This window comes from Arachis hypogaea, chromosome 7 (genome assembly GCF_003086295.3).
Source record: "Arachis hypogaea cultivar Tifrunner chromosome 7, arahy.Tifrunner.gnm2.J5K5, whole genome shotgun sequence".
NCBI lineage: Eukaryota > Viridiplantae > Streptophyta > Magnoliopsida > Fabales > Fabaceae > Arachis > Arachis hypogaea.
In genome coordinates, this window is record NC_092042.1 from 8929999 (window position 1) to 8990946 (window position 60948).

The 60948-nt window shown below is 29.9% G+C and overlaps 3 long non-coding RNA genes across 3 annotated transcripts; 1 reads left to right on the plus strand and 2 right to left on the minus strand.

Annotated features, from left to right (window-relative positions):
* Nucleotides 1-30838: 30838 nt before the first annotated feature.
* On the minus strand, nt 30839-31487 carry LOC140174445 (uncharacterized). The gene is made up of 2 exons (XR_011863623.1): nt 31202-31487; nt 30839-31093 (listed from the first exon to the last, which is right to left on the minus strand). It is a non-coding gene; the product is annotated as an uncharacterized lncRNA (long non-coding RNA).
* A 6393-nt stretch (nt 31488-37880) lies between these two features.
* On the minus strand, nt 37881-38399 carry LOC112703960 (uncharacterized). Its single transcript, XR_003154716.3, has 2 exons — nt 38301-38399; nt 37881-38137 (listed from the first exon to the last, which is right to left on the minus strand). It is a non-coding gene; the product is annotated as an uncharacterized lncRNA (long non-coding RNA).
* A 16480-nt stretch (nt 38400-54879) lies between these two features.
* On the plus strand, nt 54880-56599 carry LOC112702357 (uncharacterized). Its single transcript, XR_003154023.3, has 2 exons — nt 54880-55354; nt 56105-56599. It is a non-coding gene; the product is annotated as an uncharacterized lncRNA (long non-coding RNA).
* Nucleotides 56600-60948: the final 4349 nt, after the last annotated feature.

Sequence of the window (60948 nt, forward strand, 5' to 3'; positions counted from 1 at the left end):
AGTCTTAAATCAAAGTTTCTTTTGAATAACGCCTTAAGCAAAGCCTCGAAGTTTTATAAAAAATTTTGCAGCATTTTCTCTAAAATTCGGACTTTGCCACCCTTCAAGGGTCTCAACCAAATCATTTTTGATCCTCAAAGATCATTCCTGATAAATCCGACAATCCAAATCCAATGCCAAATCATTTTATAAATTTGAAAGCTAACCAGGTTCAATTTCAAAATCATTTCTCAAAATAAGCTTGTAAATCAAATTTTTAATATAAAGTTTCTTCTTAATGTAAATACATATTTAAATCAGGTTTTCAAAACAAAACACTTTTTCGTATTCTTTTAACAAAAATTTGGACAGTATCTCCCCCTTAAAATTTAGATTTCACCACCCTTACGGGCTCCTTCTTTCTCTCAACATTTCACTAATCACATCAATTTCCAAGTCGTTGCAATAGTACTCACTATCATCAAATAAATCTCAAATTAACAACCAAACTAAGAAAGCAACATGACTAGAACCTCCAACATCCTTCACAGCCTCAATCCAAACTCAATTCATGTTTTAGTTTTAACAAACAACACTAACCGAACGCCATTCACAACCACAATTCAACAAATTCCCATCAGTTAATAACACTAAACTCTCGTAATTACTTGCAGTTATTCAATAAGCTTTTTAGGCATTCTTAAATTAAAATATTTAATTTTAAAAATAAATTCCATACCTCGATGTCGCAATGACTAAACTTACGCAACAATCCCTGCTTAGTCTAAACTCATAGCAGCAACAGTGATTTCAACACAACCAGGACGGCGATGGCAGCATCAACTTTAATTTTCAAACATACCTTGGCAGAACTAAGACAGAGACATACGCTATCATAATTAAAAGAAGTTCATAGCAGAAAATAAAATGGCAGCAGAGTAAAGATGGAGGAATTACATATTCAGAAATGGCAGAATTGGAATTGAAACTAGAACAAGGACAGTGCTGATTCCAAGACAAGAACAGATGAAATTATGGTGGGTAAATGGGACCGAAGCAGTGACTAAGTTAGTTCAGTAGTAGCGTGACGATTGGATTTTTGACGGTTTAGAATTTCACAAATGAAATCTCGTTGAAGTATAGTCTCTAAACCAACAATAATCTTCTCATACAAAAATTTGTTTATAGACAAGTACAAACCCCTAAAATCTATAAACCGAAGTATTTAAACCTCGGGTCGTTCTCCCTAGGAATTGTAATGAAGTGTCTTGTTATTGGTTGTGAGTTATTTTGGGGTTTTTGGATAAGAAGCATGAAAAGTAAGTGGCAATGAAAATAAACTAACAACTATAAAAGGCTCTTGGCAAGGTGTGAGAACTAGAAGTCCTATCCTAGTTATCTTTCTCAATTGTGATGAGAATTGTTCATTGCTACCACTTAGTTAACCCTTACTAAATAAAGGAAAGTCAAGTGGATGAATTGACTTGAGCCACAAGTCCTAGCCAACTCCCAAGGAAAGACTAGCTTTAGTGCACTCCAAACCAATTAGCAATCTATCCAATTACCAATCAACAAAGGAATTAGATAACTCAAGTGTCACTAATTACTCTACCTAGGCCAAGAGGAACAAAATCTATACTATATCTAGAAGAGACATTTTATCAAACACATAGAGTGCAATAGAAGTAATCATTATTAAATTGCAAGAATTAAAAAGAGATCTAACTACAAAGGCAAGAGATCAACAATAGAAAAGTAAAGAAGAACAAATATTATGAATTACCTCTTATTGAATTGAGAGAAATTGGAAGGAACAATACTAGATCTACAACAAAATATAAGAACAACATAAAGGAAATTACAATAAAAGAATGGAAGGAGAATGAATCTAACAACAAGGAATTGAGATGTAGAAGTAGAAGAAAGCAAAGATTAAAACCTAGATCTAAGAACTAATCCTAATCCTAATCCTAATCCTAGAGAGAAGTGAGAGCTTCTCTCTCTAGAAACTAATTCTAACTACTAAACTATGCTAATGGTAACTAACATGTGTTTCCCTCTTCACTCCTTGGGTTAAATAGCATCAGAAATGAGTTGGATTGGGTCCACAAGGCTTCTAAAATCGCTGGCCACGTTTTGCTTCAAGTGGACTAGGTGGCAGCAACGGCGCGTGCGCGTACTATGCGCGTGCGCGCCACCATACTTGTAGCAACTATGACAAATCTTATATCGTTTTGAAGCCCCGGATGTTAGCTTTCTAACCCAACTGGAACCGCATCATTTAGACCTCTGTAGCTCAAGTTATGATCGTTTAAGTGTGAAGAGGTCGGCTTGACAGCTTTCCGGTTCTTTCATTTCTTCATGAGTTCTCCAACTTTTCATGCTTCTTTCTTCATTCCCTTGATCCAATCTTTGTCTCCTAAATCTGAAATCACTTAACAAACATATCAAGGCATCTAATGGAATCAAGGAGAATTAGATTTAGCTATTTTAAGTCCTAAAAAGCATGTTTTCACTCTTAAGCACAATTAACGGAGAATATACAAAACCATGCTATTTTATTGAATAAATGTGGGTGAAAGGTGATAAAATCCCCTAAAATCAATACAAGATAAACCCTAAAAATGGAGTTTGTCAACCTCCCCACACTTAAACCAAGCATGTCCTCATGCTTAAGCCAAGAGAAAGCAAAGGGATCAACATTTATTCAATGTAAATAAACTATATGCAACCTAAACTATATGCAACTAAATGCAAAATGATTTTACCTACTTGGTTAAAAATAAATCAATCTCCAAGACATATATGCACAAATAGGGCCAAGATCATATAACGATTCATGAGTCCTACCAATTGAAGTATAAACATGAAGTTCACATAGACTTGCAAGAAAAACGCTCGTGAAAGCCGGGAATCAAGGAATTGAGCATCGAACCCTCACCGAAAGTGTTTGCACTCTAGTCGCTCGGTGTTTGGGGTTGATTCACTCAATTCTCCCCTAATCATGCTTTCCAAGATTTGTTTTTCTTCTAACAATCAACAATTATTCCATGCATGCATACATGTATCATGAGGTCTTTTCTTTAGGTTGTAATGGGGCTAGGGTCAAGGTAGGATCATATATGGCTAGTGGACTTAGGATTTGAATCTTTGATTAACTTAAACTTTCCCACCTAACCTATATAATGACCTTTACAATTAAGTACTAATCTAACTACCCATTCCTCACTTTTTCACATACTCATGCATTTTCTTTTCATTTCACAACACTTATGCATTGATTCTTATTGAGCTTCACTTTGGGGCATTTTGTCCCCTTTATTGCTTTTTTTTCTTTTTTTTTCTTTTTCTATATACGTTTTTTTCTTTTTCTTCTTTTCTTTTTCTTTTTTTTCACTTTTATTTCTTTTTTTTCTTTTCATTTTTCTTTTTTTCTTTCAAATTATACACAGGAACATCAATGCATAAGGTCTATCCATTTAATCAATACATGAGTATGTACCCAATTTCCCAATATAAAAATACAAAAACACAAACACCTTTTTATCCCAACCAATGTCCCAAAGTTTTCCCACTCTTGAATGACACTCACACTCACTAGCCTAAGCCAATCAAAGATCCAAATTAAGGACATTTATTGTTTTCCGCTTTAAGGCTTGTAATGTGCTAAAATAAGAACAAGTGGGTCAAGCGTAGGCTCAAATTGGCTAACAATGGAAGATAAAAGGTAAAGCTTTTTGGGTAAGTGAGCTAATGAAATGATGGCCTCAATCATATAAATGCATGTATACACAAAATAATGGACATAAAGAATCAAACAAAGCAAAGATTACAATCATAGAAAGAGAATAATGCACACAAGAAGGAAAAATAAGTGGTTATAAGATGTAACCACACCATTAGGCTCAAAACTCACTTGCTTGTGTTCTTAGCTCAAAACCATGTTCCGAAATAAATTCTTTCAAGCAAGTTCCACAAATTTTCTTTTTCAAATTAGTAGGGTGCCCTAAAACAGTTCCTTGGAAAGAAAATCATCACCCTAACCAAGTAGTCCTAATGAGAAAGAAGTGGTAAAAATATGTATAAATTCTAACTAACATGCAACCTATCATGCAATGCAATAGCTAGCTAACATTGATGTTGAAAAAGGAAATTGTTACCCATGGAGATCGGTCGGACGACCTCCCCACACTTGAATATTGCACCGTCCTCGGTGCATGCAAAGAAGAGCAAGGTGGACGGGTTGCTACAATTGATGAGTTTATTCAAAGGGTTGTGCGGATGAACTTGTTTGTTGCCCCATTTAGAAGCTTTCTCATTCCTTTCCTTCTTGGTGGCCAACCTAGAAGGAGAGAAAAAGAAAGAAAATTAAGCCTATAACAAAGACATCAAAGCAATTAGAACATAGGCGGGGGCTAATGCCAAATAAGAGTATGGTTCTCTACTACATGGTAGCTACAACATGTGAGTAAAAAAACAATTTAAGCAAAGGGCATATCAACTAATACTTGATGCAAGAGTAGAGTTAAAGCATGGAGAGTATATGGAGCATCAAGACCAAATAAGGATTGACACAAACAAGATTAGTGATACGCATGAAAGCATTTGATTCTATCCTAATTCAATGATGAAGCGGTACAAGAAAAAAAACAAAGGGTAATGAATTAGGAAGGACTAAAGCACTAATCTTGTGTGTTGACAAATATTACAATTAATGTAACAAGTCATGAAGCACCAAAACAAATGCAAGAAATTCTCAACAATTGAGTGAGAGAATTCAACACCATTATTAAAATGAGAAATTTAGAAAATAAAATGAGAACAAATTATAGAATCAAAATTAGAATGCAAAGAATAAAAGTATGCAAATGTAATAGACAAAAGAAAATGGAAGAAGAGAAATTTTTTTTTATATTTTTAATTTTTTTTTAGTATTTTATTTATTTATTTATTATTATATTTTTTTTATTATTAAAAAAAAATTTTTTCTTTTTTTTTTTTTATTAAAAGAGAAAAGAGAAAAAAAATCTTTCAAGAGAGGAAGAAGAAAAAAAAATGAGAAAGAAAGAAGAAGAGAAGAGGAAAGAAGGAGAAAGGAGTAAGAGGAAAAGCAGGGAGCAAATCCGCGCGCGCGCGCACAGCGCGCTTACACGTGGATGAGGTTGGGACAATCCGCGCGTGCGCGCACAGCGCGCTCACGCGTGGATGCAGCAGGGACGATCCGCGCGCGCGCGCACAGCGCGCTTACGCGTGGATGAGCTTGTGCTCCCAGCACAATGCTGGCATAATGCGCGCACAACTCTCTGGTTTTTGTACCAGAAGTTGCGGAAGTGCAATGTGTGCGCGCGCGCACAGCGTGCTAGCGCGCCGATGGCCGTCTTTTTTTTTTAATTTATTTTTATTTTTTTTTTGCCCAAAAAGCAGAAAAAATGCCCAAGAGCTCCCTATAATGTCCAAAACTCTTCTTTATTCAATCAAATATCAAACAATTCACAAAAATGCAATTTGATTTTAGGATTTATTCATCTACTACTAATGAATACAACATATTAACAACCAATCTTTACAATCAAATCAATATGAAATGAAAATCTACCTACAATGGCAACTCAAATCACTTATTAAACAAAACTAAAAGAAGATGGAAAGAGTTTACCATGGTGGGGTGTCTCCCACCTAGCACTTTTATTTATTGTCCTTAAGTTGGACATTTTGAGGAGCTCATTGTCATGGTGGCTTATGTTTGTACTCATCCTTGAATCTCCAAGGATCATTGTTCTTCAAATGGTTGACAGAAATTCCAACCAAATTCACCATCCTTGGGCAAAGTTCTACCCAAGAAATGAGCTCCCATAGTTGGTTGACATGCTTCGATCCGGGATCCCATATCTTATTCTCACACCCATCTTCTAGTTGATTATCATGATTCTTCCATCCGGGTGGTTGAGACATAGAATTCTCTTGAGTATACCAAGTCTTCCTCCTAGACCAACACAAGGTAGCATGCATCCAATCATAGTTCCCACATTTTGAAGCTTTGACCTCAATGAGCTTAATTCCAAACTTCCAACCACTACACAACTCATTCTTGCTTTTAATTCCACAAAGAGCTCTAAGTTGACCATCATTTTCAATCAACCCATATTCAAGTGAGAAAGTGAAGCTTAGGGATAGTGTTACTGGTGAAGAAGAAGGATGGGAGTATGCGGCTTTGTGTGGATTACAGGCAGCTGAACAAGGTTACAATAAAGAATAAGTACCCATTGCCGAGAATTGATGATCTCATGGATCAGTTACAAGGAGCTGGAGTTTTCTCCAAGATCGATTTGCGATCCGGTTATCACCAGATAAGGGTGAGGGGTGAGGATATCCCTAAGACCGCTTTCAGGACTCGTTATGGTCATTACGAGTACACTGTAATGTCTTTCGGGTTGACGAACGCTCCAGCAGTGTTCATGGATTACATGAATAGAGTTTTCCGTCCGTTTCTGGATAAATTTGTTGTTATCTTCATTGATGACATACTGATTTATTCCAAGACTGAAGAAGAGCATGCGGAACACTTGAGGACCGTGTTGCAGATTCTAAAGGAGAAGAAACTCTATGCAAAACTGTCTAAGTGTGAGTTTTGGAAGAGTGAGGTGAAGTTTTTGGGTCACGTGGTGAGTAAGAAGGGAATAGCCTAGATCCAACTAAGGTGGAGGCTGTGATGGATTGGAAACAACCAACCACCGTAACAGAGATAAGGAGTTTTCTGGATTTAGCTGGCTATTACCGAAGGTTTATCAAGGGCTTTTCACAGATAGCTTTGCCAATGACAAAGTTAACCCGCAAAGACACTCCGTTTGTTTGGACTCCTGAATGCGAGGAGAGCTTTCAGACATTGAAGAAAAAGTTGACTACTGCGCCTGTGTTAGTGTTACCCGAGCCGAATGAGCCATTTGAGGTGTATTGCGATGCCTCGTTGAAGGGTCTAGGGTGCGTGCTGATGCAGCATCGTAATGTGGTGGCGTATGCCTCACGACAGTTGAGACCTCATGAAGTTAGTTACCCTACGCACGATTTGGAACTCGCTGCGGTTGTGTTTGCCTTGAAGGTGTGGAGGCATTACCTCTATGGGGTTAAGTTCCAAGTTTTCTCTGATCATAAGAGCTTGAAGTACCTCTTTGATCAGAAAGAGCTTAATATGAGGCAGAGAAGGTGGATGGAATTGTTGAAGGACTACGACTTTGAGTTGCATTACCATCCGGGAAAGGCGAACGTAGTGGCGGATGCGTTAAGTCGGAAGTCGTTATATGCGGCTTGGATGATGCTTCAAGAGGAGAAGTTGCTCAAGGGATTTGAGAGTCTGAAAATTGGTGCTCGAGAAGTATCCGGAACTTTGTGTTTGAGCCGATTAGAGATCTCAAGTGATTTTAAGTTCGAACTCCTAAAGGCTCATCAAAATGATGAAGCGTTATGGAAGGTGTTACCAGCTATTGAGCAAGGAAAACAATGGAGAGTGTCGGAAGAAAAAGATGGGTTATGGAGATTCAAGGGTAGGATCATTGTGCCGGATGTTGGCACTTTGAAACAAGATATTTTAAAGGAGGCACACAAAAGTGGATTCTCCATTCACCCGGGAAGTACTAAGATGTACCATGATTTAAAGGCGATGTTTTGGTGGCCGGGTATGAAGAATGATGTGGCGGAATATGTTTCAAAGTGCTTAACTTGTCAAAAGGTAAAGATTGAACATCAAAGACCTTCCGGGATGTTGCAACCTTTAGAGATTCCGCAATGGAAGTGGGAAAGTATTGCAATGGACTTTGTGTCTGGATTGCCAAGGACTAGGGCTGGTTTTGATGCTATTTGGGTGATTGTGGACCGACTGACGAAGTCAGCTCACTTTTTACCCATTCGTATGACTTACACCCTTGAGGAGCTAGCACGGTTATACATAAAGGAGATTGTGAGACTTCATGGTGTACCTACTACTATAATCTCTGATAGAGATCCTCGTTTCACTTCAAGGTTTTGGGGTGCATTTCAGAAAGCTTTTGGGACCCGATTAAGCTTGAGCACGGCTTACCATCCTCAAACAGATGGTCAATCTGAGAGGACAATCCAAACACTAGAGGATATGTTGAGAGCTTGTGTTTTGGACCAACCGGCAAGTTGGGATCGGTATATGCCATTGATGGAGTTTGCATACAATAATAGTTTTCATGCGAGCATTGGAATGGCTCCGTATGAGGCCTTGTATGGGAGGAAATGTCAATCTCCGCTATGTTGGTATGAAGCTGGAGAGAAAAGCTTGTTGGGGCTGGAAATGATAGCTGAGACTACTGAACAAGTCAAGAAAATCCGTGATAGGATGCTTACGGCGCAGAGTCGTCAAAAGAGTTACGCCGATCAGAGGCGAAAGCCCTTAGAATTTGAGGAAGGAGATCATGTTTTCCTTAAGGTTACTCCGACTACGGGAGTAGGTAGGGCGATTAAGGCAAGGAAGTTGAATCCTCGATACATTGGTCCATTTCAGATCCTGGAGAGGATTGGACCGGTGGCGTATCGGATGGCTCTACCACCTCATCTTTCGAACCTGCACGACGTGTTTCACGTGTCGCAGCTTCGGAAGTACACACCTGATGCTAGCCATGTGTTAGAACCTGAGTCGGTTCAGTTGAGGGAAGATTTGACGCTTCCAGTGGCTCCAGTCAGAATTGATGATACTAGTATCAAACGGTTGCGTGGAAAAGAGGTTTCATTAGTCAAAGTGGCTTGGAGTCGAGGCGGTGTTGAGGAACACACTTGGGAACTTGAGTCGGAGATGCGAACGGATTATCCGCATTTATTCTCAGGTAATTGCATTTGAATTTTGTGGGCAAAATTCCCAATTAGGTGGGTAGAATGTAAAACCCGGTTAATTAACGGCTAATTAACCCATAAATGAGAATTTATTCTGGAAAGCCTAAAATGTGATTTTTATGGCTAAATGTGATAGAGGAGATTGAGACGAGAATTTTGGTACCAATTTTATAGAATTCGGACCAAGATTGGACCAAACGGGCCAAACCGGGCCAATTGGACCCAAAATGGGCCCTTGGCCCAACATAACTTAACCAAAACCCTAGTTTTCAGCACTCTCTCTCCTCATTTGTTACACACACAAGCTGAAATTAGAGAGAAAGGGAGGAAGAACACTCTCTCAAGTTCTCTCCCTTGGTTGATCTTCAAACCACCATAACTTTTGATCTAGAGCTCCGATTGCCGCCCCATTTGCGGCCACGCGTTCACCGCGAAGAGCTCTACAAAACCCATACAACCAATCTTGAGGTAAGCCACGTGTTGCTGTTCGAAATCTCAGCCCTTATTTTCGAGTTTCATGGGTGAAATGTTGAGATTTTGGGTTCTTTGATGTTATAGGACCCAACTCTCTTGAAGGAGAAGGTTAATCTTGTCTCCTTGGACCTTGGGTGTGGTAAGATTCTTAACCCTAGTGTGATTTTGTTGTTTTATGATGTTTGGGTTTTGAGATGTTGTATATGGGTATGATGGTTGTGGCTTAGGTTGTGTATGTGTGGATATTGGAGCTTGATTGGTGATTTTGAAAAGCTTGGAAAGGGCTTGGTGGTGAAAAATCTGTTCTTGGAGGTTTTGAGGCCTTGAGAGCTTGTGGATAAGTGGTTTAGAAGTGCTCCGGTGGAGCTTGGGAAAATCGGCTAAGGTATGGTTTCGGTTTCCCGTATCTAATATGTAATGTGGTAGGAAATACTTAGGCTAGAGGCCCTAAGATAGGCATTGAAATGTTGATGTTGTTGAATGATTGAGATATATGATGTGGTCATATATGTGATGATGATTAATGATGCCTTGATGGTATGATGTATGAGAAATATGCATGTTGTGATATATGCCTGATGATTGGTTATGGTTGAATTGTGGGTTGGACCATGTTGATGGTGAGTATGATATTGATTGTGTACAATGATGATTTATTGGAATTGGTGTTGTTGAGAATTGGCATGAGTAAGAGTATATGATATGTCAATATATTTGAGTTTGAGCCACTTGGGTGAAGTGGGTTAGAATGATGAGATAGTGATTTTGTATATTGTGGTAAAGTGTCAATGTGTGAGTTGAGGAGGCTTGATGTTGAAATTGATGTATTTTGATTGATTTCAAAGGAAAGGGATGAAAATGGCATGTTTTGATTGATTTTGAAAAGAGTTGGAAATGGCTTGTTTTGAAAATGGCACTTTGTGGTTTTTATGAAAAATATGGTTTTTGGGCATACTTTGGTGGAACATAACTTGGACTACGGACTCTGTTTTGTGCCAAATCTATTTAGAAATGAAATTGGATCCGGGATGTCCATGCCGTTCGAAGAACGGGTGAAAAACGATTTAAAATGAGAAAGTTATGTCCGTTGGAAGATTGGGGTTCAAATTGGTAAATTCTGCAGTTTTTAACTTAGAAAATTTTTAGCAGAATGACCCCTTGCGCGTGGGCGCACTTGGCGCGTGCGCGCCGTTCTTCCCGAAAATGCCATCCACGCGTGAGCGTGATGTGCGCGGGCGCGCCGATTGTGCTGCACCCAATGCCCAGCCATTTTCCAGAGAGTTATGCCAGAACTGTGCCAGTGTTGTGCCTGGGGCACGAGAACGCCCACGCGTACGCGTGGTTGACGCGTATGCGTCGATTGGCAAAATGTTTAATTCACGCGTTTGCGTGCATAACGCTTGCGCGTCGATGAAGTTTTGAGGCCATTCATGCGTGCGCGTGGAGTGCGCGTACGCGTGGACCTGTTTTCATCCCAAAGTTGATTTTTGAGTTTTAAAAGCCAAATTTCATACTTCTAAGCCTCCGATCTCACCACTTATATCTTAAATCATTATGATATGCCTAGCTATTAAAAAGGGGCTAAGGAATGAGGTAACTTGCGATTGAAGCAAGGGAAAAATGAATGATCATTGAGGATCAAGCATGATTACGTGAGATGCGGAGGATGGTGGTGGAAGTGCTGGTTATGCCGTTGGCCAAAGGGCCGTAATTGTTTATATATTGGCTGGTTCTGGATTGAACCGTGAGCCGGAATAGCTGTGTATGCTATGAATATTGGCTGGTTATGGATTTAACCGTGAGCCGGAATGGCTGATATGGATGTTGATCCATGGATGAGAATTCATGCATGTTTATGCTGAATTATTGATAATTGTGATTTGCACTTCCACTATCTGAGATACGAGTTTCCCTGGGTAGTAGCAGTGGCTAGCCACCACGTGCTCCAGGTTGAGACTTGATACTCTGTTGACCCTATGTCATAAGTGTGGCCGGGCACTGTGAAAGACCCGGATGAGCTCGCCCCCGTAAATATTCACCAGTGAGGGTGATGGATATAGATCATGATTATGATCAAGTTTATGACGAGTATAACTCGAGTTGGGGATGCGTGACAGAGGGACAGTCCAATGGTTAGCGACCAGGACTTGTCGGGTTGGCTCTATAACCGACAAGATGATATCATCAGCCACTAGGGACAGGCATTCATCATATGCATACTATGTGAATTGTTTGAGATTGCCTATTTGACTGCATATTACTTGCTAATTGTCTAAATGCCTTAACTGCTCCTATTTGTATATTCCTTACTTGATATAACTGTGTTTGCTATTTTATACTCCTGCTGGTGGTTGGGAGGTCTGAAAGAATTGGCAAGGGAAGTATTAGTTAGATTGAAGAATCTTTAGTCAGTTGCCTTGTATGGTTTAGCTTGTTTATAAGCTTTGATATTATCTGGAGGAAGTTCTAGGATTGCCTTCGGCTTTCCGCTATTATTATGTATTATATATGTGGAAGCTGTTACCATGCTGGGGACCTCTGGTTCTCACCCATGCGGATTTTGTGGTTTTCAGATGCAGGACGTGAGGTTTCCCGTTGAGGCATGCTGGAGACTTCTATAATTGCGAAGATCCTTTGTTCTCGGGGCTATGTTTTGGTTTATATGTTTTGCTTAGATACTTTTATCTCCATTAAATAATACCAACTGTGATGACTCCTCTTATGGGAGAATTTTGGAGAATAGGTTTTATGTATTTGTGTCCCTTTGGGTTTCCTTTGGGGTTTTCCTTATTATATCATATGTATATATTGTTATGCTCGGATCGGTTATCTTCGCAGCCGGATCTTGAGTCTTGATATTCCTGTTTTTGACACTCCTTTGTATATATATAATCTCACGTTGGTTTATCCTTGTTCGTTACGTTATCAATCGGAGTGTTGCGCTTTTGAGTTGCGGTTTTTGTTTACCCCTTTTTCTACAAAGGCTCCTAGTTATAATCAATCATTCATACTACTATACGTACTAAATTTTTATTTTAGAGGTCGTAATACCTTGCCATTTCTGAATTATGACTTAAGCATAAGACTCTGTATGGTAGGGTGTTACATTATGGTATCAGAGCAGTTCGTCCTCGTGAGCCTGAGGGATGGAACTGCTTATGCTTCAATGCATACTCTGAGTTTGTGCCTGTGCTAGTTAGGGTATCTAACTGATACATCTAGCATGAAGTCCATGAGTGTACCTTTAGTACTTTGAAGCACTATACTTCTGATATTGAGACTGATCAACTTGATATCGATTGTTTGGTGTGTATAGGAACCAGATGGCGCCTCGTGGACCCGGTCGGGGACGTGAGAGAGATCGTACTAGTACACAGGAACCGGAAATCAACTCGAATAACCCGATAAACCTTATGGCGGCGTTGCATAACACTTCTCCGGCGACAACCACAGTAAATCCGACGACAATGATAGCTAGGGTTCGGCGGCGGTGTATCATTCAACGCTGACGGTTTTCTCTGGTACCTGGAATGACGATGCAAGCGCCCTCCCTCTCCTCCGCAGTTCATGATTCCAGTGACGACGCGGGCTTCTTCAGAATCAAAATCGGCGATATCATCTCCTCCTTTCACATGCAATGGCGACAGCGATGGCTTCATGGACAACAACGGTGACCTTCCTCCTCCCTTGGACGGCGATGCGGCACGGCGGCGAGGTGCTGGCGCGGCAACCATGGAGGCTCCAACGATAGTGACCAACTTCGATGGAGCTCTACTGTCACGTTCTCTCTACTCCATGAACTTCTATCTCTCTCTTCGTATTCGGCAAAAGTGGCAAAAGTGGCGGTGACGAACCCTAGCGGTGGCGGCGGCGGATCGGTCGCAGTGGAGGCACGTCAACGTCCCCTTCTTCTCTTCTCCATGGTACTCAGCTTCCTTCTCTCTTGTCTCTCTACATTTCTTTTTCTCTGATTTCTTTTCTTTTCTTTTTTTTTGTTTGCTGAAGCAGTGTCATGAGTATATGGAATGAGAGGTGGCGGTGGGTTAGTGAATGGTGAAGAAGAGGTGAGCGTGGCTCACTAAGGCATGAACAAGTGTGGAGGTTATGTATACGTGTGTGTATTCTAAGAATTGGGGTTTGGATTAGTGAATTAGAAATTAGAGTTTAGAATTGAGAATTTAGGGTTTGAGTAGAGTTTTAATTTAAAACTAAATTTAATCAATATAATTAATTTTAAGAATATTATTTTATTTTTTTCAAATTATAAATTATTTGTAATTAAACACTTTAATTTAAATTTATAGATAAACAAATAATTTTTTTAGTTCATAATACTAATCAAAACTTTAAATTATTTCAATTTAAATTATATACAAAACTCTCTTTCATCTCCAATTACTAAAACTCTGAATTTTAATTAAGCAAAAACTATTAATTTTAGTAAATAAAAATATCTAATTATAATTGAAATTTATATAAAATCAAATTAATTTAAAACATGAACCTTTCTAAAAAGAAAATTATATATATAATTATAAATAATTCATTATTTATTTTCTAAAAATATGGGGGCTTAAACTTGATGTCCGATGGAATGTTGTAAAATCCGGTTAATTAATGGCTAATTAACCCATAAATGAGAATTTATTCTAGAAAGCAAAAAATGTGATTTTTATGGCTAAATGTAATAGAGGAGATTGAGACGAGAATTTCGGTACCAATTTTATAGAAATCGGACCAAGATTGAACCAAACGGGCCAAACTGGGCCAACCGGACCCAAAGTGAGGAAGAATGGGGGAAGAACACTCTCTCAAACTTCTATCTCTCATTTGATCTTCAAACTATCATAACTTTTGATCTTGAGCTCCGATTGCCGCACCGTTTGTGGCCACGCATTCACCGCGAAGACATCTACAAAACTCATACAATCAATCTTGAGGTAAGCTACGTTTTTCTCTACGAATTTCCAGCTTTGATTTCGAGTTTCATGAGCAAAAATATTGAGATTTTGGGCTCTTTGATGTTATAGGATCCAACTCTCTTGGACCTTGGGTGTGGTAAGATTCTCAACTCTAGTGTAATTTGTTGTTCTATGATGTTTGGGTATTGAGATGTTGTGTATGGGTATGATGGTTGTGGTTTAGGTTGTGTATATGTGAATATTGGAGCTTGATTGGTGATTTTGGAAAGCTTGGGAGAGGGTTTTGTGTGATAAAATTTGTTGTTGGAGGTGTTGAGACCTTGAGAGCTTGTGGAAAAGTGGTTTAAAAGTGCTCTGATTGAGCTTGGAAAATCGGCTAAGGTATGGTCTCGGTTTCTCGTATCTAATATGTAATGTGGTAGGAAATACGTAGACTAGAGGCCCTAAGATAGGCATTAAATTGTTGATGTTGTTGAATGGTTGAAATATATGATGTGGTCATATATGTGATGATGATTATTGATGCCTTGATGGTATAATGTATGAGAAATATGCATGTTGTGATATATACTTGATGATTGATTAAGGTTGAATTGTGGGTGAAACCATGTTGATGGTGAGTATGATATTGATTATGTACAATGATAGTTAATTGGAAATGGTGTTGTTAAAAATTGGCATGAGGAAGAGTATATGATATGTGAATGTGTTTGAGTTTGAGCCACTTGGGTGAAGTGGGTTAAAATGGTGGGATGATATTTTGTGAATTGTGGTAAAGTGTCAATGCGTGAGTTGAGGAGGCTTGATGTTGACTTTGATAGATTTTGACTGATTTAAAAAAAAGGATGAAATTGGCATGTTTTGATTGATTTTGAAAAAGAGTTGAAAGTGGCTTGTTTTGAAAATGGCACTTTATGGTTTTGTATGAAAACATGGTTTTTTGGCATACTTTGACGGGACATAACTTGGACTACGGATCTTCGTTTTGTGCCAAATCTGTTTAGAAATAAAATTGGATCCGGGATGTCCATGCCGTTCGAAGAACGGGCAAAAAACGATTTAAATTGAGAAAGTTATGTCCGTCGGAAGATTGGGGGTTGAATCTGTGAATTCTGCAGCTTTTAACTTAGAAAAATTTTAGTAGAATGACCCTCCGCGCGTAGGCGCACTTGGCGCGTATGCGTCGTTCTTCCAGGAAGCACCATCCACGCGTGCGCATGGTGTGCGCGGGCGCGTCGATGTGCTGTACCCAATACCTAGCTATTTTTTCGAGAGTTGTGCCAATTTTGTGCCTGTGGCGCAAATGCACCCATGTGTACGCGTGGCTGACGCGTACGCATCGTTGGCTATTTTTCAATCCGCGCATCCGCGTGCATGACGCATACGCATCGATGAGTTTTGTGGCCATCCACGCGTGCGCGTAGAGTACGCATGCGCGTGGCCTTGTTTTCATCCCAAAGTTGATCTTTTTGAGTTTTAAAAGCCAAATTTCATACTTCTAAGCCTCCGATCTCACCACTTATGTCTTAAATCATTATAATATGCCTAGCAATGAGAAAAGGGGCTAGTGAATGTGGTAACTTGCGAGTGAAGCAAGGGAAAAATGAATGATCAATGAGGATCAAAGATGATTATGTGAGATGCGAAGGATGGCGGTGGAAATGCTTGTTATGCCATGGGCCGAAGGGCCGTAATTGTTAATGAATTGGCTGGTTATGGATTTAACCGTGAGCCAGATGGCTAGATTTTTGCCGTGTTACGGCGGAGCCATGATTATGGCTAAGTATAAATGCATATATGCTGTTGAATAAATTGTGAATGTTGCACTTCCACTGTCGGAGATAAGAGTTTCCTTGGGAGAAAGCAGTGGCTAGCCACCACGTGCTCCAGGTTGAGACTCGAAACTCTTTTGACCCTATGTCGTCAGGGTGGTCGGGCACTATGAAAGCACCGGATGAGCTCATCCTCATAAATATTCACCAGTGAGGGTGATGGATATGGATCATGATTATGATCAAGTTTATATTGAGTATAAATCGAGTTGGGGAGACACGACAGAGGGACAGTCCAATGGTTAGCTACCAGGACTTGTCGAGTTGGCTCTATAACCGACAGATGATATCATCAGCCACTAGGGACAGGCATTCATCATATGCATACTATATGAATTGTTTGAGATTGCCTATTTGACTGCATATTACTTGCTAATTGTCTAAATACCTTATCTTTTCCTATTTGTATATCTCTTGTTTGATATAACTGTGTTTGCTACATTATACTCCTGCTGGTGGTTGGGAGGTCTGAAGGAATTGGAGAGGGAAGTATTAGTTAGACTAAAGGATCTTTAGTCAGTTGCCACTTATGGTTTAGCTTGTTTATAAGCTTTGATTTTACCTGGAAGAAGTTCTAGGATTGCCTTCGGCTTTTCTCTATTATTACATGTTATATATGGGGAACTGTTACCATGCTGGGGACCTCTGGTTCTCACCCATGCGGATTTTGTGGTTTTTAGATGCAGGACGTGAGGTTTCTCGCTAAGGCATGCTGGAGACTTTTGGATTAGTGAAGATCCTTTGTTCTCAGGACTCTGTTTTGGTTTATATGTTTTGCTTAGATACTTTTATCTCCATTAAATAATACAAACTGTGATGACTCCTCTTATAGGAGATTTTGGAGAATAGGTTTTCTGTATTTGTGTCCCTTGGGGTTTCCTTTGGGGTTTTTCTTATTTTATCATATGTATATATTGCTATGCTCGAACCGGTTATCTTCGTAACCGGATTATGAGTCTTGATGTTCCTGTTTTTGACACTCCTTTGTATATATATAATCTCGCGTTGGCTTATCCTTTGTTCGTTACGTTATCGATCGGAGTGTTGCGCTTTCGAGTTGCGATTTTTGTTTACCCCTTTTTCTACAAAGGCTATTAGTTATAATCAATCATTCATACTACTATACATACTTAATTTTTATTTTAGAGGTCGTAATACCTTGTCATCTCTGAATTATGACTTAAGCATAAGACTCTATATGGTAGGGTGTTACAAATGCAATATCAAATTTTTCAATGATGTTAAAGTGTCGACTTCCGGTGTCATATACGTAATTATCGGTTGTATCGATCTAAAAACGATAGAACCTTCTTCATTATACACTATTTCACCATCGTAATGAATGGATAATATCGGATTCATGGACATTGTAGACAAAAAAATGTCAACAATGAAAATGAAAGTGAACAATAAAATTGTGGTTCTCTAACCTGCTTTCCAACAGGCATGCTTTTATTTTGGAAGCGTAGCATAGAGTTCACGCTGGGATGCAGTGAACTCTATATAAATTATAGAGTTCGTCGAAGATGCGGCAAACTCCATAATTTATATTGAGTTCGCTGAGACTGCGGCAAATTTGCCTTAATTATAAAAAAATCGTATTTCAAAAATTAAAGTTTAAAAATTATGTTTCAAGAATTAATTAAATTTTTTATTTTATATTAAAAAAGAATCCAATAAATTGAAAGCTAACACCTTTTAGGAAATAATCAATTCATATTTCTTTTTACTCTTAACTTTTTCCTATCTATTATTTTATTGACTAATTATTATTGGTTAAAAAATTTAATAAAATCCAATTCTGCATATGTCTAAAACGATCACAATAATTTTATGCGTATTAGATTTGTCACATTTATATAAATCATCAGATTTTATTAAATAAAAATCAAAGGTTAATTAAAAGAAGAGTATTGATAGACTCTAATAAATGCAGAATATCCTAGTACATAAATAAATATAATTTAATATATAATAATTTAAATCACAATATAATATTTTATTTTTAAATTAATAAATATAAAATATATTAATAAAAAATATAAATAATTTTATTCATTAAGATTAATTATTATGTAATAAAAATTTATAATATTTTAAATTCCAACAAAAAATATAAATAAATAAATTTTATTTTATATTACTTGATAAATAATTAGATTATTATCTTCAAAATTTATTAACTAACTAGTTTTTTAAAAAACTTATTGGATGCGTCACATTTATATAGACCATTAGATTTTATTAAATGAAAATCAAAGGCTAATATAAAACAAGAGTATTAATAGACTCTAATAAATACAGAATATTCTAGTACATAAATAAATACTTTAAATAGCAATACTTTAATACACAATATTTTAAATGACAACAGAATTTTTTATTCTTAAATAATTAAATAAAAAATATATAAATACAAAATTATGAGTATTTTTTATTCAATATGATTATTTATTATGCAAAAAATTTTTATAATATTAAAAAATTATATTAAAATAAAATTTTAAATGGTAACATAAAAAGATAAGATAAATAAAATTTTATTTTATATTATTTGACAAAGAATTAAATTATTATATTTAAAATTTATTAATTAACTAATGTTTTTAAAGATATTATTATATAATATAATTTATTTAAAATATTATATATAATATACGAAAATATTAACCTTTTTATTTTTTTAAATTTTTTTAGAAAAATAGAATAAATAATATAATTTTAAATACATGTCTATCACATTATATATTTTCTTATATTAGTAAGACCTAAACTAATCAAACTTAGATAATTAAAAATATAAAACATATAAATACAAAAAATAAATATTTTATATTAAAATTAATTATTATGCAAATTTTTTTACAATATTAAAAAATTATATTAAAATAATATTTTAAACTACAACATAAAAATATAAAATAATTATATTTTATTTTATACTACTTGATAAATAATTAGATTATTATATTCAATACTTATTAGTTAACTATTTTTGTTATTAATATTATTATATAATATAAATTTTTTTATCAAATATTTGTCAAAATATAGTTGATTTAAAATATTATATATAATATATAAAAATATTATTTTATTAATTTTTATTAAAAAAATTGAATAAATAATATATATCAACTATATATATATATATATATATATATATATATATATATATATATATATCTTATGTGTGTATATAATAGTGACTGATATAGAATTGCTATATATTCTTTTATTCTTTAACCTTTTTAATATATATGCATCTCATGACTCTCTTTTAGTCTTTTTCATTCATATTTATTTTATGGTAATATTATGTAAATAATAATTTAAAATTATTTTTAAATTTAATATTTATAATTTCATATATAGAATATTTAAAATTATATATTTATAATAAGATATTTTTTATTTTTATTATTTTTAAGTATTTTTTATTATTTTAGTTAAATTTTTTATTCTTTAACTCGACCACATATATATATATATTTTGAGAAAGACTAAAGGCAAGATATAGAATAAAGAAAACGTTAATATTATTGTAGACTTGTAGCTAGGGGTGGCAATATGCATCTTACTCGTGAGTATCCAACTCGATCTCACCCGGTCAGGTAGGTTTGCCAACCCGATCCGCAGCGGGTAGGGTTTTCGTGCGGGTCGGATAGGGTGTGGGTTGAGCTTCAACCCTATCCGATCAACCCGCACCATATATATGTATATGTTATATACTTATATAAAAATATATTCTAAGTAGATGTTAAACCAAAGACCTCTTATTAAATGCAAAAGATCCTTAGTCATTAAAAGAAGATCATTAATTGCTAATTTAATAAATTTTTTTTATATAAAAGTCAGTTTTATTTTAAATTATCATCAAGTTATCTAATAATGTTGCATCTTTTTTTGTAACCCGCGAATAGGATCGGATACCCGCAAGTTAAGAGTGGGTAAAATTAGGATTGAAATATTCTCAACTCGCAGGTAAGGTAGGGTTGAGTTTATATAAAACTCTCAACCCGCAAGTAGGGTTAGGGTTGACTCCAAACCCTACTCTATCCTACCCATTGCTACCCCTACTTGTAGCCAATAATCTCCAAAAAGTTATATAAGGAACATACTCTCGAATTTTATTAGTCCTAGAGTTTGAATTTCGTTATCGACATAAAAATTAATTTGATGGAATATTTGATATAAATATTTTTATATAATAAAAAAATTGGAGACATATATATAAAATTCGACCTCCAGTTTGAATTTCGTTATTGACATAAAAATTAATTTGATGGATTATTTGATATAAGTATTTTTTATATAATAAAAAAATTGGAGACATATATATAATTTTATCAACGTTTAAAAAGTGGTTCTAAAATTGAAATAATAATTTTTAATTTAAAATTAAAATAAAAAATTATCAAAATATATATAAATAGAAAATAATTTTTTAATATTATAAAATAATTTGCATAATAATTAATTTTAATAAATAAAAAATATTTATTTTTTGTATTTATATGTTTTATATTTTTAATTACATAAGCTTGATTAGTTTAGGTCTTACTAATATAAGTAAATATATAATGTAATAGGCATGTATTTAAAATTATATTATTTATTCTATTTTTTAAATTAAAAAAATAAAAAGGTTGATATTTTCAAGTATTATAAATAATATTTAAAATAAATTATCTTTTTGAAATATTTTGATGAAAATTTATATTATATTATAATTTTTTTTATCAAAGATAGAGATACTCGAACCCATAACCTCTTATATGAATATGGAGAGACTATGCCATTTGAGTTATATAACTCATTAACATATTATATAATAATATCTTTAACAAAATTAATTAATTAATAAATTTTAAATATAATAATTTAATTTTTTGTCAAGTAATATAAAATAAAATTTTATTTATCTTATCTTTGTAAGTTATCGTTTAATATGATTTTTTAATATTATAAAATTTCTTGCATAATAAATTATCATATTGAATAAAAAATATTTATATTTTTATATTTATATATTTTTTATTTAATTATTTAAGAATAAAAGATTCTGTTGCCATTTAAAGTATTGTGTATTAAAGTATTTATTTATGTATTAGGATATTCTGTATTTATTAGAGTTCATTAATACTCTTCTTTCATTTTAGCCTATAATTTTCATCTAATAAAATTTAATGGTCTATATAAATGTGGCACATCCAATAAACACATAATTGTTGTGCTGATTTTAAACATATTCTTTATTAGAGTTCATCAATATTCTTTTTTTATATTAGCTTTTGACTTTTATTTAATAAAATCTAATAATGTATATAAATATGACATATTTAATACACACATAATTATTGTGCTCATTTTAATAACATTGCCAAATAATTTTTTGATACACCGTAGATGTTTTTTTCCTCTTATTCAGTTAAATATCTACTTAATATACTAAAATTGGATTTTCTCCCAACTAATGAAAGTGATGTGTCACTTTCTCGTGAACCCATTTTCCCTCCAAAATGAATGCATTTAATGAATAATGCATAATTATACTAACTAGTGTATGTTCCCGTGCCCTGCACGGGATCATATATAAAATTATATAAAATTTTTTTATTAAAATTTAAATAAAAAATATCTATTGCAATTATTATTGTAAATATTTTACAACTTAAAAATATTAAAAATAATTAATATTTATTTTAATTAATTTGGATTGGTTGAATGGTTATCTCATTTGTCCGCTTAAGCAAGTATTTGAAGTTTGAATCTCCTTTTGTGTGTATAACAATCTATTAGTTAACGACAGACCCTTAATAAATAGAGCATTAATATGTGGTGGATTAGTTCTCGACTTACCGAGTTAGGAAATTCGTAGAAAAAAATTGTATTTGTCTTTAAAATAAAATAATTTTTTATTAATAGCAATACTTATGGACTTTTGTCTTTGTTGAAACTTACTTGGGACAATTTTATTTGTTGGTATCATATTCATTCTTGAAGTCAAAACAATATAATCAACATTGTTACTTGTTAAAACTTCATATTTTATAAAATAATTTTTAAAATTTCAAATTCATAAAACATATGTCATTACAAAAGTTATTAGATTGATTAATATTTTTTGATAATATTGGTGTAACGAAACACCATCGTTAAATATTAGTTAATGTAAAAAGAAATCAATAACGACTTCTGTTATTCAATATATAATTTATTCTATTGAAAAATAAATTAATATTTCCTAAACTTGTAAATACATTTTCTTCTAATTTCTTACATCATTTTATTTGACAATATTTACAATTTAAAAATAGCAAATGACCATCCTATCCTACAATATATATGATTATGATGTACAAAGTAATTTTTTATCTTAAAATAAATTCTGGTTAGTGAGATCAAATTTAAAATATTTTTTATTTTCTTACTCAAATTTAAATTTAAATTTAAATTTAGAATTGATTAACAACTTATGCTTTTTTAATTTCAATAAAAAAATAAATTGGTTAGATGCAAAATATTCAACATTTAATAATTTCAATCATTTAAATTTTAATTACCCAAAAATAGGTTAAAATTTAATTATAAACTCAATAATCGATAATATATATTATATTAGTACGTAAATAATAATATCTAATGTATTAATTATTTATTTTTTTGACAGAATTAATGTATAATCTATTGAGAATTGATTTATTATCCAAAATTTTTTCATAAACTTTGCAATATGTGATAATAGTAATCTTATTTTTAATTATTATTTAAGAAATTATTCATAATTTTTTAATTATATAATTAACTTAATTAATAACCTTTATTATTATTTTTATACTAAAAAAATATCAATTTATACTATTTATGTATTTTTTTATTACTAATAAATAAATACGTATTTACACTATTATTATACTTATTATCTTAGATGATGACATAAGTTATTTATTTTATATATTAAACAATATTTTGTATATTAAATTTATTAAATATTAAGATGAAAAATTGTTTAATAAATTATACAAATAGTCATTACAGAAAAGAAAAAAAAATTATATATCATATATAATAATCATTGATATATATATATATATATATATATATATATATATATATATATATATATATATATATATATATAGTGTCATGTATATATTAAGATTAGATATTTTAATTATATGAATAATTATTGTTATTTTCACTTTTTTCGTTACATTAGAAAATAATATTTAAAACTAAAAAAAGAGATAATTAATTTTTTAATTTGAATTAAAAAATGTCTTGTAAATATATCCAACTTTTATATATACTAAGTATTATAATATTAAATAGTATAGTATTTGCTATAACAATGACTCAAAATATTAATTCAAGATATATTTGGATCTAGTAAGACCTCAATGCAAACAAGATCAACTAAATTTCATTGTTAGGGTCCCAAATCCAATTTAGGTTCATTACCTTAAAGGTCCAATGCAGATGAAGTCCACGTGTCCCCTCTTAAATCGGCTCAGATTGGATCTCTATTGCTAGTTAGATATGGTAATGAGTACTCAGGGGAGCATGAGAAGCCCATTTCCATCCCTTGCTCCTATTTAAAAAAAATACCCCATTTTTTCTCCGTCTTACAAGTTTCTATTTAATTACCCTTTAGAGAACGCAGATCTTCTCGGTTATCTACGAATATTCTTTAAAAATTTTTGAAAAAAACAACACAAAAAAATATAATATAATAATCATTAAATAATCAATTCAATATAATTCAACATAATTTATAATATATTCGTTATGAAAAATAACATTTCAAAAAAGGAAGAAACATAAAAACATATTCCAACATAATAACATAACATAATTTTTTGGAACGATATTGAGCAATGCAGTGACAAATTTGAGAGGCAGAGAAAGTGAGTTATAGAGAGAAGATCGGGGCTAAGAATGAGTCTGGAAGAAAAAGAAAAATATCGAATTGGAGACAGAAAGTAGGATTACTAAATTCAAGAAATAAATTTATGTACATACAAATTAGGATAAATTAATAATTTTATATTCGCGTATATTTAATAGGTTCCATGGGACGGGTACTTATATCCGTGTCCCCATTAGGGGTGGCAAACAGGAAAGTCCGCCTTATCTCGCCAAAAGTCCGTCGTCTGGTCAGCTGGCCCGCCCCGCCCCGCCTAATAAGGCGGTCCTGAATTTTTCTTCTGCCCTACCTAATGGTAGGCTGGCGGGCGCTCCTTTTTTTGTAAACCATTAAATATTAAACAATATATATAATTTCACAATAATTTCAATAAATTTATAATTTTTAAAAAAATTATAATTTTTAAATTCACACACATTAAAGTCTTTATAATTATAAATATGTAATAAACATAATAATAAACCAAATTTTTCGAAACAAAATAATAAAACTAACATTGTCTAAAGTAAAATAAATATTATCCAAAATATATAATTAAACATCTTCAAGTTGGATATTAAATCAAACATTAAACATAATCCAAAATATAACTTAGAACATCTTCAATTATCATCTTCATCCTCTTGAAGATCAATAACATCATAGAAATTTGTAAAAAAATGGCCCTGACAAAATAAAAGCTTGGCCCAGCAGGAAGTCCACCCTCACCCCCTCCCCGCCCCGCCAAAGCCTATGGATTAGGCGGTGCGGGGGTAGGTGGGCTTTTTAAATTTGGCGGTCTCAAATTTTTAGCCCACCCCGCCTTTTTTGGCGGGTTATGCGGGTCAGCCCGACGGATTTCACCACGTTTGCCACCCCTAGTCCCATCTATTTTCGCATGGCAGGTCGTGAGGATTTCACGAGTCCCCATCTAGCCCCAAAATGCGAGTAATCCCTATAAATACTCGTTTTGGTTGTTTTTGTGATAATCCCTATTGCTAGTATTTATTGGTTCGTGACGTGTAGCTATCTAGCTACTCAATAAATTCTCAGATAATTAAAGTTTAGGTTATATCATTTTTATAAAGTCACATGTATCCTTGCTATAACAATATTAATAGAAGATAAATGGATAAACACTAAACTATTGTTTGGATATAAGATGGAAAATAAGAGGAAAGAAATGGAAAGAAAGAAAATGAGAGGAAAAAAATGAAAAGAAAATTATATTTTTTGTGTGTTGTTTAGATGAAGAAAAAATGAATGGAAAGAAAATAGAAAAAAAATTCTTTTGCTTGGATAGAAGGAAAAGTAAGAAGAGAAAAAATTATAAGAGTAAAATTATATTAATGTTTTTATATATTATATATAAATTATAATTCAAATGGTAACTATGTATGTTTACCCATGTTTACATTTTTACATCAGTTTTTTTCACAACTTTGAAGAGAAAAAATTTACATAAGCTCTACGTACACACTTTTATATTTTTTATTCAATTTCTTTGTCAATCCAAACAATAAAAATTAATTTTTTCATCTATTTTCTTTTTCAGCATTTTATTTTTCTACAAATTCTTCTAATCCAAATAATGCATAAATAAGTCACATTTTTCAGATATATATAACAATAACTAATATCACATGTTAGGTTAATTTATGTTGATAAACTATAGCCACCCCAAAATTACCTGAATCACCCAAATTCAAAAACGTTATCTAGTTGTCTCCATTTACATTTCTATATAAATCGAATTTAGTGAATTCGAATTAGGATAATAAGTAGTAAATTGAATTTATAGGATTTGAATTACTTGACATTGTGATTCAAAAGTAAATTGAATTCAAAGAATTCAAATTATGTCATTCCCTACTAAATCGAATCTATAAATTTTGATTTATATGGTCCATGCTAAATCGAAGAAATAAGATTCGATTTATACTCACTCAGTAGCAATCCAGCTCATTGTAAATCAAATCTCCTTCCTTCGATTTAGTACATAGATAGCATCCAAGTAATTCAAATCTTATAGATTCGATTTACTACGGAAACACATGATTCGAACTTCATAAATTTGATTTATATAGATATGTAAATTGAGATATGCACGTAACCTTTTTTACTTTGGAGATATACATAAAATTGGTTTGCAAATAGTTTATAAAGGTAATTTATCCCACGTATTATAACTTGTGAAATCATAATATTTTAGTTGCTATTTTTTTGACAATTCATTTAGTTTTAGGTTTAAATTAAAATTAAATTATATATTCAATTTATATTTGTTTGTTTATCCTAATGATTGTATATGATAGATAATATATTCGAGCATATTTTGAAAGAAACTATTGAATTTTATATGATTGAAAGTTAACTATGAAATTAAAACTAAGATGAAGTGAAATAAAATAAATATATGAGGAGTGAAAGTAAAATAAATAATTAAAAATAAGGTAATAAAATAATTAAAAAAAGTAAAAAAGATAGAATAATAATGTATATAGTTGATAAAAATATACTGTAAAAAAGTTAGAATAATTAATGAATATAAAAGATGAAAGACAAAAATTAAGATATATTTTTGTTAAAAAATTCAAGAAAAACATTGTAAAAAAGAACTTATTAATCAAGTTTTATGAAAATATTATAAAAAATTTAAAATGTTAGTAAATAAAATAGTAACTTTTTTTAGAACTATTAACAAAATATATAAAAGCACATTCTGATTCCTAGATATAGAAAACAATAAGAGAATAATTCATGTTAAATTTATTTATTTTATTTTTATTTATTATTTATTAAATAATTTAATATTTATTTAATTTTGATCGAATCAGATAATATAATTGATTAGTTATAATTAATATTGTTCACTCTAATGGTATAATTGAAACATATTGAAACTCTAAAAGTAAAATTAAAACTAAATATTAAGAATAAAATTAAAGTAAAAATGTATTTGTTATCTTGTAAATTTTTTTTAATAAAAATCTCATTTAGACATCTTTAAAATGCATCATTTTAATACAATGATATTTTTATTAAAAATAAAAACTATGATAAATATCTCATATATTTGTTAGTAAATTATATATAAATATTTTTTGAAACATATCATTTTTATTATATGAAAATAACTTAAATACATTTAAATATGATTATGATAGTTCATTAAGTATTATATTTTTTTTATTAATTTATATTTAAAAATTTACCTCTAACTTTTAATTATAGTAAAATGTAAGATATGACACCAAAAAAAAAAGGCTAAAGAGACATAAATTTTTTACTAATTTTTTTTATATTTTAGACACGTATCTATTTTTTTAAGTTATACATTTTAATTTATATAAATTCATGACAATTAAATGTACAAAAAAATACTAATTAATAAAAAAATAAAATTTAAGATAAACATGTCCTAAACAAATTAAAATAAAATAACGACTTTTAATTATAATCATTAATTATAATTACATATATTTATTTCAAGATTTATACTTCAAAAACTTAGTATATTAATATTTTGTATTTTTATTTCTTAATTTTAGACTATCACAAATATTAGTTACTTTTCAATAATGACAATGGTTTTAAAAAAAATAAACATAATTAAATGAGTCTAATTTTATTATTTTATTTATAATTAGAAAATAATCATAAATAAATTTATTTCCTTAATGAATATTAATTTTGTTGCCAAATTCTATATTATCTTTAAAATTTTAGCATAATTGAGTCTAATTTTTACATTTTGAAATGAATTTACTCGAAAAAATTAATATGTAAATCACATTATTATTACAAAATTACTTTTTTTAACATAATTAGTAGTGCTTATTTGAACCATTAAATTTAGCTTCTAATGATATTAAAGTCAACCTATTTTATTATCTTGTGCCTTCAACGAATTTACATGACAGACATAAAAATATAACAATTGAAAAAAATTCATTACAATGGGTATATTCATTTTAACAAATATTCTTCTATTTAATACTATAAAAAAAATACATCGGCCACTTTGAAAATTTGAGATATATTCACCAAGCAAACAATCAATAAAACACTCATCCGTACTTTCTCATTTTGGGTACATTTATACATAAAAAAATTATACATAAAAAAAGAAGAAAAGAAGAGTTGAAATATCAAGAGCAATAAAAATCACGATTCTTATAATTTTGTGTGGCCATCTATATATAGTAGACCAGACAACTATGATTATCTAACAAAATTAATTTGTATTTATTGCACTCAACTTGAATAAGTAAGAAATTATCTTATTTTAATTTAGTCTTTGATTCACATGATTTGAATTTAGTTTAATATATATGATTTGATTTGATTTGATAATTCGTTGAAAATATTTTAGTTTCCTATTTTATTCGTAGATTTATTATTCTAATGACTAATAAATTAATCAAATTAATTAATTATTATACACAATAAATTTGGTTTAATAAATTAAAAAAATAAAAATACTAACAGAATATTAAAATAAATAAATTAGGAAATACTACCAAATCAAATTGATATAAATTATATGATATTTAAATATCTAATCAAATTAATTAGTTGATATAGTTAGTTTATCGTAATAACTTGTATTTAATGAGTTAAAAGAAATAAATCGGAAAACACTCTAAGAAGCATACCACGTCAGCTCCATCATTAAATGCAAAAATCCGATTTTTATATAATAGAATAGATTTAGGAAAACATCTTTATTATAATTATATAAAATTAATATTTAATGCATTATTAAACTACTTATCAATTATTAATCAAAAATATTTTTAATTATTTTAATGAATAATGCATAATTATCCTAATTTAAGAAAATATTTTTATTATAATTATATAAAATCAATATTTAATGCATTATTAAACTAATTATCAATCGAAAATATTTTTAAACATTTTAATTATATTCATTTTAATTATATTAATATCCTTCTAATTCTTGTTCATTATCCAATAATTTTATTAGTGGCAAATTGTTAATCCATTTATATTGATAATAATAAAAATTTTATTAGGATAAATATCAAATTCTATTCCTAATATAAAAATATAAAATTTAATTCCTTCCATTTTTATTTTATCACTATAAAATATCATGTATGCTAGAAGAAAATATCATCCTTTACCAATTACTCTTTCATTTGATAGCTTTTACAACAATTTTTTTCTTCCTATGAGGCATCGTTGCAAGAAGGCAACTATCGTATACACAAACTACCATTCTCTCCAACTTTCGTGCTCATCATTCGGAGCTATATAAGATATGTTATCTATGAAGTATTTATAGACCATGGTGTTATCATGTATGCATAAATAAAAAATATTTCGTATTTAAATTTAAGTCATTTACCTGTTTGTGGTATATTGCATTGTGAAATTACTTTCAATATGTGTTGTATAATGATATTATGTTCTAATTTAAGCTTTTACTTTAGAACTATATTATGATTTTATCTCATCATTTTTTCTTAGATACCAAGTTGACGTATTTTTATTTATTATTATTATTGAAACAGATGTGATATGAAATGTACCAAAAAAACTCTCACATTCAATTTATTTTATTGTAGTCTTCTATCTATTCTATTTATTTTTATTTTCTTCTTATTCATTTTATTTTCTTTTTAAAAGTTATATAATTTATTATAATTTATACCAATCCACTTATAATACTAAAATTGGATTTTCTCCCAACTTATGATGGTGAAGTGCCATTTTCTCGTGAATCCATTTTTCCTCCAAAATGATTGCACTATTTTTCTTTTTTAAATTTATTTTTAAAAATTATCTTTAATTGATATAATTATATTATAATTAGTATTTAATGAATGATACATAATTATACTAATTTAAGATAATCTCTTTATTATAATTATACTAATCTCTTTTAAATTTATTTTAGAAAATTATCTTAATTATAATTATATAACAATATTATACTTAGCATTTAATGAATAATTTATAATTATACTAATTTAGAAAAATATCTCTATTATAATTATCTAAAATCAATAATTAATGCATTATTAACCGAATTATCAATTAGAAATATTTTTAACTATTTTAATTATATTTATTTTAATTATATTGATATAATCTTATTTTTTATTCATTATCCTAAAATTTTATTAGTGACAAGTTATTATCTTAATGGTGACATATAATAATAATAATAAAAAGCAAGGTTGCGAGAATCGGACCGGTCAATGAACCGGTAAAACAACTGGTTCACTGGTTTAATAGTCCGACCGGAGTTCAACCGGGGTTCAACTGGTTTAATTAAATATTAAATAAAATTATTAAAAAATAAAAATTAATATATGTAATGCTTGATCACTATCTAGTTGTTCTATCTTTGTTAAAAGTAGTTAGTTGAATGGCTTCTAATTAATACTCTTTTGGTACTCTTACTTTTAATTATGAGAAGAACCTTACTTTGAATTATGAAAAAAATCTGGTGTTACAGGTATTTGAAATTATTATCCACCAGTTAGAACCAATTAAAAGCCATCCAACAAACTACTCTCAACAATCTTCAAAAATAAAAATTTCTAGTTAGTAACAACTACATTTAATAATTTTAAAAACACAAATTTACACAAATTAAATACAACCAATAATTAAATATTGATTGTTGAACAGATTTACAGAAAATTTCTAATCACATCAAGAAGCCAACAATACATACATCAAAAAGTTCAAAACAGAAAATTTTGAATTACATTAGGCATCAAAAGTTCAGAAAACAAACTCAAAAAATCAAAATCCCTACAATTAAATAATTAAATCAACAATCAACAAAATTAATAAGTACCACCAAAAGATAAAAAAAATTGAAGAACAGAACAGAGCAGAATTCTCAAATTCAATATACATCAAATTTATTCTCAAATTCAACCGTACAACAAATTTATTCAACATTTGATTAATCATATAAAAAACAAAATTAAAAAATTAAAACCCAGAAGAACAGAAACCCAAAACAAAAAATGAAAACAGCTAACAGAAGCCAAAAACCCAAAACTTAACTCAAGGGAAGAACGAACAGAAGTCAGAAAATAGCACGAAGAAGCCAGAAACCCAGAAGCCCTAAACCCAGAAACCTAGAAACCCAGAAGCCAGAAACCCATAAGCCAGAAACCCAGCTCATAAATCATAATCAGAAGTTCAGAACTCAAAAGGCAGCAAATAAATCTAGAACAGGGTCTTACCGGCGGCGAGTCAGGACGCGGTGTCGGGGACATTCGGCGATGGCTAATGAGGAGGCGGGCTCGGCCAGAAGCAGGACGGGGTGGTGGTTGCGGCCCTCAACGTCGTCGTTGCTGTGGGTGGCTATGGGTGGCTCGGTGGTGAACTGCTTGCTTGGGTGATTTCTGGAATCTAGAGCTGTGGGTCGCTATGGTGGCTCGGTGGTGAACTGCTGTGGGTGAAGAATGATTTCTAGAAACTGGAAAGGGGAAATTGCTACTAGAAACTGATTGTGATTATTAGGGATTTAGGGTTACGCGTTTTGCTTTTGCTGTTTTCTCTTTTTTTTTTAAATAGGCCAAAACGACGTCGTTTAGCCTTTCTGATTTCAAACCAAAAAACCGTCCAAAAACCGGACGGTTCTCCCGGTTTACCGGTTAATCGCCGGTTCGACCGATTTTTTCACCAGTTTTTTATCAGACAGTTTTTAACGTTATCCGGATCGGTTAGGTGATCGGTTCCTAATTTTTCTGGTTGAACCGACCGGTCCGATTCGATTTTCAGAACCATGATAAAAAGATAGAAAATTATATTTTAGAGAAATATAAATTGGTTATTAATAATGATAATTATATGATTAATTTTTAGTAATAATTAAATATATTTAATATAAATAACCAAGTTTAATTAGTTAACAAATGAAAGAAAATATTATTGCATGATTGTAGAAGCAACAATAAATATATACATAAATAACTAATTTAATATTAATGATAATTCAATATATATATATATATATATATATATTAATAACCAATTTAATATTAATAACGATAATTATCGTTATTATTCAATAATAATAATAATAATCATCTTTTCTTTTATTAAAACACTCATCTAATTGAATTAATATAAATATTTAATGAAAATAAAGGATATATTTTTTGGCTTGAAGGATAATACAATCGAATATTCTTGAAAATTTTAAAACTCTGAGTATATATTCTTCCTATATTAATATATGCATGCATGTTACCTCATTTTTTCCATAAATGAAAAATAACATTTACCCGTAGGCTTATTGAGACCGTCTCTTTCTTTTTTTCAAAAAACAAACACCACGAGAATAGGATGAATTGAGACAGTATTTTGTAAATGCATAATTATCTTGAATATATTAACCGCGCCAAGTTCCATAGCTTTGGGTCCGCTAGCCCGATCATGATTTTCTTACCCCCAGAGGTAAGGGTCCTTACCTTTTTTCGGATTTTTGTTCAAGAATAAAATCTTATTGGAACTGTCCAGTTCATCCTTCGGAATCATATCCCTATTCTTTACTCATCTAGTAAACATCTCCAGACACCTAGATGGATAAATTAATATGTATCAACATCCGATAAAAAAGAATACGTATCTATTATTCACAATCCATATTCCTAAATTTGTTAGTTGCTCAACCGATTCATCTTATTTATTGTGATTGAGATTTATATATAATCATAAAGATTTTTTTCCTCCATTAATTTTAGTAAAGAAGTCCATGACGTAAAATAAAATAAAATAAAGTCAGTATCTACTTTTTTCTCAATATTTTTTATATTTACGGTAAATATTAAATGTAAAAAAAATAATATTAATTATTATCACTTTTATTTATTTACATTCATAGTTAAATTTAATATAATTATATAGTAAGTCTCTATAATTATAACAATTTATCTGTTACATATATAGCAATTATATTATATATAATTATATATCTCCTCTTTTATATATACTTAGCAAGTATTTCTATTTATATAATCTACTTAATATATTAAAATTGGGTTTTTTCTTAACTAATGAGAGTGAGGTGTGAATTTTTCATGAATTCATTTTCCCTCCAAAATGAATGCATTTAATGAATAATGCATAATTATACTAATTTAGAAAAATATCTTTATTATAATTATATAAAATCTATATTTAATATATTATAAACTACTTATCAATTATCAATCAGAAATATTTTTAATAATAATAATAATAATAATAATAATAATAATAATAATAATAATAATAATAATATACTTCTACTTAATATACTAAAATTGTATTTTTCTCTAATTAATTGAAGTGAAGTATCAATTTTTTATAAATTCATTTTTCTTCTAAAATGAAAGCACTATTCTCTCTTCTAAATTTATTTTAGAAAAATATCTTTATTATATTTATATTACAATTAACATTTAAGGAATAATGTATGATTATACTAATTTAGGAAAGTATATTTATTATAATTATATAAAATTAATATTTAATACATTATCAACTAATGAAAGCGAAGTGTCAATTTTTCATGAATTTATTTTCTCTCTAAACTAAAAGTACTGTTTTTTCTTCTAAATTTATTTTAGAAAAATTAAAATTCCATGCTGAATATAGGTGGAAAGTTAAAAAAAAAGTAAATTAATGGAATCAAATCATATTTCTATAACATATATAAGAATGTATATTTTTATTATATAAAAATTAAATTTCTACACTTCATGGACGTGGCATACTTCTTAGCGTTAGCGTGTTTCTTAATTTATTTTTTATAACTCATTGAGTACAATTTATTCCAGTAAATTAATTATATCAACTAATTGATTTGATTAAGTATTTAAATATCACACGATTTATTATAATTTATATCTATCAAATAATTGTAATTTATTATATCAATTATTCTAATTCATTGATTTATAAGGTACATAATAACATAGATAATTTGTTACTTATACTGATTAAATACAATAATTTGTTACTTATACTGATATACTAAAATTGGGTTTTCCCCCAAGCATGATATTGTCCGCTTTGGCACACAAGACCTCATGATTTTGCCTTTGACGATAGGGATGCTAGCCGAAGCCCCTACACTCACTCGTCAAAACACGTCATGCTAGGGAGAGGTATCCACACCTTTATAAGGTATGCTTCATTCCCCTCCCCAACCGATGTGGGCCTTGCAATCCACCCCCTAAGGGAGCCCAACGCCCTCGCTGGCACATCGATCTGGGTTATGGCTCTCATACCATAGTAACAGTCCAGACCACCCGCTATCACGATATTGTCCGCTTTGGCACACAAAGCCTCACATTTTTGTCTTTGACGATAGGGATGCTAGCCGAAACCCCCCACACTCACTCGTCAAAACACGTCATGCTAGGGAGATGTATCCACACCTTTATAAGGCATGCTTTGTTTCCCTCTCCAACCATGTGGGCCTTACGTCATTTTCTCATGAATCTATTTTCCCTCCAAAATGATTGCACTATTTCTCTCTTTTAAATTTATTTTTAAAAATTATCTTTAATTGATATAATTATATTATAATTAGTAATTAATAAATGATACATAATTATACTAATTTAAGATAATTTCTTTATTATAATTATACTAATCTCTTTTAAATTTATTTCAGAAAATTATCTTAATTATAATTATATAACAATATTATACTTAGCATTTAATGAATAATTCAAAATTATATTAATTTAAAAATATCTCTATTATAATTATATAAAATTAATAATTAATGCATTATTAATCTAATTATCAATCAGAAATATTTTTAACTATTTTAATTATATTAATTTTAATTATATTGATATAATTCTATTTTTTATTTATTATCCTAAAATTTTATTAGTGACAAGTTATATCTTAATGATGACCTATATAATAATAATAATAATAATAATAATAATAATAATAATAATAATAATAATAATAATAATAATAATAATAATAATAATAATAATATAGAAAATTATATTTTAGAAAAATATAAATTATTTATTAATAATTGGTTATTAATAATGATAATTATATGATTAATTTTTAGTAATCATTAAATATATTTAATATAAATAATCAAGTTTAATTAGTTAACAAATGAAAGAAAATATTATTGCAGGATTGTAGAAGCAACAATAAATATATATATATATATATATATATATATATAAATAACTAATTTAATATTAATGATAATTCAATATATATATTAATAACCAATTCAATATTAATAACAATAATTATCATTATTATTCAATAATAATAATAATAATCATCTTTTCTTTTATTAAAACACTCATCTAATTGAATTAATATAAAACACTCATCTATTCTATTATGTAAAAATCGAATTTTTACCTTTAATGATAGAATCAACGTAGCATGCTTTTGATTTATTTTGTTTAACTCATTAAAGATAATTCATTATGATAAATTAATTATATCAACTAATTAATTTGAATAGATATTTAAGTATCACATAATTTAAAATTATGTATATTAATTATTTGATTTAATTTTTATGATATATAAATTTAAGGAATAAATTAAAATAAGATAATTTATTACCTATTAAATTGAATACAACAAATATAAATTAATTTAGTTAAAAATTTACTATTTTCTAATCTTCTATACATAGAAATGACAAAACAAAATTATAAAAATATTTTTTTTATCACTTTTACTATTTTAATTTTATTTTCTTTGCTTTTTTATGTATAATTTTATTTTATATTAACTTTGTTTATTTAATAATAAAATATACTCATATTAATTCTATCATATAATAATATATTTTTCTCCTATATTAATCGAAGAATTTCAATAGTTATCAACTACATCTAATAGAATGACTGAGAAGTGAGAACTACGAAAAGTTAAACTCAAGGTTCAAAATGTTGAAACAAAGAAAAGAAAATAGTGGATATATGATTAAAGAAAATGTATAATAATGACAAAATATACTAAAACTGATTTTTTTCTCCAATTAATAGAAGTGAGGTGTTAATTTTTCATGAATTTATTTTTTCTCTAAAATGAAATCACTATTTTTTTCTAAATTTATTTTAGAAAAATATATTTATTATAATTATATTACAATTAACATTTAACGAATAATGCATGATTATACTAATTTAGAGATATATTTTTATTATAATTATATAAAATAAATATTTAATACATTATCAACTAATAAAAGTGAGGTGTTAATTCCTTATGAATTTATTTTCCCTCCAAAGTGAAAGCACTATTTTCTCTTCTAAATTTATTTTAGAAAAATATGTTTATTATAATTATATTATAATATTACAATTAGCATTTAATGAATAATGCATAATTATAATAATTTAGAAAAATAAAATAAAGTCCAGTAATTTATCTTTCGACTGCACACGTGTGTAGAATAACTTTTAAGAAGGATTCATGTATAGTAAATACGGTTGATGATTGTAAAAATGTATACTAACATAGTAACATTGATATAATATTATTTCAGATATATGTTTAGTAGGCATAAAAAAAGTGTTGAGTTGTTTTTTAATATATTTAAATTATTTATTGTTTATTAGAAAATTTTGTGCAATAGAATTTTCTAATAATTTATTATTTATTTTAAACTAATTTTAATATGTTCTTACTTGACAGTAAAACAATATATAAAAATTTGTTGGTGGGTCTAAGTATTATTAAGTTATTTATGGTCATATTGAGTATATATGTTTGATTTATTGAAGAAAGTAGATTGTTAAAACCAATTAATAACTATTTTAGAGTTAATATATTTAACACTAGATTAAGAAAAAACAAATCTCTAACATAGTAACATTTATATAATATTATTTCAGATATATGTTTTGTAGGCATAAAAAAAGTGTTGAGCTGTTTTTTAGTATATTTAAATTATTTATTGTTTATTAGAGAATTTTGTGCATTAGAATTCTCTAATAATTTATTATTTATTTTGAACTAATTTTGATATGTTCTTACTTGACAGTAAAACAATATATAAAAACAATATATAAAAATTTGTTGGTGGGTCTAAGTATTATTAAGTTATTTATGGTCACATTGAGTATATATGTTTGATTTATTGAAGAAAGTGGATTACTAAAACCAATTAATAACTATTTTAGAGTTAATATATTTAACAATAGATTAAGAAAAAATAAATAATACATAATATATTATATTTTTATTAATGAAATTATTTGAATTTAAATTAATCTTAACAAAATAATTTAAAATTATAATTTCAATCTTATCACGTGTATGGCACAGATTAATACACTTTAATTCTCAAATACCTCATAAGTAAATGAAGGTATTAAATGGTGAGAATTAGGATCCTCTATCATTTTAAATTTGATTTAATTAATTATTCTGTTAGTCCAATATTTTTTTGAAAATTTCAATTAAGTTTATATATATATATATATATATATATATATATATATATATATTAAATTTTTATACTGCTTTTAATTTTGTAATTAGATCTTCTAATATAAAAAATGTTTTTTAACTAAATATTTTTTTGTAAATTAAAAATATTTATAATTAAGAATTTAATTAAATTTTTTATCATATCTTTTTTAAAAAAATATTGTATTAATTTTAATATTTTTTAATATAAAACGGACCTAATTACGAAATTGAAAGCACGTAAGAATTCATTAGAAAAAAAAATATAAAAACATAATTATAAATTTAATAAAATTATAAGAATTAATAGAAAATTAAAATTTTAAATTTTTTAAAAATATTAATATAATCTTTTTATATTCATTTTAAATCACGACGAAGAGAATCTGATCCATATTTTAAATATTAAAATAATAATTATTGGATTTTACTAAGTGATTGCATCTCATCACATTTAAAAATTAAAATTTGTAATAACCATATATTATTAATTTAGAACATCAATGTTTTATTTCATCATTTTTCCACTTATCAGTAGAAACAGCAACAAAGGTCGCCCACACAATGGCCGACTACGTCGCCCCCATTATGGCCATAGTCGGAGTGCCTTGCTATACAGGTTTCATCGCAATCTTTATCATAACATTTTCTTCCTTTAAGCGCGAAGCACTCCTTCCTTGAGCCTTCAACCATTGTGCCACTTGTTGCTTCTGCAATAATTGGTAAAAATTAATTAAACCCAATGTCATTAGAATTTTCGTGTACATGAAAATTAAGGGTCCTTTTAACAAAAAAATAAAAAAATAAAAAAAATTTATTTTCTCATGTTGAAAGGATATTTATTTGCTTAAGCTTTGAAATGAGCTTTATTACCTGAAGCCAATAGCACAGCTACGAAAAAAATGCACAAGAAGATTTTTGGAGCCATTCTACGACGATCACCTTATATTCTTTTGTATTTTTCGAATAAAAGAATACAATACAATCTCATCTAACTTTTAGATTATTTATAGTGTTACGGAAAACTAATTTTTATTTATTAGAATATATTAAAATTAATTAGTATTTATTAGCATATTATTTTATTATATATGTATCATTTTTTTCCATAAGTTTATGTACTAGTCATTCTACAAACATTTTATGATGAGTAAAATTTTTTAAGAATAAAATTATAAAAAAATTAATTTATTTAGAATAAAATTAATGTGATTAAATGTAATTTACTTAGATGTGATTAAAACATAATTGAATAACTATGTACCATAAAAATTGATTATTGAATGATAAAATTAAAATTTATTTCTATGTATCGTTTTTGTCCTAACGTGTTCGTCCTATTTAAATTTCTAACATTTCAAAATCGTCTCAATTTTGTCCCGTCGTCAATTCTGTTAACATATTCCTAACGGCAGGACAATATTGAGTCAATTTTGAAACGTTAGGAACTTAAATAAGACAATTCAAACGTTAGGGACAACTTTAAAACTTATCCCAAATATTGGAGACAAAAATAATACTTTACTCTTTTAATTAATAACAAGTATAATTACCCGTGACATGCACGTGATAAGATTGAAATTATAATTTTAAATTATTTTTTTAAAATTAATTTGAATTATAATAATTTGATTAATAAAAAAATAACATGTTATGTATTGTTTTTTTTAATTTAGTGTTAATTGGATTAACTCTAAAATATTATTAATCGGTTTTAATAATCTACTTTCTTCAATAAATCAGACATATATACTGAATATGATCATAAATAATATAGTAATAGTTAAATCCACCAATAAATATACTGGTTACTATCACACTATAAAGCAAATTAAATATAAAGGCTATTAGCACTTATAAATCTATAAAATCGCAATGTCTTTGATTCGCGTGCAAGGGTTTACTTGTTAAATAAACTTAAAATATGAACAAAAAATATTTATAAATTAGACCTAGTATCACTTGAAAGATAATGTGTAGAGTAGATAAAAAATGTATTGCAATAAAAGATTAATATAATTAATTAATATAAAGGATGAAAGAGAAAAATCAAAGTACGATCTTATTAAAAAAATTTCAAAAAAAATATTTTAAAAAAGAACCTATTAATCAACTTTTATAAAAATATTACAAAAAAATTAAATTATCTTTAAATAAAATAATAATACCCTTAAGAATTATTAATCAAAATAAATAAAAAAGAATTAATATAAAACAAAATCATAGAAAAATATTACCAAAATTAAGATAAAAAAACAAACATAAAAAATTATAAATATTTTACCTGAAGTACAAAATAGAGAGGAAGAAAAGAGATATATAAAATAATAAGATAATAATTTGAATTAATTGAATTCATTTATTTTATTACTTTATATATTATTTATTAAATAATTTAATATTTATCTCAATCATATTAAATAATAAATTAGTTATAATTAATTTGGTTTCATGAATCAAACAAAATTTAAAATAATTTGATATTTACTCTAATTAAATTAAATATTTGAAGTTATGATTAATGTAATCTAATGAATCAAATAAAATATTAAATGATGAAATATTTATCCTAATCAAATAAAATTACATAATTAATTAGTTATAAATAATACAATTGAATGAATTAAACACATTAAATTGAAAAATAATTTAGTTAATTTATGTCTTAAGGATACATTTTAAAAATATTTATTTTTCTATAATTTTTATAAAAAATTTATAATATTTTAACCTATAGTCTAAAAGTACGGTTATAATAACCCATTAAAAAGTACTTAATTAGTTAATATAAATAATTAATATAATTGATTTAGTTCAATAAATTAAAAAAAATAAATATAAAAGGAAAAGATAAAGAGAAAGTAAAATTATAAAAATATACATCCATTAAAAAGCAATAAAAAAGTTCATTCTAGTTTTTTATTTATTAATTATTAATTTATTATAATTAATGTCACAACATTTATTACACATTATTCATCTTATAAATTAATACAATCAATTTATTGATATTAATTATTCATAATTAATTATAATTGATATAACTCATTTCGCTATACTTTTTAAATAAATAATTAAAAATACATGTCTCAATTTTTGTTAAAGTAAAATAAAATAAATTATATAAATTGAATAGATATAAATCTGAAAATTATAAAATTTATTAACAACTCAAATAAATTAGTATCATAAAATTAAATTTAATGTCTATTTTAAAAATAATTACTGACCTTTTATTCTTTTAATTATTAATAATTTAAATAAAATAATACCTTATAACTTATTTTGTTATTTATTTTAAGTAATTACTAATATAGTTGTTAGTAATACCCAAGTGTATATTATCAACATAATTTTATCACGGGTATTTCAATCTTATCGTCATTGTAATTTTGTACGTCTTACTTTTTTTAATTGTTATTATGTTATTAGAATTGTTAAATAATATTAAATAAATTCTTTAAAAATAGAAATATCGATGGCACCTTAAATAATTAATTCAATAGAATTAAATTTAAACAAATAAGATGATTCAATCAATTATATAAATACTAGCATATTTATAAATATTAATATTAAAAATAGTCTCACTAATGTAAATGATCAATACAATAATTATATAAAAAAACAATCAATTACATAATTATATAATTTTCAAGATCTTATATAGTTGAATTTAACAGACAAATAAAAAAATATCTATACGATAATGTCCTAATATTTCAGCATATTATAAATCATATTATAAATTTATATATTATATTATAATTTTAAGTCAACTACTTAAACATATTATAACATAAACCATCTAAAAAGATACACCAAATTAACGAATATCATATAGGTCATAACATACACTCTAAATTGTCACGATATTTTAAATAAAAATAGCATCAATACAGAGAAATCAATGAATATATATAACTAGAAGAAGTTATTAATCAGAAGTTAAAAGAAAAAAGTGTGCGCCTAATAATAAGCAATTAAAATAAATAAAAATTTTAAAAAAATATTAAAAATGAAATGTACAAATAAAGATAAAAAAAATTCAATAAATTACAAAAATTGTACCTAAACACCAGAGAGAGGAGGGGAGAGGGAGGGAGGGAGAGAGAGAGAAAAAAGCGAATGAATAAAAAATATTTGATCTAATATAAATAGATGGTATTGAGAAAAAAATAGATAGTATTGAAAAAAATAAACTAATTAAATTAATTTATATATTTTGTTATCATATTTATTATTTATTAAATAATTTGATATTTACTCCAATCAAATTAAATAAATAATATAATTAACTAAATTAATTAATTGATATAATTAATTATAATTAATCAATTTATATATATTATAATAAATGATAAGATTTAAATGTCTAATCAAATTAATTAATTGATATAATTAATTATAATTGATTTACTTTAACGAATTAAATGAAATAAATTAGAAAACACTTTAAGAGCATGCCGCATCAGTTCAGTTATTAAGTGTAAAAATCTTATTTTTATATAATAGAATAGATAGATAATAAAGATATTTTCTTAAATTAGTAGAATTGTGCATTATTCATTAAATATTAATTGTAATATTGTATATAATTGTAATAAAGATATTTTTCTAAAATAAAATTATTTAGAGAAATATAAATTGGTTATTAATAACCGGTACTATTATCATATAATTATTATATTATATTATTATTATTATCAATATAATAATTAAAATGATTAAAAATATTTTTGATTGATAATTGATAAGTAGTTTAAAAAGGCATTAAATATTAATTTTATATAACTATAATAAAGATATTTTTTAAATTAGTATAATTATGTATTATTACTTAAATGCTAATTATAGTATAATTATAATAAAGATATTTTTATAAAATAAACTTAGAAGCGAAAATAGTGCATTCATTTTAGCAGAAAAATAGATTCATGAGAAATCGACACATTACTTTTATTAGTTGGGAAAAAATCTAATTTTAGTATATTAAGTAGATAAATAGATTATTATTATTATTATTATTATTATTATTATTATTATTATTATTATTATTATTATTATTATTGAATAATGATGATAATTCACGTGATAATAACTTTTGCCTATAAAATATATTAAATTAAATAATATTCAAGTATAATTAGGTGACAATTATAATTCAAATTATTGCATATGAAGTCACGTGAATTATTATTATAATTGATATAATTGCTATATATACTCTCAATGTTATCGATTATATCAATTTAACTCTATCAATTATATTTAAATTATTAGTCAATAATTTTAATGCAAATTCTTGCTATAATTAGGTTATTCTTATATTATTATCTTGTATGAATCGTTATAATTAATTCAATAGAGATATTTATTCAGTATATATGTTATCTACATTATTACTTAAAAAATAAATATAAATATATATAGACTGTATTATTAAAAATATAAAACCTATATATAAGAATAACAAAAAACTCAAGTAAGGATTTATTAGTTTTTATGGTTTCTATTACGCTTAATGAAAATTGAGCGATCTAAAAAGTAAATACTGAGGTGATTACTATATAATTTTGTTATTAAGGGAATTACTTATTATTAAGGTAATTTTTTATTATATAGATTTTAGTAAAATAAAAATAAATATGTAAATTATTTATTATTAAAGTAATTTTTTAATATATATAGTAATTACAAATCATATATTAATTTTATTAAAATTATATAATTTTGTCATATCATGATTAGAATTATTATCTTATATTATGATCAAAGAAATTCCAAACAATAAATAAGAATATTATACCTGATATACACAGATTAAAATAAAAATATATGTATTGAAATTTAGAAATATAAATTCTATTATATCTTCCTAAACAAACCTAAACAACTTTACACTAATAGTCCGTGCCATGTCGTATTTTTCAAGACTTATATTTAGGAACATATAGAATTTTAATAATAATACACTGGTAATTGAAATAGTTTATATACGGGTTTTTTTTTCAAGTTATTATTATTATTATTATTATTATTATTATTATTATTATTATTATTATTATTATTATTATTGGATAATGAATAAGAATTAGAATTATATCAATATTTTTAAAATTAATATAATTAAAATAACTAAAAATATTTAAAATCAATGTGCGTTATTAATATCATAAGATTTGATCATTTTATGATTAGAATCAAATATTCTAATCATGATTAAACTGGTGTCATTATCATATTATTATCATATATTATTATTATTATTATTATTATTATTATTATTATTATTATTATTATTATTATTAAAAGTATTTTTAATTGATAATTGATAAGTAGTTTAATAAGGTATTAAATATTGATTTAATATAATTATAATGAAGATATGTTCCTAAATTAGTATAATTATGTATTATTTATTAAATATTAATTATAATATAATTATAATAAAGATATTTTTATAAAATAATTTAAAATAGAGAAAATTGCATTCATTGTGGAAGGAAAACGGAATCACGTGGGATCGACAGCTCACCTTTATTATTTATTAAATAATACTGAGGTGATTACTATATAATTTTGTTATTAAGGTAATTACTTATTATTAAGGTAATTTTTTATTATATAGAATTTAGTAAAACAAAAATAAATATGTAAATTACTTATTATTAAGGTAATTTTTTATTATATACAGTAATTACAAATCATATATTAATTTTATTAAAATTATATAATTTTGTCATATCATGATTAGAATTATTATCTTCTATTATGATCAGAGAAATTTTAAACAATGAATAAGAATATTATACCTGATATACACAGATTAAAATAGAAATATATGTATTAAAATTTCGAAATATAAATTCTATTATATCTTCCTAAACAACTTTACACTAATAGTCCATACCATGTCGTATTTTTCAAGACTTATATTTAGAAACATATAGAATTTTAATAATAATACACTGGTAATTGAAATAGTTTATATACAAATTTTTCAAGTTATTATTATTATTATTATTATTATTATTATTATTATTATTATTATTGGATAATGAATAAGAATTAGAATTATATCAATATTTTTAAAATTAATATAATTAAAATAACTAAAAATATTTAAAATCAATGTGCGTTATTAATATCATAAGATTTGATCATTTTATTATTAGAATCAAATATTCTTATTATGATTAAACCGGTGCCATTATCATATTATTATCATATATTATTATTATTATCATTATTATTATTATTATTATTATTATTATTATTAAAAGTATTTTTAATTGATAATTGATAAGTAGTTTAATAATGTATTAAATATTGATTTGATATAATTATAATTGATGAGTTTGGAAAACTCTAAATTAATTTGATGATGATCAAATATTATTAAAACAATTAATAACAAAATTATTAATTTGATTTTTAATCCACACTTATTAATTAATAATTTGTTATATGCAAATTTTATCAAAGGGCACAAAAGAATGCATGAAGCCCAATTTGATTGACAAAAATAATCAGTCTTTGTGCAAAAATATTAATATATGTGGCTGATTTATTAAAATGATAACTGAGCCAAAAATTTAAGAAGCAAGCCCAATTAAAATCCTTGCAAGACCAACAAGGGTTAGATTGAAAATAAAGAGAAAGCAAAGGATAAATGCTTCCCACAGACACCAACTCATTTCGTGGTTGGAATTTAAATTTTGAATTAAATAGATTTAATGAATGCCTTGGTATATGAAAAGAAAATATCTGATTTGATGGCATTTATTGAGTTGGGCATGTTACAAGGCAAAAGCATGGGAATTTGATTTTAATTGATTTTAATTGACAACATTCATTGCTTCCATAGCTTTGCTTTTCTTTCTACTCTCTTTTCTCTCTTTGCATTCGGTCACCTCACAGTCAGAGAAGAAGATGGTAGAAGCAAGTAATCTGAAGAAGGAAGCAGAGGCTAGACATGGGTAATATAAACCTAACTCATTTTTATTTTCTTCTTTAAGTACATTGTAAGTTTTTCTCTGTTCTCTCTCCTCTTTCTTTCGGTCTTGTCTAGTAGGAAAGGAGGAATGAAGCAAGCTATCAGTAAAAATCATAAAGAAGCTAGTTGCAAGCAAGAAGCCATTGTGATGATGGCATAAAAAAAAAGAAAACAAAAAGTATGCTGTGGCTGAGATTCTCATCACTTATAGTAAGATTTGGTGAAGAGATCTTGGCTTATGCATACCCAAAAATGGATGAAGAAGATTTCAGTCAGAAGAAGAAGATCCTTGGAGGGATGGCTTGTCTCTGATCTTTCTCAACCATCACAGGAGGTAGCTATAGTGGCTATGTGATGGAAGAGACAGAGATAGGAGCAGATGAAGCTATTATCATCATGAAGCATCAAGGGCCAGGAGTTCATCTTGGAGAGCAAAAAAGATGAAGGGTCCGGATTGATGAAGATTGGTAACCATGGAAGGACTAGAGGTAATTGCATGTTGGGTTTTGCATGGATTATCTCTTCTCTCTCTGGCCGAACCGGTTCTGTTTTGAAGAAGAAGAAGTTTAGTTTAGTTTGTTTGGTTTCAACCGTGGAGGCTTCTCCCTATAAGTAAGGGTGAACAACCAGGGCTTGAAATAAGGAGTTAGAGTGCAAGGCACAAAGTTCTCAGAGCTACCTGAGCTAACAGATTTTTTTCTCCTTAAATGTATTCTATTTTGTATTTTTCTATTTAATTTTGTCATATCTTGAGTCTCATGGAAAAAGACAAACAATGAGATTTGTATAAAAAAGCCATAGAGCAGAAAAAGGTAGATTGTGCAAAATTAAAAGAAAAAGCCATAGATGTCCTTAGAGTTCCTTTGTTCATCTATGTTGTGTTTCATGATTCTGTGAGAATCTCCTTGTAAGTTGGGTTAGCACTTTATAGTTGAAAGCTTGGCAGTGACCAAGTCAAGTTCAGGATTGGGTTTAGAATTCTGGACTTGTTCTAGATAGGAAGGGTAGTTCCTAGGGAGAATTGGTGCTTGTAATCAAGAATGATTATAGTGAAATTCCATCAACTTTGTGATGGAGACTGGATGTAGGCTACACTGCACTTAGCAGTTGAACCAGGATATATCTGGGTGTAATTTTCTTTCTCTTCTACTCCATTTCTGTTTCTGCTGCGCAGGAGATAAAACCGAAAAATATCTCGTGCCAAGTGATGAGACAAAAAGAAAAGTCTCGTGGTTAGGGAAGAGACAAAAATCAAAAAGTCTCCAGAAAGTATTACAAAGACCAGCAAGTGTTCAGAAGTGAAAAAATGGGCTAAGATTCAACCCCCTTTCTCTTAGCCACTGAAACCATCAATTGGTATCAGATCTTGGTCTCAAAGAGATCAAGCTTTGCAGCTTGGAGAAAAGATCTAGATGGCAGAAAGTAGTGGCTCAAATCTGGTGTCTTACAACCTTACAGAAAGACAGTCAAGCAACTGATCGCCTCTCTTCAATGGGAAAAACTACACCTATTGGAAGGAGAGAATGAAGATCTTTGTGCAAGCAGTAGACTACAGACTATGGAAGATTATCCTGGAAGGTCATCAATTTCCATCCACCACAAGTGCTGAAGGAGTGGTCACTCTTAAACCAGCAAGCTGGACCGAGGAAGATAGAAAGAAGGTGGAGCTAAATGCCAAGGCTGTCAACTTGCTCAACTGCGCTATCAACTTTGAGGAATACCGACGGGTATCACGATGCACAACGGCAAAGAAAATCTGGGACAAACTTCAAATTACTCATGAAGGAACCATCATCATGAAAAAGACTCAGACAGATATGTTGAACAAAGAGTATAAAATGTTTGCAATGAAGGAAGGAGAGTCCATTGATGAACTATTTGAAAGATTCAACATCATCATTGTTGGCTTAGATGCTCTGGAAATTACGTATCCTGATTCTGTGTTTGTGAGGAGAGTGTTGAGATGTCTCACAAAAGAGTGGGAAACAAAAACTTTAATTATTTCTGAGAGCAGTAGCATAGATTCCATGACATGTGATGATTTGAGAGGAAACTTACTTGCTTTTGAAAACACTTATTTGAAAAAAGATTAAAAAAAAGGAATTATTTTTTTTTCTGTGACTAACCCTCCGGATAATGAATCCAATGATAACTCCTATGAAAATAAGTTTGTGTTGTTTGCCAAAAAATTCAGAAAAATGGTGAAGTTCAAAAGGAAAGGCAAAGGCAGCAGCTCAAGAAAACTGAAGAAAGACCTCAGCAAAGTAACTTGTTACAACTGCAAAGAAACGGGGCATTTCAAATCTGATTGTCCTAAGTTAAAGAAGGAGGAGAAGCCAAAAGGAGGAAAGAAGAAGGGACTGATGGCATCATGAGAGGACTTGGAAAATGACTCAGACAGTGATGAAGAATCCGAGACCAAGTTACAACCTTGTCTCATGGCAGATCACATAGATCAGGTAGTCTTTCACAACCCCGATACTGAAGATCTTCATCTTATGATAGATCACCTTTCTAAAAAAATAAGATGTTTTCTACTGGATAATCAATATCTTGAACAACAAATTATCATTCTTAAAGCTGAAAATAGTTTTCTTAAAGAAAAGCTAAGGAAGGCCGAAACTGCTTGTGATCTTGTGGAAGAAAATAAGTTGTTGAAAGCTCAACTTAGAATTTGTGAAAGTGATCATTCTGTAGTTACATATGTAAACTGTTTTAAGAAAAATGAAGAGTTGCTGAAAAATATTAGAAGCCTTGAAAATGACTTAGCCAAGTTCACTCAAAGTTCTGAAAATTTAAATCAAATTCTGGCTAGTCAAAAACCTCTCTTTGATAAAGCTGGCTTGGAGTTTCACGAAAACTTCAAATCTGATGAGAAAACTTCTTTTGAAAATAAAGCTTCATCTTCTAATGATACAAGGTTTCAAGACCCCACCTACTTTAACAAATCAGCAACTCCAAGATTTTGTAGACTATGCAACCGAAATGGACACTTTCCCATTCAATGCTTTTTTGGTGAAAGAATGATTAGTGATAAAGTTTACAAAGTTGTTTTTGATTATAATGGACTAGGACATAAGAGATGGTTTAACGTGAAAGGATCCAAGAAGATTTGGATACCTAAGGTCACTTGAACTTGTTTTTTAGGTGTGCCTAGCATCCAAACGGAAGGAGAATATGTGGTACATGGACAGCGGATGCTCTAGGCACATGACCGGAAAGACAACCTTCTTCATAAAGCTTGATGAGTATGATGGAGGACTTGTCACTTTCGGTGACGATGGTAAAGGAAAAATAGTGGCCGTTGGAAAAGTTGGTAAAAACTTTTCATCTTGTATAAATGATGTTCTTCTTGTAAATGGTTTGAAACATAATTTACTTAGTGTAAGCCAATTGTGTGATTTAGGATTTGAAGTTGTTTTTAGAAAGTTTGTATGTTTGGTTGTTTGTGAAAAAACTAGAGATATTTTATTTGAGGCTAAAAGATGCAATAATGTGTATGGATTGACTCTTGAGGACTTGAAAGAACAAAATGTAACATGTTTTACCTCTCTTGAATCTGAAAAATGGCTTTGGCATAAGAAATTGGGTCATGCTAGCATGTACCAAATTTCTAAGCTAGTAAAGAAAAATTTGGTTAGAAAAATTTCCAATATCAAATTTGATAAGGATCTTACTTGTGATGCTTGATAATTAGGCAAACAAGTAAAATCCTCTTTTAAACCAAAAGATGAAATTTCAACCAAAAGATGAAATTTCAACCAAAAGGCCATTAGAGATGTTACATATTGATCTTTTTGATCCAACAAGAACTCAAAGTCTAAGAGGTAAACACTATGGTTTGGTAGTGGTAGATGATTACTCTAGATTTGGTTGGGTACTTTTTCTTACTCATAAAAATGATACTTTTCATGATTTTTCAACCCTTTACAAGAAAATTCAAAATGAAAAAGATTTAAAAGTGGCCCATTTGAGAAGTGATCACGAAAAGGAATTTGAAAATCAAGATTTTGAAAAATTTTGTAATGACTTTGGAATTGCTCACAATTTTTCATGCCCTAGAACACCTCAACAAAATGAGGTTGTTGAAAGAAGGAATAGAAGCCTTCAAGAGATTACTAGGGCTATGTTATGTGAGAATGAGGTTCCAAAATTTCTATGGGCTGAAGTTGTAAATATAGCATGTTATATTTTGAATAGGACCATTATTAGAAAATGGTTAAAGAAAACTCCTTATGAGCTATGGAAAGGAACCCCTCCAAATCTTAAGTATTTCCATGTTTTTGGATACAAATATTTTGTGCTTAATAACAAAGAAAATCTTGGCAAATTTGATCCAAAATCATATGAGGGTATGTTTGTTGGATACTCTACCACTAGCAAGGCATATAGGATTTATCTCAAAGAACATAGGACTATAGAGGAATCCATACATGTTACTTTTTGTGATTCTAATTTAATTCCCAATACTGTGATAGATAATGATTTAGATTATGAAGAAGCTGGAACAAGTAAAGAAAATCTCAAGTCTGCCCAAATTGAAGAATCTGCCAGTCTAGTTTTGTCTCGTCAGATTAGATGAGACATTTCCATTTTGTCTCCTGAGCCAGCACGAGAAACTGAAACAGTGAGATTCACAGAAACTCATCAAAGCTTAACACCACAAAGGAAGCCTAGAGAATGGTAGTCCATGAGGGGTTATCCTCATGACTTTATCAACGGTGATCCCTCTCAAGGTGTAACAATAAGATCCTCAACCAAAAGGCAATCCGAACCAAGCAATTTTGCACTCTTGTCACAAATGGAGCCTAATAATGTAAAACAAGCTCTTGAAGATCCATCATGGGTCAAAGCCATGCAAGAAGAGCTTGCTCAATTCGACAAGAATGAGGTTTGGACACTAGTACCTCATCCAGATGGTAAGAAAGTTACGGGTACTAAGTGGGTTTTTAAAAATAAACTTGGTGAGGATGGACAAGTTGTTCGTAACAAGGCTAGATTAGTGGCCCAAGGTTACGATCAAGAAGAGTGTATAGATTTTGATGAGTCTTTTGCTCTGGTAGCTAGAATGGAAGCAATTAGATTGCTTCTTGCCTATGCTGCCCATAAGGGTTTCAAAATATTTCAAATGGATGTTAAATGTGCTTTTCTTAATGGCTTTATTGATAGAGAAGTGTATGTGGCACAACCCTCCGGTTTTGAACATAAAGATTTTTCAAATCATGTTTTCCAACTTTCAAAGGCCCTTTATGGCCTTAGACAAGCTCCAAGAGCTTGGTATGAAAGGCTTAGTGCCTTCTTATTGGAAAATCAATTTCAAAAGGGTATCACGGACACAACTTTATTCATTAAAGCATCTAATGATGATATTCTTCTAGTTCAAGTTTATGTGGATGATATTATGTTTGGGTCGGCCAATGAGTCCTTGTGTGAAGAGTTTGGAAAACTCATGACTAGTGAGTTTGAGATGAGTTTAATGGGAGAGCTAACTTTCTTTCTTAGCCTCCAAATTAAACAAACTCCTAGTGGTACTTTTATTCACCAAGGAAAGTATGCTAAAGAATTAATCAAAAAATTTGGCCTAGAAAATTCCAAACCAATGGGAACTCCAATGCATCCAAACACTAAACTTGAAAAGGATGATAACGGGAAAGATGTGGATAAAACAAGGTATAGAGGTATGATAGAATCACTCATGTATCTTACATCCTCTAGACCGGACATTGTTCAAAGTGTGGGTGTATGCTCAAGGTTTCAATCTCACCCAAAGGAATCTCATCTTTCAGCCGTTAAGCGCATCATTAGATACATTAAGGGAACTAGTGAGTATGGCTTGTGGTATCCTAAATCTGATGACTTTTGTGCAGTAGAGTTTTGTGATGCAGATTATGCGGGAGATAGGGTGGATAGAAGGAGCACATCCGGCATGTGTTGCTTTCTTGGAAGCTCATTCAACATGTGGTCAAGCAAAAAATAAGCCACAGTGGCTCTATCTACAGCTGAAGCTGAATATATTTCTGCATCTGCATGTTGCTCACAATTAATTTGGCAAAAAACGCAGTTGGAAGATTACAAATTAAAGATCAATAGTATACCATTGTTTTGTGACAATACGAGTGCCATAAATATTTCAAAAAATCCTGTTTTGCACTCAAGAACAAAGCACATTGAAATTAAATATCATTTCATTAGAGAACATGTGCAAAAGGGAACTATTGATATTCAATTTGTAAAATCCGAAGATCAACTTGCGGATATTTTCACTAAGCCCCTCTGTGAAGACAGATTCTGCACCTTGAGAAATAGTTTGGGAATGATAGAATTAAGTTCTGTTGAGAATTTGTGAATTTTTTGATTCTATTTGTTTTTGTCTCGTAGGAAATCAGGAGACAAAATTGAGGACGTGATGAACTGGCACTGATACAGGAGGAGACTGATTCTGATATTAATGATCATGGGCCCAACTAATTTCTTTTACCCACTCCATGACTCTGGCCCGTTTGAGTTCTTCATCATATTTTTATTAAAAAATAAATAATAATAATAATAATTTTTGGAGATTATCACATCATATCTTAATAGGGGAGGATAGTAGAAAAAGGGGGTGACTGATCTATTGTTACTCTGAATTTTCTGATGTTTATTGCCTGCCAATTTTATTTGATCTGATATGTTGGTGGAACTTTATGTTGCTGGATATTATTGCTTGATTGAATTGTTTGGCAGGAAATATTTTTGAACATGTTGAGTTTTGGTTACTTGTTGCTGCTGCTGAATGCTCTGTTATTTTGTCCTATGTGTATTTGACTCAGGAGAACTATTTTCATTTGTCTTGGATGACTGTACCAAACTTAACTTGATGCTATTTTGTTTTATGCTTGAATTATTATGGATTGCATTGCTTTTTCTCTATTTTTTTAGGGTCCCTCCTTGATGACAAAAGGGGGAGAAGAGAAAAAGGGATGAATTGAAACTATTATGTTTCATTAACTTGTTTTGCTTTGTATAATTTGTTGCCCTGTTTTGCTCTGTTTTATGCTCTGATCTGGCTCTGTTTTGAGCACTTTGTGTTAGTGGATTAATCGACTTGAGCTTTGATTGTCATTGATAAAATCATTTGCTCAAATGTATGTGTGCTGACTAGAATATGGAATTTTATTAAGGTGTTTGAAAAACATTTTCTTGTGAAAATATGGCTCGGTCTTAAAGGATCCAAATTCTTGAAATTTTTATCTTTTAGGAATCCTTTGGAGCTTGTACACAGTTTTTGCTTTCTTGAATATTGTGTTAATCAGACACACATTAATGGGGAGCATTTTGAACAATTGAAAAGGGGAGGATTTGGCCAAATCATCAAGGGAGTTTTCTAATCCAAATCCTTTTCAATTCAGCTTTAATAATGTTTGTCATCAAGGGGGAGATTGATGAGTTTGGAAAACTCCAAATTAATTTGATGATGATCAGACATTATTAAAACAATTAACTACAAAATTATTAATTTGATTTTTAATCCACACTTATTAATTAATAATTTTGTTATATGCATATTTCATCAATGGGCACAAAAGAATGCATGAAACCCAATTTGATTGACAAAAATAATCAGCCTTTGTGCAAAAATATTAATATATGTGGCTGATTTATTAAAATGATAATTGGGCCAAAAATTTAAGAAGCAAGCCCAATTAAAGTCCTTGCAAGACCAACAAGGGTTAGGTCCAAAATTGAAAATAAAGAGAAAGCAAAGGATGAATGCTTTCCATGGACACCAACTCATTCCATGGTTGGAATTCAAATTTTGAATTAAATGGATTTAATGAATACCATGGTACATGGAAAGAAAAAATCTGATTTGATAGCATTTATTGAGTTAGGCACGTTACAAGGCAAAAGCATGGGAATTTGATTTTAATTGACAACATTCATTGCTTCCATAGCTTTGCTTTTCTTTCTACTATCTCTTCTCTCTCTTTGTATTTGGTCACCTCACTGTGAGAGAAGAAGATGGTAGACGCAAGTAATCTGAAGAAGGAAGCAGAGGCTAGACATGGGTAATGTAAACCTAACTCATTTTCATTTTCTTCTTTAATTACATTGCAAGTTTTTCTTTGTTCTCTCTCCTCTTTCTTTCGGTCTTGTCTAGCAGGAAAGGAGGGATGAAGCAAGCTATCAGTAAAAATCACAGAGAAGCTAGTTGCAAGCAAGAAGCCATTGTGATGATGGCATCAAGAAAAAGAAAACAAAAAGTATGCTGTGGCTGAGATTCTCATCACTTATAGTAAGATTTGGTGAAGAGATCTTGGCTTATCCATACCCAAAAATGGATGAAGAAGATTTTGGTCAGAAGAAGAAGATCCTTGAAGGGATGGCTTGTCTCTGATCTTGCTCAACCACCACAGGAGGTAGCTACAGTGGCTACGTGATGGAAGAGGCAGAGATAGGAGCAGATGAAGCTATTATCATCATGAAGCATCAAGGATCAGGAGTTCATCTTGGAGAGCAAAAAAAGATGAAGGGCCCGGATTGATGAAGATTGGTGACCAAGGAAGGACTAGAGGTAATTGCATGTTGGGTTTTGCATGGGTTATCTGTTCTTTCTCTCTGGTCGAACCAGTTCTATTTTGAAGAAGAAGAAGTTTAGCTTGGTTTGTTTGGTTTCAACCGTGGAGGCTTCTCCCTATAAGTAAGGGTGAACAGCCAGGGTTTGAAACAAGGAGTTAGAGTGTAAGGCATAGAGTTCTTAGAGTTACCTGAGTTAACAGATTTTTTTCTCCTTCAATGTATTCTGTTTTGTATTTTTCTGTTTAATTTTGTCATGTCTTGAGTCTCATGGAAAAAGGCAAACATTGAGGTTTGTATGAAAAAGCCATAGAGCGAAAAAAGACAGAAAGTGCAAAATTAAAACAAAAAGGCATAGATGTCCTTAGAGTTCTTTTGTTTATCTATGTTGTGTTTCATGATTCTGTGGGAATCCCCTTGTAAGTTGGGTTAGCACTTTACAGTTGAAAGCTTGGAAGTGACCAAGTCAAGTTCAGGATTGCGTTTAGAATTCTGGACTTGACCCAGATAGGAAGGGTAGTCCTAGGGAGAATTGGTGCTTGTAATCAAGAATGATTATAGTAAAATTCCATCATCTTTGTGATGGAGACTGGATGTAGGCTGCACTGCACTTAGCAGCTGAATCAGGATATATCTGGGTGTATTTTCCTCTCTCTTCTACTCCATTTCTGTTTCTGCTGCACAAGAGATAAAACCAATGTTCTGAAAACCGGTTCGAACCGGCCGGTCGAACCGGTCGAACCGTGAACCGGACGCTGAAGCGGTTCGGATAACAAGAAAAACCGCAGAATTTGAAAACCGGCATTGAACCGGCAAACCGGCCGGTTACCGGTCGGTCGAACCGAACTGGAACCCGGCCGGTTTTTTAACCTTGCAGCAAAACGCTGCCGTTTTGTGTTGTGGGAACCCTAATTCGTCCCTTTTCCCCTTCGCATCCTCCACTTTCATCTCCAGCCTCCCACAGAAGACAGAACTGCTGAACAACACCCACGCCACGACTCCACGAGGCCACGACCCACCAATCCACCACAGTTCAGCAAGGGTCAGACTTCAGAGAGAGAACGCCTGAAGCCCTCAACGCACTCACCTCTGTCGCGCCTTCAGCATCTCACGCCGTCAGTAGCGTCGCGCCGTCAGCTCCGTGGCGCCGTTGGGTCCGTCGCGCCTTCAGATACCTCGTGCAGTCAGCACCGTCCCGCCATCAGCTCCGTCCCGCACTCAGCTCCGTCGCGCCCTCAGCCACTTCGCATGTCACCTCCGTCGAGCTCTGCCTCTGAGAAAGCAATAGAGAAGCGTTGAAGCGTTGAAAAAATTAAAGCCTGAAGTCCTTCGAGCTCTGAGAGAAAGCAATAGATTTCCTCATTTCCAGGTAATTTTTCATTTAGTTATGAACATGATTTTGTGATGAAAGATTGAAATCTGATACTGATTCTCTGATGAACTCTGATGAATTGAACTCTGATGAACTCTGATTCCCTAATTTCCAATTTTGTGATGAACTCTGATGAACTGAACTCTGTGAACTCACCGCCATGTGTGCAGATGGACATGGAGCAAGTCCTTGCACTTGATTTTGACATTAAAGATATCCTTTTCTTTTGTGTTTGGAGGAAATTTTGGTTAAACCCTGTTAATTCTTCTGAGTTCTGACTCTTTTTAATGATTTCGAAACAAGAGAACAAGAACATATTCTAGAGACATATTGTGATAAAAATGTACTTTAGTGTTTCTGGTTTTACTTAGCTTGCTTACAGATTCCTAAGATAGTTAATTGGGAGGAATATGTACCACAAGGTTCGGATCAGCGGGAATCACAAATGGCTGTATCTAGATTGTTTGAGGAATATGTACCATAAGGTCCAAAAATGCTCTTATAGGTTTTGAAAATGCAAAATCTTCATCATGTCAATTAGTCCTTATAGGTTTTGTTATGTATATATATATTGGATCTGATCTGATCTTCAATTAGTCCTCATTGGTTTTGTTATGCATCCTAAAACTGGATTTTTTCATGTACCTTGATATAATAACATTTGATTTTGGTGGCTGTCACTAGCTATGATTAGTATATTGTTCTTTGTGCTGTTTTCTCATTTCTTAAGGCATTTGGTTTATTTAGGCTAAAACCTAGATGGGAAGATATATGCACCTTTCGAGCATTCCCTTACAAGCTGCAGACATCTTTACAGTTATTCGAGCTTCTTGATGATTATATTCAATCAGAAATAAATAAGCCTCCATCACAGGCATCTTGCACTGTAAGTTTTGTGAACCTTTATTGAATATCTCAACTCAGATATGTAAGTTAGCAAAGTACTCTGCTCTTCATTCCCCTAGCATGAGGTAGAGTTCTATGTTAACTATGGATGATATGGACTTTAACCTTTTTTTCTTCCTCCTTCCTCTTTGATTGAATGAGCAAATAGGTAGCTGTTTTACTCCATAAAATTTTCTTCTATTCTGAAATTTTGTGCATATTGATGTTGCTATGTTATGTTTGATTGGTTGTTTTATTTTTTGACTTCTGAATTTGTATTTGAATGAGATTATAATATTCTGGTTTATGTAGTATTTTTAATTTGAATGATATTTTAAAGTTTACATTAGAATATAATTATATTTTCATGTGTTTATTTATATTTTATTTATTATTTTATTATAAAACGGTTTTTTCGGTTCCACCACGGTCGAACCGGTTGAACCTATGAACCAGTGAACCAGTAGCTAGAGCGGTTCGATGACCGGTTCGGTTTTCAGAACCTTGGATAAAACCGAAAAATATCTCGTGCCAAGTGACAAGACAAAAAGAAAAGTCTCGTGGTTAGGGACGAGACAAAAATAAAAAAGTCTCCAGAAAATATTACAAAGACCAGCAAGTGTTCAGAAGTGAAAAAAGGGGGCAAAGATTCAACCCCCTTCTCTTAGCTACTGAAACCATCAATAATGAAGATATGTTCCTAAATTAGTATAATTATGTATTATTTATTAAATATTGATTATAATATAATTACAATAAAGATATTTTTTTATAAAATAATTTAAAATAGAGAAAACTGCATTCATTGTGGAAGGAAAATGGAATCACGTGGGATCGACACCTCACCTTTATTAGTTGGGGAAAAACCCAATTTTAGTATATTAAATAGATATTTAAAAATATTATAATTAATTGTTTATTTGACTTAATTGAAATAAATATCAAATTATCTAATATTTTGTTTTACTATATTAGGTATTAGCTATGACTAATCCATTATATTAATTATTTGTTTGACTGAAATAAATGAATTGATTTTTTTTTTACTTTGAATTAATCTTTGGTCTTATGTATTTGAATTTGATTAATGATTTTAATTTTAAAAATATTATAATTTTTAAATGACATATTTATAATATATTTTTTATTTATTTAATTTATTTTATTGAGCCAAAAAATTATAATTATTTTATTTATCAATTATTTAATTTAATTAATTTAAATATAATATATATATATATATATATATATATATATATTGGTTGATTTAATTTATTGTCACGATAATATTTGAATTGTTGTTTACCGAAAGTTCTTTTTTATTTCCTTTCATGATCTTAAATGTTTTAATTTTAATTTTATTTTTTATTCATTATTTTAATATCAAATTTAATATTTTTTACAATTTATTATCTAATAGTTATATGCTCATCATTAATTATATGGTCGTGGATAATTTTTTGATTTATTAAAAAAATATAATTTTGTTCTTTTCTTTAATTTATTGTCTAATAGTGATATGTTCACCATTTATTTAAGGGAAAAGCTCTACATCCATGTATTTTTACATAGATGTTATCCAAGTAACTTCATCCACACACGCGTTTTCCCACCCCATAGTCGTTTGTTATACACGCGCCTCATATAACGTATCGCGTTTTTGTTCTTCTTCTTCTTCTTCTTCTTCTTCTTCTTCTTCTTCTTCTTATTCTTCAACCTAATAAAATTTGTCATTCTCCTCTGTTCGCGTTTTTCTTCTCTGCTCGCATTCTTCATTATTGATCTGCATTGAATTCAACGTGATAAGCTCCGTTGTTCTTCTTCTTCTTTATTTTCTTCTTCGATCTACACTTCTGAATGAAAACAATGAATGATTCAACTTAAAATTAGTTGAATGAGGTTATTATGTTGAAACAGCTAGGGAATGATTGCTGCATGCTATCACAATAATCTTAAACATTGAACAAAGTAAAAGGAGACCACCGAATCGAGCAACATTCATTTGGTGAACCGAAATCACAAAGGCCACCGAACCAAACAATATACATGTGGTGAATAAATGGTGATCAACTTTCAATCAACAAGAATAGTATTTCTCCTTCTCTTCCTCCTCCTCCTTCTCCTTCTTCTTTCAAAGTCTTCTTCTTCTTCTTCTTCTTCTTCTTCTTCTTCTTCTTCTTCTTCTTCTTCTTCTTCTTCTTCTTCTTCTTCTTCTTCTACCTAATAAAATTTGTCGTTTTCCTGAGTTCGCATTTTTCTTCTCTGCTCGCATTCTTCATTATGGATCCGCATTGAATTCAATGTAATAAGCTCCGTCGTTCTTCTTTTTCTTCGTTTTCTTCTTCGATCTACACTTCTGAATGAAAATAATGAATGATTCAATTTCAAATCAGTTGAATGAGGTTATTACGTTGAGACAGCTAGGGAATGATTGTTACATGCTGTCACAATAATCTTAAACATTGAACAAAGTAAAAGGAGGTCACTGAATCGAACAACATTCATTTGGTGAACCAAAATCACAAGAGTTAAACCCCAAAATGGTCCCTGAGATTGGCGTTTTGCACTGAAATCGTCCCTGAGATTCCAATTGCATCAATTACGTCCCTAAGATTGAAAAAAATGCACCATAGTAGTCCCTGACCCATTTTCCATTAACGACATGATGACATGGCATGATGACGTGGACTGTAAGTGACACGTGTCACTTCATGATTTGGCCACGTGTAATGGTAGGATGATGTGGTGACAAGTGACACGTGGCATGCTGACGTGGATAGTTGTGCCACGTGTCACAATGTTATTTGGCCACGTGTCCAGTAGTGCCACGTGTCGCAACAGTATTCGTCCACGTGTCATCCATTATACCATCGTTGTATATGCACCAAATTAGTCCCTCACTTTGCATTAAGTGACTCATTTTAGTCCCTGAAATTGAATGTCATGCACCAAACTAGTCCCTTCACCAATTTTTTCTCATTTTTTTCTATAAATTCAAAATTCTCAATATTTTTGAATGCATTAATTTCAATTCTATTTTTTCACACGTTCTTCAAATAAAAGTGCTTTTATAAAATGTTTTTTCTCTTGCGAATACCCTAATTGCCGACTTGGAGTTAACGTGAAGGCTTTTCAAGCATCTTCACTACCATCTCCAACCTCTTTCAGTACTTTTATAAAATATTTTTTTTCTTGCGGATACCTCTAATAGCCGCCGTCTTGGAGTTGACGTGAAGGCATTTCAAGCTTCCCTCATTATCATCTCCGACCTCTTTCGTCTAGATTGCAGAGATCAAAAGTGGTAGTGAGGGTGGTTGAAGTGCCTTCAATCTAGCTCATTTATACATAACGAAAATGTGTATTTCATAAGAAAAAAATATTTATTTTAATTATTAATTTCTTGTTAAAAAGTAAAAACACATGTTTTTTATGAAAAAAATGTGTCTAATCAATCATATAATTATTTTTTTTATAATAACATACTTATATATTACAAAATTTATCAATATTAAATTATTAAAAAAATTATATAATTAAAACTAAAATCTTAAATTTTTTTATAAAAGCACTTGTATTTAAACGATATATGAAAAAATAGAATTGAAATTAGTGTATCCAAGATATTAAAATTTTAAATTTAAAAAAATGAGAAAAAATTGGTGAAGGGACTAGTTTGGTGCACGACATTCAATTTCAAGGACTAAAATAAGTCACTTAATGCAAAGTGAGGGACTAATTTGGTGCATATACAACGATGGCATAATGGATGACACGTGGACGAATACTGTTGCGACACGTGGCACTACTAGACACGTAGCCAAATAACATTGTGACACGTGGCACAACTATCCATGTCAGCATGCCACGTGTCACTGGTCACCACATCATCCTACCATTACACGTGGCCAAATCATAAAGTGACATGTGTCACTTACAGTCCACGTCATCATGCCATGTCATCACGTCGTTAATGGAAAATGGGTCAGGGACTACTATGGTGCATTTTTTTCAATCTCAGGGACGTAATTGGTGCAATTGGAATCTCAGAGACGATTTCAGTGCAAAACACCAATCTCAGGGACCATTTTAGGGTTTAACTCAAATCACAAAGGCCATTGAACTGAATAATGTATATGTGGTGAATAAATGGTGATCAACTTTCAATCAACAATAATAGTATTTCCCCTCCTCCTCCTCCTCCTCCTCCTCCTCCTCCTCCTCCTTCTACCTAATAAAATTCGTCGTTTTCCTGTGTTCGCGTTTTTCTTCTCTGCTCGCATTCTTCATTATTGATCTGCATTGAATTCAATGTAATAAGCTCCGTCGTTCTTCTTCTTCTTCGTTTTCTTCTTTGATCTACATTTCTGAATGGAAACAATGAATGATTCAACTTCAAATCAGTTGAATGAGGTTATTACATTGAGATAGCTAGGGAATGATTGCTGCATGCTATCACAATAATCTTAAACATTGAACAAAGTAAAAGGAGGCCACCGAACCGAACAACATTTATTTGGTGAATCAAAATCACAAAGGCCACCAAACCGAATAATGTACATGTGGTGAATAAATGGTGATCAACTTTCAATCAACAAGAATAGTATTTCTCCTCCTCTTCCTCCTCCTCCTCCTCCTCGTTCTTCTTTCAAATTTACACTCGTAGGTTCTTCTTCTTCTTCAGTTCAGTGGATAGTGTAACTAGGGCT